Source organism: Amblyomma maculatum, chromosome 10 (genome assembly GCF_055883805.1).
Source record: "Amblyomma maculatum isolate TAMU_Amacu chromosome 10, ASM5588380v1, whole genome shotgun sequence".
NCBI classification, from domain to species: Eukaryota; Metazoa; Arthropoda; class Arachnida; order Ixodida; family Ixodidae; genus Amblyomma; species Amblyomma maculatum.
In genome coordinates, this window is record NC_139353.1 from 159,467,589 (window position 1) to 159,528,536 (window position 60,948).

The 60,948-nt window shown below is 46.6% G+C and overlaps 1 protein-coding gene across 1 annotated transcript; it reads right to left on the minus strand.

Moving 5' to 3' along the window:
- Nucleotides 1-1,700: 1,700 nt before the first annotated feature.
- Nucleotides 1,701-53,999, minus strand: LOC146177781 (kunitz-type serine protease inhibitor 6-like). Its single transcript, XM_084580582.1, has 4 exons — nucleotides 53,922-53,999; nucleotides 32,018-32,206; nucleotides 2,868-2,957; nucleotides 1,701-2,224 (listed from the first exon to the last, which is right to left on the minus strand). Exons 1-4 carry the CDS (start codon nucleotides 53,968-53,970, stop codon nucleotides 2,022-2,024), a joined length of 531 nt encoding a protein of 176 aa, XP_084436708.1. The 5' UTR covers nucleotides 53,971-53,999; the 3' UTR covers nucleotides 1,701-2,021.
- Nucleotides 54,000-60,948: the final 6,949 nt, after the last annotated feature.

Here is a 60,948-nt window from a genome sequence, read left to right on the forward strand (position 1 = left end):
ACTGGATGCGGGAACCGCGTTTCTCTGATGAGAAAGGACAAGGTCCTGGCTTGGCATACAGCGAAGGCGATGTAGGTCACCAGGATACACGGATGGACGGACATACAGTTAAAAGGGCCCGATGTACTAGAAATAAAACTGGCTAAAACAGACGCTTGGGCAAGTTGGTAATCCATTGAGGGTAAACAGCGCAAAAAAGACGAGGACGAACGAAGTACATAAACGAGCGCTGACTTTCAACTCGCTTTATTGCTTGTCCCACGAAAATATATACATGAACCAAACAACAAAAGAAAACGTGGTGACACTGATAACCAAAGATACATAATATCTCAGCGGCGGATGACAACCGCGGCGTCATTGCCTTGCATTCAGAAACCTCATTTCCTTTGCTGTTAGAGCCACCGAAGCACTACTAACACAATCATCATCTATCTTTGTGATTTCAACGGCTTCCAGAATTTCACGGGTTAGCTGATTGCGGTGTTTCTTTATCACTCTCGTTTGTTAAAATTGTGGCGCGTGAGAGTGATAAAGAAACACCGCAATCAGCTAACCCGTGAAATTCTGGAAGCCGTTGAAATCACAAAGATAGATGATGATTGTGTTAGTAGTGCTTCGGTGGCTCTAAAAGCAAAGGAAATGAGGTTTCTGAATGCAAGGCAATGACGCCGTGGTTGTCATCAGCAGCTGAGATATTACGTATCTTTGGTTATCAGTGTCACCACGTTTTCTTTTGTTGTTTGGTCCATGCATATATTTTCGCGGGACAAGCAATAAAGCGAGTTAAAAGTCAGCGCTCGTTTGTGTACTTCGCTCGTCCTCGTCTTTTTTGCGCTGTTTACCCTCAATGGATTACCAACTTGCCCAAGCGTCTGTTTTAGCCATCTGTAACAGGAATAATCGAATGCCACAGCCTTAAAAGCGACATTTCTTTGGCATGTTTCTGCATCTGTGTTAATTCCGCGGCCTCATAAGCACTGCATGCATTGTAATCACAATTTTATTCGCACCAAACTTGTCATGCGTGCATCATATTCTCGTTCGGTACGTATTTACGTGCCTCTTCCTGGGCTATTCTTGTGACGAGTGTAGCCGGCGCTGTGCTGTAGCATACTTGGGAGCGAGTGTGTACTGCAGGCGCACTGTTAGCTGATTTTGGATCCATTCTTACTGCAAGTGTCCCCCAGTCATCAAAAATTAAAGAAAAATGAACAGCTGCACACTGACACAAGAGCGGGCGAGGCTGCCGTAGAAACCACGCCCGCCACACGTTACCGCCTATTTGTCTCTCTCTTTTCTGGTGGTACACTCCCCCTTTGCATTCCGCTTTTGGTGTGTTTGCGCCATAGTCCCGTCCATATGCCGTAATCGCCATTTCAGCAAATAATTACCTTTTGGGATTAAGGCATTTCTAGAAATTGTAAGGTGTGAAGGGGAATAATCTCGCCTCAAACATTGAAGTATAATGTCACCCCAATTGGCGTTTTGTTGGATGCGTACTTTAAAGCCTTTCTTCATACCACCACTAGGAGGCTACTTGAAAAAGAATGCAATTTGGTACTGGCGTAACATGGTGAAAATGGCTAACTTAAAGGAAAAATGAGCATCTTTGCTTTTATTTAGGGAACCCTTATTAGGGTATAGTCATAAAAGTCAATCTCTTGAAGCGGCAAAATAACTTTTACCGTAGGCTTCTTCTCTTTAGAGCTGGAGAGTAAAGAACCGTCTTTTACTCCCTACAAGGCTTTTGTTTTTTATTATATGCTATGAAAGGAGATACACAGAAACACACATTTATTGACATCTCCAAATTTCGCACTTAAATATTACTGTGATGCAGCATGCAGCCTTAGCGCTGCGAAGAGTCTGCAGTTCACTACTAATCGGTTTCTGCATTAAATTATTTGATGATATACGCGAAGTCTGTCTCTTAAACTTCTTCGTTTGATGGACAGGAGGACAGATAAAAATAAACGTCAATGCACAAATCCAACACTTTCTCCATGGGAGCTCATGAATCAGGAGCGAGGCAGAATGTTCTGTCTGGGACAGCAGTCTTGATAGCACTGGCTTAGGCTTGCGAAGTTGTTGGCGTTTCCTCCACAGCCACCGTAGGCAAATGCTTGGCACATTCTTCTGCTGGCATCATAGTAGAATCGTGGAATGAAGCCGGAACACATCCCACGCGCGGGGGGCAAAAGACAGGCTGGATTGGTGAGAACTGCAAGAAAGACAAAATTTGAAAATTGGCGTCAAAATCTCCACATACTTTGTTCCTGCCCCGAAAGTTTGAAAGAACGTACGGACAACATTTAGATACGAGTTAGTACCACACAATAAAGTAGGAGTCTCTGTGACCTATTTTTATATTAGACCTCCGCAATATCTTCAAGGACATTAAGCGTAGCGACTACTCGTCGCCACTTCATTTTCGGCCTGTGTTATGACCTGATTTATAGTTGCTTGTACATTGTATACAAATCGAGAATTCTGCCAATTTGCAGGAAATTTAAATAAATGTTTTCCAAACGATAAAAGTTTTCCAGAACTTGTACTGTTAGAAAGATAATAGCTAGATTCCATTTTCAAGGAGTCTTGCTGGTTTGGCATCGGCCTAGGGTGCGGGATATGAGCAATTCTCTCCAAAATGCCCATGCCTGGTAACCAGACATGACATAATTATTAAAATTTTTTCCCTGGAGTGGTGCTTGGCTTCACTGATGTGGCACGCCTAGAAAATAGTTATTATACCCTAGCATTTCCAGACAGGAAGCACCTTGTTTTTAAAGAAGTCTTATATTAAATCAGTTATAAGAGGTGCTGAAATGGCACATGCATGCAAGTGAGGAACTAAAGCTGCCTACCAGACCACATTAAGGAAGAAGCTTGGGGTTGGGAGAGTACTTCTATGGTGCTCATTCGCAACTCCTGGTGCTTTCCCGGGTTTTCTGAACCTGCAAAAACCATTTGGGTGTGTCAGTCATCGAATAAATATCAAAGATGATTTTATGCGTCATAGGAAAATTATTCTTTTTTTACAACAGTTGTCAGCTCAGCTTTAAAAATATAGTTTCTTCCGTGCCAGATATCTGCCAGTCATCCAATAACATTTCAGCTCTGAAGAGCTTGAAAAATATTCAAGCTCTTCGGAAGAGGGCAAAATACGGGCTGGTTGGTACATGTTTAAGAATCGAGAAAAACAGCGCTAGGAAAGACGGGACACGTGAATGATAGATACATGCGCTGACTAGCAACCAAATGATTTATCGTTACCGGTAAGCAGCAATATAAAGAAAAAAAAACCATGAGAGAAATACAAAAAGACACAAAAAGGAATGCGCCCAACCACATTACCACATAGAAAAATTCATGGTCACTGATTCAGATAGTTATGTTCCTTAGGGTATAACGTTCTCGATGGACTGCTGGTGTAGGTGCCTCCTAACTATTCTATATAGGAAGCGTCGGAGATAAGACTGGAGGTTTCATCTTTGTATCTGGCGATGATAGTGGTATCCTTGAGATGCGCTTCCCAGTCTTTACATTCTGTGCAATGGATCGCAAGAGGGTTTCTCGGTCACTTGTTTTATATATCTTTAGCATGTTCTCGTAGTCCATCGTTGATGTAACGGCCTGTCTTGCCGATGTAGAAATGGCCACACCACTTGTGGACCTTGTACACAATACCGGCGCAAGAGTACACAAACTTCGTCTTGTGATTTTTTTGGCAACCACCTTTCCTATGTCCATCGTCATTCATTCTTTTGCACAATCCGCTCAATCTGTTCTTGGCCGAAGAAACCCAACATAATACCAGCTTTGCTCACAATTCTTTCCTAGCGCTGTTTTACTCTATTCTTAGCTCCTCAGAGCTGGAGTGTTATTGGAGGCAGTGATGAATTAGGTGGGGTTACTCGAATAATTAGGAATAGCCGCTAACACGGATTCTAGACGCCATTTATGGGCTCCTCTTGAAGAATATTGGTGGTCTGAAAGAACACCTCAATGTTGTTCCAGTTGCCTGTTTGGCCGCTTTGTTGGGAGCGAAAGGTTCCTTTGTTGCTCAAAAGCATGGGTAAATAAAACGCAAGATTCAATCAACACTGAAACGGATTGCATGAAAGTGCACAGTGTAACAATGGAGCAGTAAGCAATATAAATTAAGGGAATTCAAACTTAGCAATGTAAAAAATTAACTGCTTGAAGTACAGGTAAACAAACAAAATTTTGCGTCTATAGCGTATGAGATCTATGACCCCTACTTCAACACCAAGTTAGGCAAAAAAAGACGCTAGAGACCAGCCAGTGCGGGACTATGACATTAGCTCTAATAGCAATAGGATGAAGTTATTAGTTTATTTCACAGGAAGCAATAGCCTATTATTAATTCCTTCTTCAGCAAACAGGGAATACGGAAGTGGACAGGAAAAAGCACTAACGGGAACAAAAATGAAAGGTAATTTATACTGTGTTTTTTACCTCTGGCACTGTGAAGGACGTAGATGCAATCGGAAAGGGGAATTACAGAGACCACAAGAAGTTATAACAAAACAGAAGTGCGCGAAGGAAACGGGACAAGAAGGCACGAATACAAACAAAGCGCAGACTTCCAACTGACTTTATTTAGCGAAAGCAGAATGCTTATAAAGGTTATCACAAAAAAAAAAAACTAACAGAGAAGAAAAAGCAACGTGCGCACGGCAATGACAGTGTCAACAAGACACGTGTGGTTACGACCCATGGAAAGCTCGGATGTGACCATATGAGAAGTTAATCTCTTGCCTTGAAAAAGATAAAGAAGGCGCGCTAACGCACTTATCGCCCAATTTTGAGATGAAAAAATCCTCGATAACTTCTTTCGGTTTTTGTTTTAGCATTAGAAAGGAACTTTGTTTTTGCCAGGAAACGAGAACAATTTTTGGTGTCGCAGCTCTTACAATGCAAGGGCAGATTGCTGCCAGTGCCGCTGCTGATGGATCGCCTATGTTCCGAGACGCGTTCATGAAAACAACGGCCAGTCTGGCCTATGTAGGAACGACCGCATGAGAGAGGAGTTTCATAAATAACTGCGAAAACCCATTTTGTGAATTTGCTCAGGTGATTCTTCTTGCAAGTGGTTGATTTCTTTCTCGTACCAGTCAGTAGAGGGCACACTTTTTTCAGTTTGCAGGGCGCCGAAAAAACAACGCGAATCCCATACATTTCCGCTACCTTCTTGATATGGGAAAGGCAATGAAAATACGGCATGACAAATGGTGGCTTGGATTCCGAGCATCCTTTTTCTTGTTCAGGTGACGATTTTAACCTTTGAAGCAGGCTTTCGCAGGTGCTGAGGAGGAGATGAAGAGAATAGCCAGCAGAAAGAAGGCGATCAACTTGACACTGAAAACTGGATGAAATGGTGTGGGTACAGGATTTCTGCAGGGTAGATAGGCAGGCAGACATGATGATGCCACGTTTTACTAGTTTTAAATGAGGGCTTTTAAAGTGTAGAAGACTTTTGTTAGACCTTGGGCTATACGAGCAGCAAACGTGGTCAGCAGTGAAGAGGAGATTTATGTCTAAAACTGAATACGGTTGTCCCTTGTCAATTCATGAATAAAGATCGAGCCTTGCCCCTCTGAGGAGAAGGCGTTAATAATGTTAGTGGCAGCGCTGTCAAGGTCATACTTAGAAGAATTGTCTAAAAACACTAGAAAGGCATCGACATAACGAAATACACGTGGTACAGGGTGCTTTGAAAGCTCTTTTTCTAGGCGTCTGTCTAAAAAAGTCATAAAAACGTCACACAGCACTGGAGCCACTGAAGACCCAATGCAAATTCCGGACTTTCGAACATAAAAGCGTTCGTCGTAAAAGGTGGCTGTGGAACTCAAGTAAAACTGTAAAAGCTCTAAAAAATTCTCAGTACTGATGCCAGCCATACTACGGAAACCTAGTTCACCATACTCTTCAATACAATCCCTAACAGCAGAGTACATTTCCTCATGCGGTACAGAATAAAAAAGACCTTGTACATCAACAGAAATAGCTGTGGAAGCGGAAGGCATTCCCTGTTCCAGAGCCAGTACCAGGTCCTTGGAGCCACGCATGAGGAACGGATCATGTCCCAGAACTTGGTTGAGGTGGCATTTAAGGAAGGAGCTGACAGAACGCTCCCAACTGTCTCTCCCGGACACTATCGAACGTAGCGGACAGTCCAGCTTGTGCGTTTTGCCAGTGAAGAAAATGTCCAGAGAATCTTTGTCTGCTTTTGACACCGAGTTTTTTACAGCGCCCAGATTCATCTTGTTCAGCAGCTTGGTGACTAGATTCCGTTGGGTCGAAGCACGGAAATCCACAGGTTTAAAATTCTTTAGCACTGCATCTCGGGCCTTTTCTTCAAACATACCATGCGGCATGACGACGAAGCCGCCCTCCTTGTCAGCTTCTCCAATAGACAGTCCGTGGTCTTTAAGATATGAGACAGTTTTCTCCATCGGGGCTTTTGTAGAAGAAAGGGGATTTACATTGCGTAGAAGGCAGTCCACGCTGTCACTCACGACACTTTCCCTCGTCTGATCAGAGTCGTGAGAACCGACGCGTAGCACTGTGGCAAGAAGCTCTGAACGTCCAAACGGTGGTTCGAAGCAGAACTTCGGCCCCTTCTGTAGAGTTTACTTTACAGGCCCAGGGAGGATAACGTTTCCCAGGACAGTGACAGTGTTCTCTGTAGATGATGGGCGTCGAGGTGCAGTAAGAGAGAGGCGCATCCTCTGCCATAGGAACTCTGTCGTTTGCGCAGCGAGTCGAAGATATTCTTGAAGATGCCTGGCCGCAACCCATCCGTCCGATCCTTCAAAGATGATAACCTTCAGCCAGTGCGTGAAATGCCTGACTCTCCTCTAGGCTTCCGATTTCATAATCTTTCATATTCGGCGAACATGTTCCGAGGAGGGAGCCTGGATTGCCAAAGAGCCTCTGAATTTCGGGTGGCACAATCTTTCGCTTCAATTAGTAGCCCAAGACTCGTGACTGGCATGTTGGCAGAGCAATGAGGTTGACATAGGTGGCTGCCGTTTGTCCCTTGTTGATAGGAGGAGTGGTAGTGGTAGAGCCCAGAGTAGAAGAAATGTAATCCAGCAAGACGTGATGTTGGGCTAGTCGGTTCATGGTTATAACAAAGCAGAACTGCGCGAAGGAAACGGGACAAGAAGGCACGAATACACACAAAGCGCTGACTTCCAACTGACTTTATTTAGCGAAAGCAGAATTCTTATAAAGGTTATCACAAAAAAAACGAACAGACAAGAAAAGCAACGTGCGCACGGCATTGACAGTGTCAAGACCACGTGTGGTTACGACCCATGGAAAGCTCGGATGTGACCATCTAAAAAGTTATTATCTTGCCTTCAAAGACATAAAGAAGGCGGGCTAACGGACTTATCGCCCATTTTTGAGATGAAAAAAGCCTCGATAACTTCTGTTTCGGTTTTTATTTTAACCTTAGAAAGGAGCTTTGTTTTTTCCAGGAAAGGAGAACAATGTTTGGTGTCGCAGCTCTTACAATGCAAGGGCAGATTGCTGCCAGTGCCGCTGCTTATGGGTCGCCTATGTTCCAAGGCGCGTTCATTAAAACAACGGCCAGTCTGGCCTATGTAGGAACGACCGTATGACAGAGGAATTTCATAAATAACTGCGGAAACACATTTTGTGAACTTGCTCCGGTAGTTCTTCTTGCAAGTGGCTGATTCCTTACTCGTACCAATCAGTAGAAAGCACACTTTTTTCAGTTGGGATTTGAGGCCGTAGGCTCCTTTCCCAAGCCAAAGACCCAGAGAAGCCAAGCACCAGGCCGGGTAATGCCTTGTACCCATTTCAGAAAACCGGTGGGTGTCCGGCCGGCAGTGGGAGTTGAACCCACCACCTCCCAAAGGCGAGGCGGGTGCTCTACCCCGAGGGCTGTATGCTATCAAACAATTATTCTTGGCGCTGTGTTGGCATATGTAAGCAACAGTTTCTCAAAAAGCGTAGACGTTTGCATTCAAGGTGCCTGTTTTGCAGGTTTGCGCGTGGCAAGTCCTGTGCAGTGTCAGTTTTCCAAATCCCTTGAATGGGATGTGCGACCTAGGATTAAGACGTCACGCCGCTTCACGTGAATCGCGGAAATGGCCGTACCAGCGCAACTCCGATACTCTTTGCCTATAAGGGGATATTGTGATTGCTTATGTCAACGCGCAAATGAACGCGGAGCTGGCATTCATAGTGCATGTTGCCCAACATCCAGGTCGTCGTTTGCCGACTTTTCCTGCGTTCATATCAATATTTTATTGATTTAATACTACTGTATCAGTCAATGTTCAGAAAAAGAAAAGACCGTAGGGTGGAATTGGCGACCTTGACATTGACGTGCTCGGAACATTGCTGTCAGGCCACCGGGACCAAGTGTCAGGTAAATTGCCAATGCGTACGGAATCGGCCTGCTCCGCCTTTTTCAACGCACAGCTGCAAGCCATATATGTGTCTTCAAATGGATCTGACGGTGAATGACTGAGAAGCGGCTTAATGTTTGCACATGGTGCCTAATTAAATGTAACTAGGATTCGGAATTTCTGCAGAATTGCTTTGGATAGATGAGGAGCACTTTTGCAGGCACGAGAATGTAAATTTGCACAATACCCTTTATTGGCGCTACAAGAATTCGCATTGTCTATACGTCAGCACAAGCACCAATAATATGGTGCCCAAATGTTTGTTCTGGCATTTATGATGACTGTATTGTCGGTTTTTACTTCATCGACGGAAGCGTCAATGTGTAAAGTACGCCGACTGCGTTCAAAAAGACGCCGTCTCTGAATTTGCCGCTGAGCTACCGCTGGTCATCTACAAAAAAAGTGTGATTTCAGGCTACAATATGAAGGAGCCGGGCCGCATTTTGTCTTCGGCCCTTTTATACAGCACCTTTTTCAACCAATGCATTGGGCGTCGAAGAAAAACAACATGACCTACTAGGTAATCCGAGTATTCATCACGAAATACATTTACAGTGGACACGTGAAAACAAAACTTTCAACATGACAGAAAAAAACGCGATGCATGCCGATATGCCAGTACTGTTTAACGTTCAAAAGCAATCTACTCGCTATCACAGGTGCGTGCCGGGTTCGTTTACAAAGCTAGCGACGAAATTAAAAAGATAAAAAGCTCCTTCCAGATGTAATCTAACTGCAGAGTACGAAACCAGCGCTTATCAAGGCCTGTCAAAATCGGCGTTCCAATAGCCGATGATGATTATTATTTTTTCTTTTTTTGTCCAGCGCCGAAGCAAACGATGACCCCGGTCGCGGTCTAGGTTTAGAGCTCAGGCTCCCTGGCCCCGGAAATTAGGACACGCGCTTCAAATTGGGGCTGCATTAATTATGAGGCACCTCCATAGGATGTTGAGTTTGCCCGATACTTTGCCGCTCCTCGTGTGGTCAGTTTCGGTTGCGTGCTGAAAAAAGCATTGCATTTACTCGCGCTGCAGGCCTTAAGAAAATGAAATTTTCTTTTTTCAAAAACTGATATGGCATCGTATAGTTAATAACATCAAACTTAAAGCGACACTAAAGACAGCCAAAGATGGTATGAAAATCTAATAAACTACATTTGGTGACACTGTCGCCGCATATCCGGCAGCAAAAAATCGAATAATTGCTGATATATTGCGATAAGAAGGTGAGGTTTTTTCTTGTTCCCGCCGGTCGAATTCAAACTGTGCCCTCCGACTACGTAGTTGGAGTAGAGTGACGCACACTATGACGTAAGCGGAGACTCCGTGATATCTAGCGAGCCGACGCGGCCCGCGGCGTCGCATCCCTCAAGGGCCAACATGACAACAGCGTACTCGCAATGACGGCCTCAGCCGAAATAAATAAAACGATGAAGAGAGTAATTTAACGAGCGATGGGCCCATCAAGGAAGAAAAAAAAACATAGAGCGCTTGTAATGCACAATACTTTACATGTTTCTCAAGCTTTTGGGCTCCTTCTTGCACTGTGTATAAACAAACCGAGCCCTCGGTCATCGCAACGCTTCCTGACATGTTTACATACAAATAAGATTTAGTTACCAGAAAAATAGTGTCCTCGCTGCTGCGCTTGTCAGTTTTGAAGCTTCGTCGCACATTTTTCCTTCAAGGTTTGTGCTACAGCTCCGTGTTCAGCGAAAATTACGTCCACGGTAGCAGAACACTACCGAAGTGCCGGCGCCACTACATTTGCCAGCGCTGTGAAATTCAACATGTTAAAATGGATCCAGTGCACAATATAGTGCGCATAGGCATCCAGAACATTAGTTGCAAGACGTGAGAGCAGGCAGCATGCGCCGATGATCAAGAAGATGTAATTTTTAGACCAGCAGCAGAAACACTTTATTGTAAATGGGGCCATGACATAAAAACTAGAAATATTTCCAAGGTTCGTGTGGCGCGGCGTAGCCGAGCGGGATTCTGCTTCCGGCCACGCCAGTGAACGGACGCAGGATGCAGGGCTCCGCAGGAGCGGCTTCAGCGGCCATGTCGGGCCGCGGTAACAGGGCTATGGAACAGGATAATGACTACCAAGTTGTTCTGCCAAGTCTTCCAACAGGGCGTTTTGTGTTAAACACAGTTTTTTTGCACGCGGATATCAGGGCCCGCCCGTACCGGGTGGAAGATTTCCGAGACGCGTTGGCTCAGCGTTCGCTGCTCCCTGACGTTTTCGCCATGGGGGTGTATCGCATTAGCCACGTCTGGGCCATCACTATGAAAGACGCGAATGCTGTGAAGAAGATTGCTGGAGTGGGTGAGTTGTGTGTGAAGCAACGTCGCTGCCTCGTTATTGATCCCGCTAACCAGGATGTGAGGCTGAAGCTCCACTGGTTGCTTCACAACGTTCCGGATGAAGATGTGCGTGTGGCCTTCGCGCCGTATGGAAAGGTTTCCGAAGTGGCCAGGGAGCGCTAGCGCGTGCATGGCATATCGGATAAGGGTTCAACTAGCAGGATTGTCACCTTGAAGATGAAAGTGGGGGTAAAACTGGACGACTTGCCGCACCAGCTGAACGTCGGCGGTGAGTTTGCGCTCGCCGTAGTACCTGGAAGGCCTCCGTTATGTCTCCGGTGTCGAAGTACCGGCCACATTCGCCGAGAGTGTAAGGTTCCGCGTTGTGGTGCATGCCGTCGTTTTGGCCACGAAGAAGGGCAGTGTTCTCGCAGCTACGCGAGCATCGCTGGACCTGGGAACAGCGAAGATTTTTTTCGAGCATCTGATGGATGAGGCGGACGCGGAAGAGGCAGCCAAAACAACCGGGCAACCGGCAAGGAATGATGGGCCGGTGTTTCGCTCGCTTGTGCCTCCGAATGCTCAAATGGGAACCATCAAGGCGCATCTGCTGCTCCAAGCTCGTAATTCAGGCGCTGCAGGTTCTAACAAACTATCCGAGTCCGCACAAAATGCCTGAGCCGAAACATAACCAAAACTGAAGTGGGCGCCTGTGGCGCCTCCAAGTATATTTTTGTATTTGCCTTGCAACGTTCACGTTGTCTTTTCGCCGTCGTTTACGTATGATAAAAGCGTGTTATCATGTTTGAGAAAAAAACGTACTACCGCATTCAAACATGCAACATAATTCGCATTTGTCAGCCTCCGGGATCCCTAGCGCGTCACGTGATTTGTAGTTGCGAGCCTCGGCCGTTTGGCTGTGGTGGCGATACCTGTATTTCTGTTATTCTTCTTTACTACCTTATAACAGCTCTGTTTTCAGTAAGAGTAATCTTTTTGTAATCAGGAACTGGCATTCTATCGATGCAAACCCACTTCCTTTCTCTCTTTAGTGTCCCTTTAACATTGCGACTGAGCACACACCATAATAATACAAAAATTTATTTTGGGTATTTGTTAATTACATAAAAATTAGATAAGTTTTGCATGATAATATATGGGCCGGGGCAGGGTGTGTGTTCAGGGAAATATTTATTTTGTATTGTGTACCGACTATTTCTAAAAGTTACTTAGCCTTCCCGAAAACACCCTTTATAGATTACCGATGGTAGCTGTAAGGCCGCTGTGAAAAGCGAATCACGCGTGGAGTCGAGCTGGCGGTCAGACCCCCGCGCACCGAAGCCGAGAAGTTAGCGCTGCCTTTTTTTTCCTTTTCTCCCCTCTACTCGGGCGCTGGCTGTGCCCCGCGTGGGGCACACAGGAGGCTTGGTTTGTTTCGTCCCTTCGTCGCCATGCGTCGCGAGGAAACAACGGCATAAATTTAATAAATAACAAATTTAATAGAGAGAATGATGGTATAGGTAACCAATATAACAATAAATAAGATATTGGGACAAAAATGAGCATGATAGCTACTGCTAGCACCCGTTCCAAAAGGATGCTCCTATATTACATCCATCCATCCAGACGCACCCTTATCGGCCCGGGAACAACAGCAGCAGGCTTCTGCGAAACCCTTTACGGCCGACTCCCACAGCGATCGCCCGTTGTGGCGCCAAACAACGGTGCAGGGAGACGCCGCTAATGAAGCCGTTTGCACTGCCCCAAGCGCTCACTAAATGTCCTGCAGAAGGCGACAATAGGCGCGGCCAATAGCCCCCCCCCCCCCCCCCGGAGCGACGCATCGGGTGCGAGCAACGGCGACGGTACACTTCTATGGGACGGTACGCCCCCCTCCCCCCTTTTCCGAACGAGACGGCTGGTTGACCTGGTCCCTGACTCCCCGCGGCGTTCCTTAATTCCAGCTGTAAGGTCGCGTCGCAAACACGCCGGGAAGGGGGAGGGAAGACAGGCGCCGTGTGAGAGGGTTTGGGGACCGGCGAGTGGAGGGAGTGTGGGTTTTGAATGTTGTATTTTTATTTGATTTAATTAAAGACCTGGTTCCAAGATTATTCCCAGCCCACCGGGGTTGTGGCATGCACTGCCACAACCCCGGCTTTGTGGCAGTGCAAAGGGGGGGGGGGGGGGGGGGGGCTATTGGCTGCGCCTATTGTCGCCTTCTGCAGGACATTTAGTGAGAGCTTGGGGCAGTGCAAAAAACGCGACGTTTTTCAATACTATTTTTTCTCATTTCATTGCAGACTTTTGTAACCGCTTTATATACATATATTTATTTTTTCTAGGCTGAAGTGTGTTTCGCATATTCATTTTAATGTTATATTTTTTTGCGAATTGGCTAATCCTTAATGCACAATTTTTATATTTCTGTTCTCTCTTCTTCTGCAGTTTCTGGCTACCCACGGACATTTTCTTCTCTGCTTCCTTCTTTCCTGGACTTCTTTATCTTTTTGTGCTATTCTTTTGCTTTTTCTCTCTTTCTTTATCCTTTTTCCATTTCATATATTTATCTATTGTAACTGGGCAGTTGTGACCTTTGTTTCCTTTTGTATCTTTAATGTACATTTTTTACATTTTTATGTATATATTTTTTTATCTAAATTATTTTTTTTATTTGGGCGTCTAGCTCCTTTTCTTTTATCTTAAATTGGATTAAGCCTGGCAAAGCTTTGCTGGTCCGGGCTCCCTCTCTCTTTGTTTTACATTTTTTTCGTCATATTCTGAGAGGAATAATAAAAGGTAAAAGGGTTGTGGCATGTTTTTCATTAAGTTGATTGGCTGCTTCATTTTCGGGGAGGATCACCTAAGGTGACCGCCCTCGGGTCTTTTTTGATTGTTGTCATCAAAAACCGACCCTCAGACCATGTTGGGCAGTCAAGATTGAGGCTCCGTGCTTATCCCATATTTACAGTCCCTAGGCTTTAACCGAAACGCTCGGTAGGAAAGTAAGGGCCTGTAGAGTGACTTCTCTGTCTGAGAGTCTATTTTCTTTTAAGGTACAGTTGCCTGTTTGACTCTTGTTGCTGTAATTTACAATTTGCCATTGTATTCTATTTTTCTTCTTAAATATAATTCTCCTCTTGACCATCATCTGATCATCGTCTATACTGCTTCTTCACTGCCGAATGACCACGTTTGAAGAGGTTTTAGCCCCTCCGAAGATTGGCAACGAACGAGCATAAAATTACGGTAGCTTAGACTAAAATATATTTTCCGAGGGAAGGCAAACTAGCAGGAGGCGGCATAATATTTAGTTGGGTGGATGTGATTAAGAATTTCCCGCGATATAAGGGAGTTCAACTAGGGCAGCACCGCAGAACCAGGTTCATTGAAAGGTATGAAACTGGAATTCGCCTTGCAGGGATAACCGCTCCTGGCAGCCTGACGATGGATCAGGATGATTAACACGATTGTGTTAGAGTCCTCCTCCTTCAGAAAATCCGGCGTTAGAGCTGGCATACTCAGCGTAACATCGCGGACTTTACACTTCAAGCAGTAGTTGTGAGATAACTCTACAGAGCACTAACTGGTCGTCGCCTTGTGTGACGCCACAGCGCCACAAGATATGGCTGAGTTAGGAAGTTCTTCCAACTTCGCCTTCGTTTTTGAGAAGGTGTGATGGAATTGTAATTCACCCTCCATCTTCCTTGAATCACTAGTTACACATGGCGCTCCAAGGTCTTTAGGCCTGTTTACACGAGTTCATTAAAGGAGCTCTTTGTACCTACGTAGGGCCGCCTTTATATAAAATTTCAACTTACCGCAATATGCCTATGATCGTGTGGGGAATAACAGAGCGAAAAAAAAATATTGTGAGCGTGGTGCCAGAACTTTTACCTCTTTCACCTGTACTTATGCAGCATCGTCATCATTCACGGGTGTTCGGAAGATCTGGACCAGAGTTTTAGATTTGGGCTGGAATAAAGACGTTTGTTAGAGCGGTGGCTCACAAGTGACGGAGGTGCCCGCACTATCCCAAACCTCTCGATTTAGACCTGTCTACTGTTCCCCCTGGAGCTCCGTTCCGGCCTTCGCTTGCCCTAACAGCCCTTTCTTGTCAGTTTATGGCTGTCAACCAACAACTCTATTCGACATCACCTTCTCTACTCCTGCCTCTCCACCTGCATCGTTCTACACGTATGGCCCATTGCTGGCAAATTATTTGCCGCAACACTGAAGCCGCTCAGCAAAAACGGAAGCATCTCTATGGCCACCACCACTGCACTACCTCCTCACTCGGCCATGAAGTTCTACTCTGGACGCCAGTCCGCACTGCTGGATTGTGCGAGAGTTTTCTCCACCTCTATATCGGTCCTTACACCTTGTTCCAGCAAACACCTCCCTTGAACTACCGCGTTGTCCCATCGCATAACGTCGCCGATCGGCGTCAGCGTTCAGAAGTTGTTCATGTTTCGCACATGAAGCCGTACAACAGCCGACCAGCTTCCATCTAAACAGCGACCAGGGTGGCCGCTTCCTTGCCAGGGGGATTTTTGTGAGTGCGGTGCCAGAACTTTCACCTCTGTCATCTGTACATACGCAGCCTTGTCATCATTCACCGGTGTTTGGAAGATCACGTGCAGAGTTCCAGGTTCGGGCTGTAATAAAGACGTTTGTTCCAGCAGTGGCTCACAATATTAATGAATTGGGTCGTTGAAAACGTGCTGTACACAAGCGAGTATTCAAAAGAGGCGATACATGGAGTCTAATAATGTTGTTTTCGTAGCTGGTCGAAGATTATCTGGCATCTACGAGGGCACTGACAAAGCGTAGACGTGAATACACTTGCCACCAACAGCGGTGTGAATACAAGGAGAGCTAGTCATTAGGAACTGTGGGGCCTTTTAGCGTTTCAAACCGCGCGCGCTTTTTTCTGTTTGTGTTGGTGTCCGCCCGGGCAGCGCGAGTACGCTTGAGCGAGCTGCCCGGAGCGGGGGCGGCATGTTATCGGCGCGAGACAGAGGGTAGATAAGCGCGTCGGAAGCATGGCTCGTGGCTTTTTCGCCGGGCGGCCGGCCAGAGAAGGGCGGCGTGGCTGCGTCCCAAGCCGGCGGGATGTGCACGGACGACGGAGCGGAGTCCTGCGAGGCGAAGACGGAAGCGGCGCCTACAAGAAAGCCTTAGGAGTGTTAGCGTGAGTGCTGCCACGCTAGTAGCAATGCTTTTGTACCGTAATCAACGCTTTGGCCCTATTACTCGCCCTATCCGCGCCGCAGTGTGTTTTGTGTTGTCGCGGTGAAGCCCTGACCCATGTTCCGTTTTATTATGCATAGTCCGTTGTCGCGCACTTCGACGGCATGTTTCCAGCGCAGTTTTGACCAATGCTGTTTCTTTTCTATTTTATACTTTTCTGTTGATCCGGAATAAACCGGTGTTTTTAAGAAAGACTTGGTTTTCACTCGTCAGGCGAGACAATCGCTCGCGGACCCGTATTCTAGAAGGCGGAGCCTTCATTTGGCGCCCAACGTGCTTTCTGCTCGAGCTTTGGCTTGGCCCGGGAGTGTAGCAATTTGAGGTTCATGCAGTTTCTTGCGTAGCGATGTCGGACTTACTGGGTGCAAGCGCCCACTTAACGGAAACAGTTCGGCCTCCCACACAGGCGGGTTCCGGGCATGAGAAATCAGAAGACAGGAAAAGCGAACCGTCGGACATTTGTAGCGGAATTCTTGGCCTCCTGTTCGAGCTACTTGAATCAAAGGCACATTTCAGAGAAATTGTGGGGAGCGATGCAGTTTCGTTAACGCCCACTCCCTTGTATCGCGATAATCAGCTGCGGCTGAATTTGCTGAATTTGGCCGTGCCAAGGTTTGAAGGATACGCCGACAAGAAATCTGTTTGCGATTTTCTTTATGAAATCGACGATTATCACTTGGCAATGGCAATTTCGGACAGCGCTCTGGTAACGCGTGTGCTTCCCGTAGCTTTGGTAGGTTCCGCAGCAACCTGGAGGCGTAGACAGCGGTCGTTCACAACAAAGCAGGATTTTATAGACCGTTTTCGAGAAGAGTTTTTGCCGCCTGACTATGACATCCGTATGAAAGACGAGCTTTGCACCAGACGCAAGGCGAAAACGAGGGTTTGCTAGAGTTTTTGCGCAGTTTTCAAGAGCTGCATGAGCGGGCAGATCCTGGAGTTCCGGAACCAGAGAAAGTGGCTCATGCTATACATCGGTGCCATCCAAGGTACCAGCCATATCTCCGGCGTCGCCAGTTCGCGGACTTCGATGACATGGCTAGAGAAGCATCCCGCATCGAGGCATCTTTCCTGGCGGAGCTCCAGTACAAACCACCTCCCCCTGCAGAGACTTGCCTTGAGCCGTCCTGTGCGTGGCCTGGATCATCGGCAGCAAGCAGCCTGGAGACGCCAGGCTGCCGTACGGGGGCTGGCGACTTGCACGGAGTCACAAGCTGTGATGCGTCTACTCAGGTGACGAGCCGATTTCATGGGGTGACAGGTCAGACGGGGCCCCGTGTCTTCTTGCCTTACACAGGCGCTGGTACCCCTTGTGTGGCAGCAGTTGGGACACCCCACGTCGGAGCGCGCAAATCCCGGACATCTCCTGCAGCGGCTGCCGGCTGCCTTCACCTACGGGCGCAGCGTGGGTGTCGCCACCGGGCACAGCGTGGACGTCACCTACGGGTGCAGCGTGGACGTCAGCTACGAGTGCAGCGTGGACGTCACCTACGGGTGTAGCGTGGGTGTCACCACCGGGTGCAACGTTGACGTCACCTACGGGTGCAGCGTGGGTGTCACCACCGGGTGCAACGTGTCATTCATTTTCGGGTGCAACGGTGTCGCCATCAGGTGAGAAGTGGGTGTCGCCCACGGGCACAACTTGTTCTACGACTCGCAGATTCAGGACAACGCAGGGGAGGGTGTTTTGGTCATCACACCATCCAGTGGCCGGGCCGCACAGACGTGGCCAACCACCGTGAGAGCTGATCCAGTCGCTACCTTTCCGGCCTGAACGGACCCAGGGGCCTTCGACCCAGGTGCCATTGATGCAGGTGCCATCATCACCACCTGCTACGCATGAGGCAGACCCTGAGAAACCCTACAAACACTCGGTGAGTGCAGTCCCGTCAACTTCTTTTGAAGAAAGCCAACCAGACAAGACCCCGCTGGTCTTGGGCAAAATGGCCGGACTGGAACTTCCAGCCCTTTTAGACACAGGGTCTACGGTGTCAGTCATCGGCGATCAGGTGAAGAATTCCTGTGAGACAAAACGTGTCCGTTTGCGGAGTGTAAACACTAACCTTCGTATGGCGTCGACTCACATAATACCCGCAACCTTAGCAGCCCGCCTAACAGTTACTATAAATGGTCGAAAGATTACACAGCGTTTCTTACACTTTCCCGGGCTATCCTGGCCAGTCATACTAGGCCGTAACTTTATAGTGAAGGCAGGAATCGTGATGGATCTTAGTAAGGGAACCTACCGGTACGGCACCGGTACAGAAGCATTTCAGTTCAAGACCAAGGCCGCTGAGCCACAGTCACAGTTGCTTGCCACGAACGGCCATTCGGCCAATATCACAGGAAGTGGTATTCTAACCGTTTTGAATTCCTTCACGGGGTCACCAGCGGAAAAAAGCAGAATCGAGACAATGCTCAGGCTCTTTGCAGCAATGTTCACGGAGGCTCCGGGAAGGCCAACGTATTAACCCACAGGATCGACACCGGCGAAGCTCGTCCTATCCGATTCAATCCAAGGCCCTTGAGTGTCCACAAGCGAACGCTGCTGAATGGGGCTCTCGACGAAATGGTGGCTACCGGTGCGGTGAGACCATCAAAAAGCCCCTGGGCGTTTTCTGTTGTTCTCGCGCCTAAGAAGGATGGAACAGCGCGGTTGTGTGTATTATCTCCGTCTGAATGCTGTGACAGTGCGAGACTCTTACCCTTTCCCGTCTGTTGACTCTGTCATGTACTCACTTGGGTCAGCAAAATTTTTTACAACTCTTGACTGCAGTAGAGGATTTCTGCAAATCCCGATTGACCGCTGCGACATTGAGAAAACGGCTTTCACTTGCCACCGGGGACTGTTTGAATTTGTGCGATTGCCTTTCGGGTTGTGCAATTCACCTGCTACTTTTCAACGGGTAATGGATATTGTGCTCGGAGACGCTAAGTTTAACTACGCTATGGCCTACATGGATGACGTAGTAGTGTTCTCAGAAAGCTTAGAAGGGCACCTCCTTCATCTAACGAATGTCCTTCAACGAATGCAGAATGCGGGCATCACCATTAACCCCGGCAAGGTTCAGTTGGTGACAAGCACAATCAACCTTTTTGGTTTCATTGTGGAACAGGGCACAGTTCGCCCGGATGAAGGGAAGCTTCAGGCCATTCTGCAGCTCCCACCACCAACCAACGCAAAGAGCCTCCAGCGTTTCTTGGGCATGGTGGGATTCTACCCTCACTTCATCCCGAACTGCGCTGACCTGGCGCGACCCCTCCATCAGCTCCTCCGGAAGGGTGCCCGCTGGTCATGGACAGAAGCCGAGCAGGGATCATTCCGTTCACTGTCTGCAGCCATCGCGGATACTGCACGCCTGCGGCTTCCAGACCTTAACCGGCCATTCACAGTACAAACGGATGCAAGTGAGTACGGAATTGGGGCGGTATTGCTTCAAAAATATCAAGGAAAGCTTTGCCCATTGGCGTTCCCTAGTCATACACTTACGGCACCGGAAAGGAACTGTACTGTGACAGAGAAAGAGTGTCTCGCGATTGTGTTTTCCCTCAAGAAATTTGACATGTATTTGGATCGCGCAGAATTCACTATTCAGACCGACCACCAGGCCCTATCGTGGCTTTCAAGGTTTCAAAATCCAGCTGGCCGTCTAGCCCGCTGGTCACTCGCTCTCCAAATGTATAATTCAGGGTAGAATACAGAAGAGGCACTTTCAACAAAGTGGCCGATGCCCTGTCACGAGCTCCACTTCCTGGTGAGGGAGAGCGAGCACCCGCGGTCCATGCTGTGACAGCTCCTGCCGACACCTGGGGCAAACTGGTGTCCCGTCAACAGCTCCTTGACGCTCAGCTCTCAGACAACCAGTGCAACCAGATACGCCAAAGCGTGAACAGCGCCAACCCTGCAGGGAGCCGCGCGCTTAACGGAAGCTACGACAGCTAGGTGGAAGCAGAAGATTGCTTGATCCTGCGGTATATACCTGCTGCGGACACCGAGAGTGGTGAGTCCGCATTTCGTGTGGTCGTTCCTAAGGGCCTACGTAAGCAATTTCTAGAGTACTTCCACGATACACGCCTCGCAGGTCACAGCGATGGCAAGACAACATGACAAATTGTGTCGTGTTGCAACATGGCCCCGCATGAGAAGGGATGTCCTGACATTCGTCCGCACTTGTCATACCTGCCAGATCGCGAAGCCGAGGGGAGGGAAACCACCGGGCCTCATGCAACCTGTACAGAGCCGATACCCATGGGAAATTGTAGCTTGCGACATAATGGGTCCCTATCCCAGATCAGTGAAAGGGAATCGCTACTTGTTAGTAATCACTGATCATTTCTCGAAATGGGTAGAATTGTATCCCCTGAGTCGGCTAGACTCGAAAATAATTTGGGATAAGCTACTAGAAACATTCACTCGCTTTGGTTTCCCAGCTCAGCTTATGCCACTTATTTCACCGGTAGGATATTTACTGCCACTTGCAAAGTTTTTGGCGTGCAGCACAAAAAGACTACGCCCTACCATCCTCAAGCAAACATTACAGAGCGCGTGAATCGAAATCTCAAGACTATGATGGTGGCATTCACGGACCGGCACAAGGACTGGGACGCTCGTATCCAGGAGATGGCTTTCGCCACAAGAACCACGGTAAACCGGTCAACAGGTTTTACGCAGCGGCCATTCTCCTTGGTCGTGAGCAGGTTCCCTATTGAGCATGCTCTGAATGGCTCTGATTTACCGGGTCATAGCCATTCTAAATTTGCGCATGATCTTTCCAGCCGCTTGGCCGAGACTCTGAAGGAGGCAAGGGAAAACTTGGACCTTGCCAGCCTGGAACACTGTAACCAGTACAACAAGGGAAGGCGACCTTTGGAGTTCACAGTCGGCGACAAAGTCCTTCGCCGCATGCACCCACTAAGTGATGCAGCAGAAGGGTTTGCTGCTTCTCTCGCTCCACCATGAACTGGCCCTTACACGATAACAAAGCGCGCGTCTCGGCTTTCTTACTTTATTCGCCATGTGCAGGGTGGTCGAGAAGCCGGACCAGTCAATGTGGCCGATCTCCGAGCTTACCACGGCCGTCCACTAGCCACATAGAACCACTTGACCTACCAGGCACTACGGGTACCAACGCTCAGCGGATACCTCCAAGCATGCGCCCCGCCAGCAGCAGTACCAGTTCCGTCCTTATCCCGCGTTATTTTTGTTTTACACCTCGGGAGGTGTCCCGGAAATTCCATATCTGCGCCAGATATGGAACATATGCTGCCAGATACAAATATATAGGGCAGCAAATAAGACCTTATCTGGGCCAGATAAGGTCATATATGTGCAAAATGTTGCCCTTATATGGCACAGATCTGGCCATATCATGCAACATATAACCCATATCTGAACGGGTAACGGGACCTTATATGGCTTGATCAGGGGCATATATGGTATCCTCGCGACCTTATGTGGCCTTATAAAGGGCATATATGGCATCGTCATGACCTTATATAGACAGATCAGGGCCATGTGCCTGGCGTCAACAGGACTTTATATAACCTCATCGAGGCCTTAATTATGTAGGCGCCATAGTGACTGTATATTAGCAATATATGGCCTTCGTCTGCCTCCTGCAAATATCCAATATTGGCATCATGTGGTCGAGCTTCAAGTTTTCTACACTCAACATGGCCTACATGCTTAGTGTTATTTGTATTCAATTTATAAAATACTACGACTCCTAATATTTCAAATATTCTGCAGATTTCGCTGCACTATAATAATTATATCATGTGTTCCTTAATGCAGGAGGACGCTGGGTTATGGCTACACGCTCCTCTTTCCGCCTACTAACTCGCATTTTTATTTAAAATGCGGCGGCTGTCCGGTGCACAAAAGCATGGTCGGTTAAGTTGAGCGATTAAAAATATCAAGAAAATGATGGCAGTTCAGTATGCGGCCCCCTCCGTGCTGTCTAGACGGTGACTCACCCTCAGAGACAGCTGGTGGTTGCTGCGGCGAGGGCCGCACTGGTTAGACAGTGACTCCTCCTCTCCCGCGTTTTCCTCTTCCCTCTCAGATAGCGGCGGCCCCTGCGTCGCGGGCTCGCATTTCATCTTTCCTCCTCGCTGCCACGCTCTATACCGCGTAGGCCGCGAGCTCTCCGTTTTGTGTGTGCTTGCTTCTTTCCCCTCCCCCTTTCAACTCCGTGCGCCTAAGCACTTGGCCTCTCGTTCCTTTTCGGTGGCAGACATCAGAGTTCGGTGCGGCTGGCGGGCGTGCTGCATGTTGTGTATGCTGGTGTGTATGTGTGTGTGCCAGCGCCTGTTCGCTATTAGCTGTGTGCATGTAACAAAAATGCGAAAGCAAACCTACAAGAGCTTCAGTCTGACCGTCGACACAGAGGAAATTACTGTGTCCCACTATGGGTGGAAGCTGCCTCCCCAGCCTTGGCAGCAAACCTGATGGTCGAATGAGCTTTTCGGGGCTTCTGCCCTGGGTGCACCACTGTGTAGAAATTGCAGATGGATCGCACCCTCATCGTGCCGCCTCATCTTAAAGTCAAGTCAAGTCAAGTCACTTTTATTTTCAACATTTACAATGTTGACGGTCTCCAGGCAAAAAGCTGTAGGGACAGCTTGACGGGGCCTGGAGACCGGCGGCAGGCAACAGTGACAGCAGTCAGTGACAGCAGTAAAAAAAAAAAAAATGAGTACAAGAGATCAGTTGCTACTTGGGAAAAAAAAAACGCATATTTTATCACAGACATACAAATGAGACGAATGAAGTGAAAATATAAGTTATATCAGGGTGTTATATAAAGACTAGCGTTTACATACACAAAATATTACAACAAACCGATAACTACAACATGACGGACACAAAAACTCAATCTACTATGTATATTACACGCGGTACCATTTTACACTGGAAACAAGCAAAAACACAGGTCAGCCTATAAACATTGATCGTAAAACTTTGCGTGTTAGTACAGCGTTACTAAGAGTGGTTAAATTGAACTTATTTAGCAACATTGGCACTGTATAACTTAATGACTGCAGAAGGTAATTTGTTCGGTGGTGCGGAATTGTCCATTTTTCAGGTGCACGTGTTTTAGAAATATTGCAGCGTAATGTTGCACCCGAGAGCGTAATTAGAAATTCTTTATACTTTTCATTAGCAAAATGGAGGTGGTGGAGAAGATGGTAACTATAAAGAGACTGAATATTGATTATATGATGCTGACGGAATAGCTCAGCTGAAGGATGCAAAAATGGTACTTTGTTTATGCAACGTATGGCTTTTTTTTCTAGACGCTGAAGTGTACTGATGTTTTGTTTGGTGGTCGTCCCCCATACTAGCGTGCAGTAGTTAAGGTGTGAGCGGAAGAGGGCATGGTACACTTGTAGTCTGACAGACATAGGAAAGAGGTCGCGCGTTCTAAATAAGGCACCTGCAGCAGACGAAAGTTTTTTAGTCACTTGTTCAACATGACTGTCCCATGTCATCTGATTGGAAAATGTCACACCTAGGATTTTATGCTGTTTAACGATATCTATTTTAAGGAGACCTAATTTTAGCTCCCGACTACAGGCCAGACGTTTGTTTTTAGGAGCAAATAAAATTGCTTTTGTTTTTTTCCCATTTATTTCTAAGCTGTTTACTTCGGACCATTTCAGTACCTTTGACAACGCCCTATTCGCCATTTCAAACAATTCGGCTTCATTAGTTGAGCTAAAGAACAAACTTGAATCATCCGCATATAATACAAATACGGCATTATCATCAGTACGCATAAGATCATTAACGTAGACATTAAATAAAAATGGCCCAAGAATACTGCCTTGTGGGACACCAGATGAAATTGGCTGGAAAGCGGAATAGTAGCCATTAATGTGAACACACTGGGATCGGCCGGCTAGGTATGACTGCAGAAGAGTATTTGTTAGCCCACGGACACCATAATAATCTAACTTGTTAAGGAGGGTTGTGTGACATATTGAATCAAAGGCTTTACTGAAGTCTATATAAATTCCCAGTGTTAACTTATTAGCTTCAATGTTTTTAATGATGATTTCTTTTTGCAGCAGAAGAGCAGATTCCGTTGACCTACCCTTCCGAAAACCATGCTGACAGTCAGATAAAATATTGTGCTTAGTAAAAAAACCGTCTAGTCGGGTGAGCATAATCTTCTCAAGACCCTTAGAAAAGACTGGAATTATAGATATTGGTCTGTAGTTGCTTAGATCGTTCCGGTTTCCACCTTTGAATATAACAGAGACTTTTGCACGTTTCATGTCGTTAGGAAATGTGCCAGATGCTAGCGAAAGATTAAATATATGCACTAAGTACGGACATAAGAGATCAAGGACATGTTTGATAGGTTTAATCTGGATGCTGTCAATGTCAAGGGCTTTACTATTCTTCAGGGAGAGAAACATGTTGAACACTTCAGATTCATCTGTGGGTTTTAAGAACATGGTCTTTGTGGAATTTGCCTGTAGGCAGCACGAAACTTTACTAAGTGATGAGCCTTTCTTTGGTCTGGCGGCGAAGTGGGCGTTAAAGCGGTCAGATAATGCAGATCCGGAGACTGGTTCACCGTCAACTATGATCTCGAGCATATCAGGGCGGTTAGGGCACGTTCCAAGCGCGTCATTGATAATTTGCCAAGTTCGGTCTGGTCGACCAATAGACACTTCACTGAACAAGTGTTGGTAATAGTGTGCCCTTGCTTTTTTCAGTTCGGCCGTAATTTTATTGCGAAGTTTTTTGAATGCTTCAAACGCTGTTGGGTCCTTGGTTTTTAAAAATGCACTGTAGAGTTTGTTCCTTTGACGAATTAAATGAATGTGCTCCGGATGGATCCACGGTTTTCGCGCACGCCTATGAAGCTTAAGGTTTTTTAGAGGAAAACAAGATGTGTAAATGTTCAGAAACATAGACATAAAGGTATTGTAGGCGTTGTCTGCCGTGCTTTCTTTCAGAACCGCAGACCAGTCGTTGTTGTGGATTCTGTTCCGAAATAACTCCAAGCTAGAATTACTGATGCTTTGATATTTAATTATGGGGACACGTGCCTTTGCTCGAGGAGTGGAGTGCGAATAAGCATGAATATGGGACAATGATCACTGATGCCAGAGCTTATAGTGCCAGCTGCCACCACGGGAGTACAAACATTAGTTATGAACAGATCCAGAACTGTAGAAGTCGTTGGAGTTACACGAGTAGGGGTAACGATTACGTTCCGAAAACCAGTGGATGTTATTCTGTTCACTAGTTCTTTTTTTGCAACGCTTTGAATAGAAAGATTGATGTTCATATCACCACCTAAAACCAGCCTTAAGCCATTAGTGGAGGCAAAATCGAGAACAGAGTCAACAAAATCTAAAAAAGCACTAGTATTAGCAGAAGGGGGGCGATACATAACACAAAAAAGGGTGTTGCTGTTTTGCAAACATAGAGCCTCATAATTTGGGCTTACAACCGTAAAATTGGGCAATTCATCGCAAGATATTGTGTCCGAAACATAAATCGCTACACCGCCACCACGTTTGTCAGTTCGATGCGCAGAAAAAAACTTATAGCCACTCAGATAAGGTGCACTATCCTGTGCAGAAAACCATGTTTCGGTTATCATTATAATTGTAAATCTGAAGGCAAATTGTTCGAGAAACAGCGTGAATTGATCATTTTTTTTAACGAGAGAACAAGCGTTGATATGAAGAACAGTTTCTAGGTGTTGGTTACCAGGACATAGTTTCAGCGATTCGGGTAAAACAAATTCCTGATAATCCTCGTGCGTAGCCATGAAGAAAGATTGCATATCTTTATTACACTAGTTCTACGCAATCATATTAAGACTTTCAGCAGAGTTGATCTCAACTACTGTACTGCCCTCCACCTGACGTGCGAAGATCCGTCCATTTCGTGTCCAAACGAATTTCCAGTGAAACTGGCGCTTTCTAGCAACAGCCAAGGAGAGAAGTTCTTTCAAACGGGGGCATAAGTGCTCGTTTACATATATCGGAGTAGCCCTGTTGGCGTCAGCAGCACTGTCGTCAGCAGTGTCGTTAGCATTGTCTTTAACACGGGCCTTAGGAGGCGGCAAGTCCAGCGAAGCGGTCGTCAGACGTTGTTTCCTGGCCCTTTCAAGCACATCGTCCCGCAGCCTGCGGCTCCTAAACTGGACAATAATGTTCCTCACTTCTGCATTCCGTGTCGGCACGCGATGACAAGTCTCGACATTTGCAGGAGATATAGCCACTCCCACAGCATCACCCATTTTCCCGACAATAGACTCAAGATCTTCTTGATCGGTTTCAGTCACTCCTTTAATCTCCAAGTTGCATCGTCGCGAATACTGCTCACACTGAACCAGTTTACATTCAAGTGCTGTTATTCGCCTTTCGTTCTCAGTGCATCTGCTTCGTAGACACTCATTTTCTTTCTTTATTTCCTGATTTTCTGTCAAAACTGCGCTAAGCTGCTTTTTGAACGTCTCGAATTGTTCGTTGATGAAATTTAAACTTTCTCTCATTTCGGCCATTTCGGAGCGATTATAGAAATATAGGAGCGATTCACGCCCGATCACCAAAACCGTGAGCATGAGTCGTCTTGTCGGGAACTAGCACTTGCCAGCCTCAGGTTATTGTTCACTTTGTTACTTTGATGGAAAATCATTTTTTCCGATCAGTAAATTGGATGGTAATTGCCAGTATGTGATATTTTTCCATACATTTCGGTGCTAATTTGTCTTTCGCTCCAGCAATTTTGGCAAATTTCAGTGGTTGGATAGGGTCCTTCGTTGTTTTGTTATTATTATTATTTGCACCACCTAAGTAGCTTCATTCTTGATTTGGTTGAGGGGCAGAGCTGTTGCTGTCATTACAAATGCCATATCGGACATGCTTTTTTTCTTTGTTTTCTATCTTAATTTCAAAAGCAACCACGAGTTAGGCGTGTTCGCTCATTTTGCACTGCAGTCTCTGCTTAAGGTAACACCAGTACTTCCTGACAGCCTATATGTACTTTGCTAAGGTTTAGGTATTATCAGCAGTCCTAGCAGTGTGTGTTTTATCGCCGTACTGTTTAGCATCGACAAACCTTTATATTCAATTTCAATAGTCTAGTTCGATTAATAGCCGTTTATTTTCTTTACCTTCGCAAGTAAACCAGCTCAAACTAAAAGCATTTGCTGGTTAAAGCTCTGTTTGTAAAAGAGTAGCGTAAAATGTAATATATTTAATTTAATAGGTTAATGTCTTGCTGTTCAAATATCTCATAGATTTGTTACAGTATCTCGCGTAAATGAGTAGAATCTCAACATTTACTAACGGATGAGCATGTCTTTGACCCTCTGTATACCCGCGTAATTCAGGCCCGTCTTTGCGCGATTCCATATAGGCAGGGAAAAAAGAAAACCTGTGGTTTCAAAGCTGTTTTCCTGCAAGGTTTGAAATAAAAGGGGAAATTCAGGTTTCCCTTGGCAAACCTGATTGAGTGTGCATTTAGCTGGAATACTGAAATTGTCTTGTGTGTGCGTTGTAATAATGTGTTATGTTGATATGCATATATATAGATCTATAGTCCAAAACCTACATGCCATGCGGGCTAGATTTTTAAATCACGAATTGGGTAGATAAGGCATATCTTACCAGATATGCCTTATCTGATACTCGAAATCAGGAACAGGGCATATATGCCTTATCTGGCCCAGATCTGTTTTAATATACCATATCTGCCCAATTCCTGGTATACCTGATCTGGATTTTTTTTATAAGTCCAGATATGGCATTTCCGTAAGGGCCGTCTTGAGAGGGGTGGGAGTGTGGGGCCTTTTAGCGTTTCAAACCGCGCGCGCTTTTTTCTGTTTGTGCTGGTGTCCGCCCGGGCAGCGCGAGTACGCATGAGCGAGCTGCCCGGAGCGGGGGCGGCATGTTATCGGCGCGAGACAGAGGGTAGATAAGCGCGTCGGAAGCATGGCTCGTGGCTTTTTCGCCGGGCGGCCGGCCAAAGAAGGGTGGCATGGCTGCGTCCCAAGCCGGCGGGATGTACACAGACGACGGAGCGGAGTTCTGCGAGGCGAAGACGGAAGCGGCGCCTACAAGAAAACCACCTTAGGAGTGTTAGCGTGAGTGCTGCCACGCTAGTAGCAATGCTTTTGTATCGTAATCAACGCTTTGACCCTATTACTCGCCCTATCCGCGCCGCAGTGTGCTTTGTGTTGTCGCGGTGAAGCCCTGACCCATGTTCCGTTTTATTATGCATAGTCCGTTGTCGCGCACTTCGACGGCATGTTTCCAGCGCAGTTTTGACCAATGCTGTTTCTTTTCTATTTTATACTTTTCTGTTGATCCGGAATAAACCGGTGTTTTAAGAAAGACTTGGTTTTCACTCGTCGGGCGAGACCATTGCTTGCGGACACGTATTCTAGAAGGCGGAGCCTTCAGAACAAAAATCTACATTAGATATTCTTAACACAACGCTTCATGCAGAAGAGATCCAGAAAATATTTTGCTAATAACGCTGTCTGTATTGTTTTTTCACATAAACAACACAAATGGTCTAACGTCGAACATCAGTGTTCCTCCCTGATCACCATGCTAATAGCCAGAAAAACCAACTCTATTTTTTGTTTGCTGCTGCACATCCGAGTTACTCATTAGCGTAAAGAGTCGGTGCACGTTAAAGAACCCGATGTGGTCAAAATTTCTGAAGCCCACAACGATTCCGTCTCTTATTGCCTTAGTCGCTCTGGGACGTTAAGCCCAACAATCCAAACCAAACCTATCATTCTCGTAAAAGGGAGCGACGCTGGTCGTGGGCTGTGTGCCTTATGAACTAGGTCGAAGGCGCTATGGATTGGCGCAGTGTTCCGTTGTCTTAAGTGAAGGTCTTCAGCGTTGGCTTTGCTGCCTTCTGTTTCAATCTAGTGTAAATGCTATGATAGATCAGACATTTCAGCCAATATTGCTTTGTTCATGGTGGCTTTTGAGCATGCCATTACCACAAGGTAGCTTCATCTGTTTTACTATCTGTCTTAGCCTATAACTATCAACTATCGGAGATAGTTTAATCATGAGAATTCACAGCAGCGGTGATTCACGGGAGCTCTCGACTCCTGAAGCCACGGAGATGGGATCTATCTCCAACAGTAAGGCACCATTTAACTGAATATGTCAACCCAGGTTGAAGGATGGTAGTTGGCTGATATTTTCTGAGCCCTCCACCACGGTGTGCCACATTGCATGAGAGTCTTTGGGTCATTACAACAGAGAAATCCAGAACAAGTGCTCACTCTTTCCGCCACTCTTTGCGAAAACCTGGTTGCTTTATGTAAAAAAAAACAGAGCTTCTAATGTTTTGAACCATTGTTGGGAGAGCGAATCTTTGATACACATTTGACAATGAGTATTGCTTTTTACTGAATATTTCTGTGATGCAATATTTCCCCATACTGTCCTTGGTCGTTACATGTTAAAGCGCATGGTGCGCGTGGAAAAGCAGTAGTTGTCCTCCAAACAATTAGTATACTGCCCCTAGATTTGTGACAAAGTTTGAAATGTAAAGGTGGAGCTCCATTTGAAATACAGCCGTTTTGGGCGTGACAGTGAAAACATCTATTTGTATCGGTTGCAACAGCAAAGTGCGAATTCTCAATATTATACTAAGGAACTAACCTAGAAGCACCCAGATATTCTCTGTTTTGGCCTGGAGTTATTTTTATTGCTTATTTGAAATAATTTTTATATTTCCTAAACGCAATGTTATCAGCGCTGTAGTGTCTGTTAAAAACAACTGCTGCTTCCGCCGCTATGGCTAGCAGCAGCTAGCTATTTTTTCTTGATTCAGAAGGACAGTAATTGCTTTGCAATGCAAATGCCTCTCTGATCAAGCTGCAACTGCATCAGCACTGAGCGTGCTGCTGTTTTACAATGTGAACAATTTTGTAATCTCGTCACATATCATGTCTCCAAACTTTCCATTTTCTGCCGTGTCTTGTAATTTTTCTTATGAAACCACTTTTAGACACTTCTCCACAGATTTCGCTTACCTGACACGTATACGTACATCTCTCTTCATTTCACTACTTTATCATCAACTAGTTTCTATAAACATACATTGGAAAAAGACAGGGCACGTAGGCTTACGCTTCAGAAAGAACATCTTTTAGTAGCTGGCGGCATAAAAATGAACGTACTAATAAGGATCTGAAATGCGCCATTTGTAACGGCTTTGATGAAGATAAAATATGTGAACTCCGTATTTTCCAAGATACTATCAGATCTTTTCTACTGGCACCAAAAACAAAACAAAATTATCTGAGATTAGAAGCCCTTCGAAGTAAAGGGGAATCTGCAACATTTAGGGCGCTCTGATAAAGAAGCACAACCTATAGTTTGTGTACATTTTGCATATAAAAAAAAGCCTAAACCTTCACTTTTAAACCATAATGGTTTTGCAGCAAGAAACACCAAGATGCACCTCTGAATGCCGCATTCCATGCAGTCATTCTTTTTTTCTGGTGTACGTATTAATACGCACAACATAATAGCGTAAAGTTTATCAGAGGTTGGGAACTTCACATCCTTATTGGAATCAAGGCTCCAAAATATTATATTGGCTCTGAATAAATATTTCACCTCTCCAGAAATGTAGACTAGCCAGCGTTCGTTGCAGCGGCCGTCCGTTTTCTTCTGAATACGGCTTCACTTTAGCAGCTGTTACAACTGTGAGAGACGGTGCGCCACTTGTGTAATTTCCTAACCAAAACGACATCGACAAGATTTCGTTCGCTTACTGTTTCCCTTATACCTCGGTACGATACGAATCACTGAATTGTTTAACCTCCTGATCACTTTAAAATGGTAATGTTGTCATGACATCATAGTCCTGCTTCCATTTCGCTCTCATTATTAGTGCCTTGGACAGGCCACACTTGCGGTAAGAACCGCATGGCCTCACCGCGCATGATGATTTTGACTTCTAAAGACAATACATATCAGGACGTGGGCATACAATTCCTGCCCTTTCATTTTTGCGTCAGTCCTGCAGAGGTCGTGTACATCCAAAGATTTAGCTTAGAAATATTTATACGTGTCCACAGTGGCTAGCACTATACGCTACAAACGTCATCAGACGACGATCGTAGCATGCTCTTTAAGTTAGGAAAATCAACTTTTAAAATGGCCGCAACAAGTAAACAAATACCGAAAATCCTGTTATGAAACACGTCTGCCTTTTGTGGCTCCTGCTAGAAGGGGCAAAGAACATAAAATTTGGTTTAATATTTCACCAATCCCAAGCTGATTAGCGATATTAGCATGACAGTGCTCAATGCGACATGGGTGAATAGCGGTAACTTGCCCAGAGGAAGCCTTTGATACTTGACAAGTACCAAGTGAAATTTTCTCTTGCAAACTAGAAGGTTGCTTGTTGCCACCATGCCGCAAGGCTTTCCTGAGGAACCAGAAGTCTACGGGAGCAGTTCTTTGAGATGGGAGGATGATATAAGAATCGTAGTCTACGTGACCCTTCACATAGATTCAAACGCGCCACCTTCAGGCCATACAACCACATGGTTTGGTCGGTTCAAATCAGGCTTTGCATCTATGTCAAGTGTTCTTTCACATTAAGTAGTAAGTGACTACTGTGTGCTAGCAGCATGCGTGAGATATTAGCGGCAGAAATAAAATAGAACAAATTACTGAGCAGCAATGTGATTCAACAGAAATATGTAGACAACCAAGAATCCCCAAAAAGAACTGTACAAGCAAAGTTCAACTAACCTAAAATTCGATAAACAAGAAAAAAAAGGAGTCCAAAGCACGTAAGCGCAGCTAAGCCTGATTTAGCTTAGCCATGGGTATTTGGACCCACTTTGTTGTTCTCGTTAAGCCCAATGTGGCCTTATAGCCTAGACACATGCGTATTTTCTTGCAACATTAGTGTTCGCATGCCTAGTTGGAGGCCACTAAGAAAGGCAGAAATGATACCTTTTGAGCGCAGGCAGATAACTTCGCAGGCGCTCTTGGTGTGGTATTTATTCTGGTTGCCGTCGCAGCCACCGTACGTGAATCGCTGGCAGCGTCCCCGTGTTGCATTGTAGGCCCACATGGGGATGCGGGCGCTGCATGGCCCTCGATCAGCCGCTGGTGCGCATCTGCTGTCAAGCTCTGCGAGAACTGGTAATGGTAGATGTTAACAGCCTCGGGCCCTATTCTAGACAATTTGCCATTTTTTCACATTTTGCGTATGCGTGACGTGCGCGATAGGATAGTGCCAGGTTACGTAAGCACGCATCCCTAAGAAAAAGAAAAAATATGATCGATAAAAGCGCTGTCCTCTGCTACTGTATATTGGCGCCAAGTAAGAAAAACGGCGATGCTTCAATAACTGTGCAGCTGCGTTGCATTCCGCGATTCGGACGCCTCGGGTTGCAGTGGGGGCGAGTATATGTTGCTGTCATTGCACCATTACATATTTGCAGTCGGACATTACAAAAACGCTATGCACGGAGAGGCTGAGCGAAGTAACGAGACGCGAGGAGCCTTACAGTGAAAGGGTAACAATTGCGACAGAATATTCGCAGTCGCGTGACGCAGCAGGGAAGTTACGTAGACGATGCCCAGTAGGCACAACGCATATGATAAACGGCGAAAAAGGAAAGAAAGCGAAAGATGACTGAGGAATTTGTTCCATGAATCTAGGGCAACGCTGCGTGCGCGCATCCCTTACTGTCAAATTAATAAAATGCAAAGCAATAAAAATAAGTTTTTCTGGCTGCAATAAAAAAGCAATCAAGATAAAAAGTCAAATAACGGCACCACATGATTATCGTCACTTCGTGCTCTGAAGCACTTATTTTTGTACAAGAAGCAAATATTGAGCCAGCGCGCTTATCTTAGCAAGGAAGGAAGGAGGAGGAAAGGCAGGGAGGTTAACCAGTAAAGGCGACCGGTTTGCTACCCTGCACTGGGGAAGGGGATGAGTGGATATAATAGTTGTGACAGAGGGATAGTTGAAGTTAATACAGTCACATAACAGAAATGCCACATCACATCACGTTACAGTCATGTCATAGCAAACTCATATCCTAGCAAAAATTACATGTTTTGTGTTGTATCTTAGCAAAAATTACATAAAACACATCACATGTCAGAGCAAACATGTGCCTTGTGCATGGCGCATTGATTTCTTTATTGAAACAGAAGCTGTAAGTACTTTAGCTCCTTTTTCTATGGTGGGAAGGTATATTTCATTAACACTGAAGTGAATTCATAGTAAAATACAAAAAAGGCAATGTTTAGGGCCGACGCTTAAGGTACTCCTTGGTGATCCGTTGTTGCCTGTCGTCGTGAAGTTCCTTGCACATTCACACCATATGACTGCGCAGGTTACCGCACTCACGAGCCGGGAAGACAGATAATTCGAAAGCATCGGACGGCTCTCTCAAATGCCTCGTGTCGCGAAGATCAACCGCTTGTCTGAGCAGACCGCCATTGCGGCGCTTGGCAACATGGGTGCGGATCGAGAGTTTCCTTGTGAAGGCAAGCTCGCATGAATGGGTGGACGGAATTGATGGATGGAATATAGGAGCGTCCCCTCCCAAACGGGAGGGAGGGGAGTAGCAGTAGTTATTATGATTGTTTTTTCCCCTATATCTTAATTATTGTTTTAGAGTGGTTAACTATATCATCATTCCGTTTATTGAATTTTTGTTTTGACAATACTAACATTATGTTACTTTTCTGCTTTTAATCGAATATTCTTCCAATCGTTTTTTGCTAGTTTCTACCCCAGGCTCATTTACCCGGCCACTGGTATGTTATTTTTATCGATTTCATACTGCAGATCATTGTACAGATCTAAGCAGAACTGATTACTGATCTCGAGCCGGGCATCTTGAAGAGTGAAGTTGAATGGGCCTTAGCCAGCCTTGCTAAGAACAAAGCTAGCGGAATTGATGGCGTTCCAGCTGAGTTGCTTCAAAACCTCAACCATGACGCTGTTAACATTCTGCATACATTATGTCAGAAGATTTGGAAAACCCTGCAGTGGCCACAGGATTGGAGGACGTCAGTTTACATCCCCATTCCAAAGAAAGGCAGTGCCAAAGATTGTTCCAACTACCGCACGATCGCGCTTATTTCGCATGCTAGCAAGGTGATGTTGAAAATCCTCCAAGGTAGGCTGCAGCAGTATGTGGATCGGCAGCTTCCGGACGTGCAAGCTGGGTTTCGCAAGGGCAGAGGAACTAGAGACCAAATTGCCAACCTTCGCTGGATCATGGAAAAAGCAAGAGAGTTCCAGAAACCCATCTACTTCTGCTTTATTGATTATGCGAAAGCATTTGACTGCGTAGATCACAGCAGATTGTGGCAAGCTCTCCAAGAGATGGGAGTTCCAATTCACCTCATCAGTCTCCTCAGGAACCTCTATGAAGGGCAAGAGGCCACAGTCAGAACTGGGCATGGTCTTACCGATTGGTTTCCGATCGAGAAAGGAGTGAGGCAAGGCTGCATACTGTCGCCCTGCCTATTTAACCTATATGCAGAGTGCATCATGAGGAAGGCCGGTCTGGACGAGTCTTCAGCTGGAGTGAAGATTGCTGGAAAACGTATCAACAACCTTAGATATGCGGATGATACCACTTTAATGGCAGAAAGTGAAGTGGAACTCAAGAGACTTCTGATGCGCGTACAAGAAGAGAGTGAGAAGTTTGGGCTTAAACTGAACATTAAAAAGACAAAGATCATGGCGTCTTGCCCTATCAAGTCCTGGAGCATCAATGGACAAGAAGTGGAAGCTGTGACAGATTTTCTCTTCTTGGGCTCCAAGATTACCTCAGAAGGAGACTGCAGCCATGAAATTAGGAGACGCCTGCTTCTGGGAAAAAGAGCAAGGGTTAGCCTTGACCACCTAGTAAAGAGCAGAGACATTAGTCTGCCAACCAAGATCCGTATAACTCATGCTATGGTCTTTCCAGTTGTGATGTATGGATGCGAGAGTTGGACTGTGAAAAAGGCTGACCGCCGAAGAATTGACGCATTTGAATTGTAGTGCTGGCGAAGACTCTTGAGAGTTTCTTGGACTGCCAGAAGATCAAATCAGTCGGTATTGTCGACCATAAAACCTGAATGCTCATTGGAGGGTCAAATTCTAAAGTTAAAGCTCAGCTACTTTGGTCATCTGATTAGAAGAGAGGAGTCGCTGGAGAAAGATTTGATGTTGGGAAAGGTTAAGGGTCGGCGGAAAAGGGGTAGGCAGCGAACGCGGTGGTTAGATGGCATCCTCGAGGCACTGCAGATGAAGTTATGTGATGTTAGGAAGATAGTGAGAGACCGGAAAGCGTGGCGTGACATGGTCCATAGGGTCACGAAGAGTCGGACACGACTGAACGATTGAACTGAACTGAAGCAGAGCAAATACATATATAGATATTAAAAACACAAAGGCACGAAGTTAAATGAACAAAATAAAAAAAGAACGAAACATTCAGCATGACTATGCGCTGTCAGTCAGCGTAAACCCCAGGGCCTCAGGAGGAGTGACTGCGCCTGCATCGACTTCCGGACGGATACCACCCCACACTAGTGTAAGATATTCAATTGTTTCTACGGATTTACCACTTACTGCACATGTGTCATCTGATGGTTAAATGTCTCTTTGTAGCTGCATGTACTAAGGCATCCCGATCTAGCTTCAAAAAGTAGGCCACTGGCTCTTGAGTTATCAAAGAAAGCTTCCTTCCTGGTCTGCCTTTTCACTTTCGGTATAATATAATTTATCCAAATTTCACCTGCTGTGTTTTCACCTGCTGCCTAACGCTCTTTATTTTTTCGTCCTTGTGACCAGCATATCTACTGGTTAATTCCCTTCTTCGTTTTTCTCCATTGTGAGCCAGCGCTATAGGTATAGGTATTGAAATACTCTGCTTTCCGTACTTCGAAAGAGGAACAACCCATATCTCCCTGTACCGCCTCATTTGCGGTTTTTCCGTGGTCAGCCACTGCCAATCGTCCGCTGGCTCTAATTTATTTATAATGTAGACTGTAACTCTGTTTTAAGCACAAACCCGCATTTCTGAAAGTAAGCCCGGCCACTATAATTCAACTCCAAATACCCCTCAGAACATCACACCTGTTGTATCCTCACAATGTCCTATGCTGCATTATCCCGAAATTTCTTCGCCTTTTTGCCCTAAGTGATTGCTCATGCTTTTCAACGTATGTCAATTCTTCGTTTACCCATACCCCGAGATATTTATATTCTGCCACTCTGAGCATTTCATGGCCGTGTATTTTAAGACCTTGATCAGTTGAGCCGTCGAAAATTATCAAACCAGACTTAACTACGCTAAACCTGAAGCCATGGAGCGCCCCCTTCGTCTCCGCAATACTTAACTAGAGTTTGCAAGTCTTCCTGGCTATCAACTAACACCCCAATATCAACCGGAAACATTAAAACGGGGATGCACTGGTCTGCCACCTTTCCGCCTAATCTATATAACAGGTTAAAAATCTAGGTTGCTTGCTTGTATATCATGCATGCCATATGTATCATGTAACGCATGAACAGCAGCGGTGATAGAGGACAACCTTGCCTTATAACTTTTCATACCTTGACAGCTTCCGTACATCTTATCCCTTCCCATGTAAATTCTACTTTTCTATCCCGGGATATTTTCAGTAGGAACTCTGTTTTCCGAGTATCTTGTTACTTTCTACCCATGTTTGCACTTTTAATTTCACCGCCTGCATCGCCAACCTGTATATAACATATGTTCTGGTAATCGGCGTGTAGGATTTTATGTGCATTCTATCTCCTTTCTCTTTATAAATCAAATTCATTTTACTCCGTCGCCAGCTGTCCGGAGTTTCCAAGGGGGGTGGGGGGAGGGAGGGGTGCAGCGAGGCCTTCATGCGGAAATAAAATTCCGTTTTCAATTTTAATCTTCTAAAATGTCGCGTAGCTGCAAGGCACCCTTATGAAGTCATTGTCATTTCAATGGTATCTGCAATTAAAACAACATGCCTGAGCTTACTTCCTCGCGCAGAGTAAATGTTTACCAAACTGCGGTGAGCTAACAGCCCCCTATACGCCATGCGCAGCGGCTATAGGGGCGCCACTGAAAGCCGCGTAGCGGCGGCCGTCGGAACCGGAGGCGGGCCTTATGCAGCAAGCGTGGTCGCGGTGCGCGCGTGCGATCTGCCGTTTGTGCGCGTCTCGCGGGCACTTCCGCGGTGACAGTGTGTGCAAGGGGATCGCACTTTATAATAGTGTACATGTGTTCGATATCACGGCCGTCTGGAACTACATCGGCTCCGTATGCATCAGTGTCTGCTGCAGACGAGCGTGAACAAGGTTGCGTACGAAGTGGAGCTCATTTTCAGTGTCCCGCTTTCATTACAACGCCACGTTAATTCGTTCATTCCTTGACCTATGAACCAATGTTCTTTCTTTGTTTAATGGTACACGCTTGCTTCGTTTACATGCAATATATTGCTACAGTAGCCTAGGCAGCGTCGTCGAAACTGTGAGCGGTTTCGTACCGGTGCGACCACAGGAAAAGCCAAGAGAGGTTGCAAACCAGCATTCTGAGCATCAGGAAAATAGCGCGTATTGGGCTCCTATAACAAGAGTTCAGATTTTTCATGCTTGCGCTTTACCACTGCCTGTACAGCATGGATTTCACATATTCCGTCGTCGAAAAGGCAGAGCGGGTAGATAATTTCATGGGGGAGTGAGGTATCAGCAGAGGCAATACCTGAAAAGCTGCATCACAGGTTAGCCAAGAGCATATTAGATTTAAACTTTATACCCTATTTTATCATCTTCATTTCCTTTGTATCACCCGCGCGCCCAACTGCAGAATTGCAGCGTGCTTATAAAAAGCTCTAGAGCCCTTAGTCTGTATAGCAAGTGCAGTGCCATGTTATGTTTTCGTAACCTTGCCAGCCAACAGGAACACCTGCTCTGGCCTTGAAAGTAATTGCATGGCAAGTTTCAAAACGCATATTGGCAAATATCTGTTCAATAACCCGCTGCAGTTGCTGAGGCTACTGAGGAGGACCGAGTTATCGGGACCAGAGTCGACCGCGCCGCCCGCGCTTAGGTGGAGGCGAAACGCAAAATGCAACCGTGTGCTGTGCGATGTCAATGCACGCTAAAGATTGTCTGGATAAGCGTTTCACAAATCTAATGCGTATTGTATCTTCCCGGCTAGCGGCGGCGACCAAGTTTAAACAAGAAGTGTTCACGGAAGGTGCAACGACAAGCAGAAAACACTGAAAACGTAGTTATCACTCAGGCCTGCCCCACGGGAAATATAATGCCTTTTTCATCGAATGACGCTCGTTAAAAATGATATTTGTTTGCTGCTACTCGACAAAATATGACATTCGATGAAAAGGACATTAGGTATCGAATGAGTTTGAGGTACTCATCCAGATGCGATCAACGAAGAAATGTGTTAGGTCGACACTAGAGACTGTGAGAAGATACACCCAAAATAAACTACAAAAGTGCCACCTGTAATAAATATTACTGTGCTCCTATAATTTTTCAGCTAGTCATCTATGTGAAATATGCCAAATAGCATCGTAAAAAAAAAAAGAAAAAAGGAAAAAACTGGCACCCATTGCTGGCAGCACACCCGTAGCCACCGCACTCAGTGCAGGTGGAACAGGTCGCTCCGGCTCCCGCGGTCCGTCGACGCCGAGTCGCCGACACGGCGGATTTCATTCGCCACCTTCAGAAAAGCAAGCTCTGTTCATCTTAAATAATACGCGCTTAATTTGAGGAAGGAATAAAAAAAATTATCTTTACTGAAGATCGCTGTTATGTAACGAGGTTTTGGAAGAAGTGATAAAAGCGATACAAGCAAATTTCTGCTTTTAGCAGCTGCCGCCGGGGAGACGCAGCTCATCCGATTTCGTTCGCTCCGCCGCTAAGGCGTCGCCGAGGTTATACCTTCCGTTTACTGTAAGACAATTTGTGAGACAAATTAACTGATAGTAAGACCGTTTTATGAACGGTAAATTTGCTATTCCAAAGCCCTTCCAGCTACGGCTTTTATTTGAAACCATTTAAGCGTTTCAGCCTGGCGACGACTAGGGCCTAGCACACGGCCAGAGCGCCGTCGTCGGCCGCCTTCGCGGGCAGCGTCGTTGCGGTAAGCTCGCAGCATCCGATATGGCAAGCGCTACGAATTTGTCGTATGCTTTCTTGATGAGGCTAAGCTCGAGCATTTTTCTGGCGAAAACGTACGGGAGTCAACGGGGCTGCACCGTAGGGCGATACTTGAAGGTCCTATAAAAGCGCCGTCAGACACAAGATACTGCCTATTTTACGTGTTGCTCTCGACACTTGCTTTAGTGCGGAAAGAGTACGTTGTTTAAACTCGTACGCGTTTCGCAGTCGAGCGCAGAGGTCCGTAGCTTCGTACACCCTTTCGTAAAGAAACGCCGCCGACACAGCCGCTGACATCGTAAATGACAGTCCTAATCAAGAGGTTGGTTACAAGGCATGCAAGACATGAATGTCAATTTAAAGGCTGCTTTCGTTTACAGCGCTGTCATCTTCGGAGCATATTGAAGGCACTTCAATATTTGCATATCAATCACAGTTACTATAGTTTGAAAATGACATTAGCTTTGACCGTGTTACAGCGCGTCGAAAAAAATGACATTAACCTGAACAAATGTCATTCGGTGCGATTGCTTGCTTTCTGCGTCGAATAGCCGCGATTCACGGCCGCCGTCGTTCTCGTGAAGCATCACTGGAAACTTATACAAACGTGTTCTTGGCAAGGTTTTATGTGTGTTCGAAAAACCAACTACGCAGCAATCCTTCCTGGACATTGCTAAAGGTTGACAGCGACGTTATATCTGTTAAACCGCAACCAAAGACGAAAACTCGACGCGCGCGCATAGACGCTGACATGAACAGCGCTCGGCCGAGCCCGCCTATGCTTTGTGACTTTGGCGACAGGCGGCGTTTTGCGCATCGCGTATAGTACACGTCAAATTCGCCATGATTTTTGCGCTCATCTCAATATGGTGCCATACGTGGCGGCAAATTTCCACCATTTACTGCAATGGCAGCACATCCTTTACGTCACGAAACGTCGTTTTAACATCACCGTATAATGTGTATGCTTGACGTATTGCCTCTACGCAACGTCCGCCAATCAGATTTCAGGAAGCCCGCTTGACTGTAAGAAGGACTGTAGGGCCGCGCCAGAGGATAATTACTTGCAGGTGTGCGTCTCTACATGGCGCCGCCACCCGCCGGTCTGCTTCTCGTATTGTAGACGCGGTTCCCCTTCTACAAGTGTGCCGCGTGTGGGGAGAGCCGACCGGATCGTCGGCGCTGGATTTGCGGGAGCGTTTTAGCCCGAAGGTCATTCATGAGGATATGCGCAGCGGAACGTGCTGCCAGGTGCTCGCATGTATGGCACCCTTCGTACTTGCAGGTAGCGAGCACCCAATATGACCTTTAAGCCTTTTTTTTTACACTGCGACTTAGCAGTGCGAAAGGCAGTCTCGTTTATCCTGTCTGCAGATGCGACAAAGAGCGCTCGAAGAAGCACTCAGGATTCGAGTCGGACATTGTTCTCAGAGCGGGGAAGCCAGAAACTCCCCTTTAATCCGGCGCCAGGCATTCAGCATGGCGGCTGGGTGATATTTCCCTTTCCATGTCGTTGCTCGTAGTGGTAAACACGGGTGGCGCGGGGCAATGCACTGTGGAAAGGATTTAGCCAGCAGCGGCAGCGTGGATGGGGCGGCGGTGTGCGGGAGACAAGTGGGAAGAAAGTCTCCCGAGAGGAGAGGGTTTCACACCCTCACCGGGGAAAGAGTTTCGCTGTGCTTTGTTTGTTGTAATTTATATTGCTAGTGGGGCCCTGGGTTAGAGGCTAAGGCCAACCCACGGGGCTATGCCCATCTAGCATATTTCCTTATTGGACAGTTGATGTGTGGGGCTGGTCTCTGAAAATGACCGCCCCTATTTGTTTTGTGAAGGTATAAAACGGGACGTGATTCTAGAGAGTTCAGTCCAGTCTGAGCTGGGGCGCCATGCGTAGGCATGTAACGTCGCTGTTCTGCTTAGGCTCTAACCAGCTATGTCGAAGAGCAGTTGATCCGTCCGAGATACGAGGATTGCGCTCGTCCTGTCGTTGCCTCTGCTTTTTGTGTTGTCTTTTTTTTTGCGCATAGCCTTAATGGCATTACGAGATACATGACGCTTGGTGGAGCAGCTTATTAATGAACCGGAGAACTTTATACAGACTATATACAAGATGATGACACAAGAGTCAAGCCGGATGTGCTTCCCCAAGGGAGCAACAATCAGAGACGAACGGCAACTGGCCGCGCCGACCGCGCCGACCGCTAAAGCAGAACGACAAGGAACCGCGCGTCCCCACAGTCGAGCTGGCGCCTCTTGCCCCAGCTCCAAAGCAACCACTACTCCCAGCGCTCGCCAGCGCGAGCGTCCTATCCTAAGGAGTAGCTCCAGCAAAAGACCACTCGGGCGCAGTCCCGCGCTCCTGAGATGAGCCGAGAGCATGCCCCTTTCCACCAGTAAAAAAAAAAAATAAAAGCACATTTACTGCAAACTGTTTCCTCGGCAACCTTTGCAAAGCGCACCAGATGCGCGCTACACATCGCAGTGCAGTGCGACGAAAGCCTGACCCCCCTTCGCGGGTTTTATGGCCTCCGGTCGCTCCCGCTCGTGCGACGGCACAGCGGGAGACCGCGCTAATGAGGTCCGAGATGAGGCAAAATGGGCGCTTCTCCCATCTCCAATAGCAAAGGGAGGGAAAAAAACTCGGGGGGGGGGGGGGGTCGGAAGGAAGAGCTCGCGTTTTGGAGCGAATGCTCTCCTTCTAGAAACTAGAACGCGACACGCAGTTCAACACTAGGCCACACAGCTGAGAAATACCCCTAAAAAACAAGTACAGATATACATCAACACATACACAAGGGTCTGGCATAGAAACTTACACAGACAACCAAACAACCGCTGAGGCCGAACAGAGGACGGGCCTTACAGTTGTCTTTTGCAAATTCATTTCAGCTTCCAGTTTTACTCTCTGTATATATATGTCATGCTGTAAATATATGCTCTACCATCATCACCTTCAAGTAGGCCTCCTGGTCTTCCCTACGCCGAATTACATAACAGGAAGAGTTTAAAGAACCTTTCGAAAAGGAACAAACGACATAAATTCTACTAGGACATTTCACCCAATTTATAATACTAGCACAAGTTCTTCCTTCCCGTATATACCTTCTTTTTTCACGGTCGTATTCTTTTGGGCCAGCAAGCCAGCTGAGCGCGCACAATCTTTTTGTTTTGGACCGCGTTTCAAATACTAACGCTCTTTCTCCCCTTCTAAATCCCGCGTAGTTCGTGAGGGTATATATAATATACCCTCGCGACGGTATATATAATATAAAGGAGTCCACTGTCGACCCCCGTCTTTGCTGCGGCTCACTGCGCGCCGGATTTGCTACAGTGGCAACAAGCCCGGAAACCACCCATGCGGTAAAGGTTGAACCAGACGGCTTGCCGCAGTGTGGAGGACCGACGAGAGCCATGACCAGCCACCAGCTTCGAACCTTCGACGACACAACAGGTAAGTGGAAAGCGTACCTTGTTAGGGTAGAAGCTTACTGTGAAACCCATGCCATCACTGATCCAAAAAGACAACGAGCACTGCAAGTGGCAGCACTCAGCATGCAGACGGTACAAGTGCTAGCGAGACGAGTCGCACCTCTGACGCCGAAGCCCCTACTTATGACGAATCAGTCACATCATTAAATGACTACTACGAACCGAAGCGCCACAAGATAGGAGATAGCAGTGAGCTATAAATTTTCACCCGTTGCTAACAAGAAGGAGAGTCAGTGTACGCATTCCTGGTCGAAATACGGTGCATTGCAGACAACTGTAACTTTGAAAATACACTGAGCCGACTGCTGAGGGACAGAATTTTTTGTGGCGTACGTTCAACTAATATACGGAACAATTCCTGACAAAAAAAAAAAAAGATTTAACGCCAGAGGAGGCAGAAGCAATGCCAACTGCAGCAGAGACGACTGACAACGATGCAAAAGACGAGTGCCGAACCGCCGAATGCACTTAGTCATCGCTTATCGATGCGTGATAACCATGGCAGCAGCGCGTGGCCCGAATGCGGACGATGTGGAAGCACGAAATACGATGACAATGCCTGCGTTGGATTAATGCACGATGTCTCCGCTGTAGACGAAGCGCTCATCTGGCAAGAAAATGAGGCAGGCAGAGTGTCAACTGATGAAAATGCTGTGAAGGCACTTACAGTTGAAACTGCGTCAGACTACGAGAACCTGGATGGGGCGCACATCTGGATGCTAATTTCCGGGAAGAAAAACAGCTTTGAACAGCCAGTACGCCGCAAGTTTTTGTTAGGAGATTCAGAACTGGCCATGGAAGTGGACACGAGTCCCAGTGTGCGCCATATCAAGGTAAGTGTACGACCGACATCGCGCGCAGTGGCCGCGTTTAAGATCACCATGGGTGAAGTTGTCATATTACGCGGGACACAACAAAGATATGTCCGTAATCTGCCCACGTACTGTGTTCAACTGTGCAAGACCAAGTCTTAGCGGCCGCAATTTCATTGCGGCACACGACAAGAAGGGTGTCTCAATTTGGGGACCTGACTGCGCCAGATCCTACAACGGGAGTCAAGCCAGGTGATCACATGGTGAACACACTGCTCGCTGAGTATGGCGACGTCTTTTCGGTAGACCAGGGGCTCATCAAACAACTGCCAGCCAGCCTGGTGACACCAAAATTATGTTTTAGCCAGATCACTTTTTTACGCCCTCCACGATAAGTTATCTCGTGAAATTGATCGGTTAGCCTTATCACCTGTGCAACGTTCAGAATGGGCGACGCCAATCATAGTTGTTCAGAAGACGGACGGCGCTGCCAGAATATGCGGGAATTCTAAAGTCATGATTAACCTTTGCCTATGATATGGAGCATTATCCACTCCTTGCTATTGCTAAGCAACTCGGGGGATGAACTGCAAATAATGATTGATGACCCAGACAGGAAGAGTAGAAAGGTAGGCTTGAAAATCAATATGCAGAAGACTAAGGTAATGTTCAACAGCCTCGGGAAGGAACAGCAGTTTACATTAGGTAGCGAAATACTGGAAGTAGTAGGCGAATATGTCTACTTAGGACAGGTAGTAACCGCAGATCCGGACCATGAAAAGGAAATAACAAGAAGAATAAGATTGGGATGGAGCGCATTTGGCAAGCACTCGCAGATTATAACTAGCAGCTTACCGGTATCGCTCAAGAGGAAAGTATACAACAGTTGCATCTTGCCTGTACTCACCTATGGGGCTGAAACGTGGAGGCTAACCAAGAGAGTTTTACTTAAGTTGAGGACAACCCAGTGGGCTATGGAACAAAAAAGGGTAGGGGTAACATTAAGAGATAGAAAGCGTGCAGAGTGGGTCAGAGAAATAACTCAAGTTACCGACATTCTAGTAGAAATTAAGAAGAAGAAATGGACATGGGCAGGACATGTAGTGCGAAGAGAGGATAACCGATGGTCGCTGAGGGTAACAAACTGGATTCCAATGGAAGGAAAGCGTAGCCGGGGGCGGCAGCAAGTTAGGTGGGCGGATGAGATTAAGAAGTTCGTAGAGGTCAAGTGGATGCAGCTAGCACAGAACTGGGTTAAGTGGAGAAATATAGGAGAGGCCTTCGCCCTGCAGTGGGTATAATCAGGCTGATGATGATGATGATGATGATGATTATCCACTCCAAGTTATTGAAGTCATATCCTGAAACTTAAATCGAGAAGAATACTTCAGCACCCGGGATAAGAAAGATGCGTACAACTTGGAGCACCTAGACGAAGCGTCACGTAGAATATGTGTCATTAACACTACAACCGACTTCAGTTCTGTATAGGTTCTGCACGGGCTATCTTTCAAAGTAAGATAGGCACAGTTATCGACGGGCTACCAGGCGTTCAAGCCTACCTTGACGACGTATTAGCATCAGAAGGCAAATGCAACAAGGAAGTGCGCCTCAAGAAAGTTTTGGAACGATTTAGAGAACTTCGTGTCACTCACGTTCGACAGTTGCAAGTTCCGGCAGTCCTCAGTCACTTACCCGGGGCATCGTATCGATCGACAAGGCTTACACTCGATGATAAAGAATGTAGACTCCATCATGCAAGCCCCGCTCTCAAGTAAAGTGAGCGAATTGAGTTAGTTCCTTGTTGTCCTCATGGTTTTCGCCAAATATGTCGACTGTGGTCAGCCCGTTGTATCAGCTCTTGGAAAAAAGAATCTGTTGGAATGGCTGCAGCCGCAGCAATCGGCGTTCGAGCGAGCTAAATAATCCCTGAAGAATGCACAAATTCTTGTGCATTTTGATCCTAACAAGGAGCTGAAACTTGAATGCGACGCCTCTCTTTAGGGCTTGGGCGCAGAGCTTTTCATACGGAGGGAAATGAGCACAGACAACTTGAATGTTTGTGCAGGATACTAACAAATGTCAAGCGCAACTACTCGCCGCTGGAGCGAGAAGCGTTAGCCCTCATATTTGGCGTTTCTCATTTTCGTGACTACCTTCTAGGCCGGGAATTTACCCTGGTGATCGACCATCGACCACTGCTGGGACTGCTCAGGCCTGTCCGCCAGACGCCATTGATGGCGGCCGAGCGTATTCAATGGGGGGCATTGTTCTTAGGTGGATACCACTACAAACTGCAGTACGTGCCAGGGAAACAGCTACTGACAGCAGATGCCCTAAGCAGGCTGCCAGCGCCAACTTGCAGACCGGTGACCGAGGGTAAGCCACCAGTGCACTTGCTTGCAATGGAAGCCCTGGATGAAGCTACAGGGACCATCCAGGGATTGCAGAAGCTGACTGCCAAAGACTCATTGTTCGGTAGTGTCACGTACTTCATCTTGGATTGCAGACCTCCTTTCCTCTGGCCCCAATTCCGTGGTTGTGGGTGTATTTAAAGGTGACTGACCTGCACTAATAACACTGTCATGACCGCTGTCAGTCCGAGTGCATGCAGTGGCCTCACCAGATGCCGCTTCTGTCGTAGACTCCCGACTATGGTAGACTTGATCGACGTGGTGCCGCACGGCTCCCGTTGGCGTGTCCACTGCTATCACCCTCGCACGCGAAGTGGATTTTACGAGACGAGGGACCCATTTTTGGCCGGAACCGTAATTCCAGATGTACACGCTGCTGCCTGGCGAGATGGTTCAGTCGTCAGCTCCTGTCGATGGAAATAGAGCTCTGGGTGGCAGACATGTGTCGAGACGGGAGCGCAGCTGATATCCGCGATGCATCTCGGCAGGTGACCTTCCTTAGCCAAGGGGGGGGGGGGGGGCACCTGTAGTTGAACAACAACCCCATCAGGTTATCCTCTAGGTGCTCCACTCCCCTTTTCCACAATCCGTCCTCCATGGTCCGAACAGCTCGCTCTGCTTCTCAATGCGATTGTGGGTGGAAAGGCGCTGTACGTAGGTGCGGAATATTATTTCTTGCTACAAATGCGGCGAACTCCCGACTTGTGAATTGCGTGCCATTATCGGAAGCAATTGTGTGTATCACGCCTGTTGGGTTCGACTGGTCAGGAATTTGGACAGTTGACGCCAAACCGACTGAGTTATGGGAAAAGCGGCCTGTTGCTGCAGGACAGAGTGTGTGGGCGTGTGTACTCGCCGGCATCCCGTTCGAAAAAGGGTTCTCGTCGCGCGTACGTGTTCCCGGACGATGGCCCGTTTCTTTGAGGTCCAGACGCCGCCTGCGCACCCCCCTTCTTGCGGTCCGGAAGCGGCCGGCGCCCTCTTTGCAGCAACGAGACCGCCGCCACCTCATCGGGAAAGACTGCTCGCGGACCACACCATCACCACCACCGCTGCGTAGGAAAACGGCGGCGGCGTATAAAGAAGTGGGCGATAGGACCGTGGGGCCGGCGGCCCATAAATCGACAGTCTGCCGAGACGCGGCCATTTGAACGCCCAAGTTCACGCAAGGCTGACAGCGGAGGAGCATGGATCTCCTTCGCCGGCTCCGAAGAGCTTGCCAGTCCAAGGAGTGACGTTACATTAATGGACCAGCCGCTTGGTGGGAGGACCTGAGAGGGTGTGAAGGCACCGCCTTATCGTGGAAGGGTTTTATACAACGGATGTGATTGGTTGGTTACAATACAGCCAAATTTTCCCTCTCAAATCGGAAGCCTTAAACTGAAGCTCTTGGAAGTCTTCAGACATCTTGATTCTCATATTGAAAATCGATCCTGATCCTCGATCTGGATCCCGACTAGTAAATATGTAAATAAATTGTGTCTATCTCGTCTAACTTTGCTGAACCGGCTGCATCTCATTCTGCACTTCGTTGGGGAACCGAGAAACTTCAGAAACTATCAGAAGTACAAACCATCAACTTCCTAACTACGCCGAACCAACAAAACATGCTCCTTAAGCTGCTGATTATACAAGCTGTATTCGTGTAAGTCATAGGCACTGCTTCTATCCACTTTGTGTGGGCATCCACCACTATTAGCATCATCTTGCCGGCTAGCGTGCTTGCAAAATCGACGTGGATTCGAGACCACTATTCTGCTATTTTCGGACAACTCACTGGTGGGGCTGCTGTAGGCATGGGCAGGTTTTCCCACTCAGTTTCGGCACTGCGCTGTCATGTCCTCAATGCCTTTGTTTAGCAACGGCCACAAAAACAGTGACCGAGCTACCGATTTCATAGCTCAGGAACCCTGGTGCGTTTCATGCAGCAGCTGCAACCTCCTTCCCTGAGCTTCCCGCGGTATCACCACTCTGTTGCCCCAGTAGACGACTCAGTAAGCTAATGATAGGTCCAGCCTGGTTCCAGCATGAGCTACAACGGAACGTCCAGATGTCACGGTCGGTACTGCTTATCCCCTGCAGCCCACTCTAAGGCGATCGACCACAACAAGAAAATCTGTACTACGGTTTCATTTTTAAAAGGGAAAAGAGGGAATGCTGTATTCGTTTGGGCCAGTAAGCCAGCTTAGCGCATACCTTGTTTTTGTTGTGGACCGCGTTGCTGTCTCAGGTTCCCTCTTCCCTTTAGAACCCTCACAGTACGCGAGGGTATATATAATCGCGCTTCTGGATAATAAAGGAGTTCACTGCCGACCATCGTCTCTGCTTCTGCTAATTGCGCGCCGGCGTTATTATATCCCCAAACTAATTATTGTGGCTTTTCAGGCCGCAAGAATACCTTTGCTAAACATTCGTTTCCAAGGCCACGTCATTTAGACGTCACCTTAGAAAAGCATTTCCCATATGAATATTTCGCGCCCCAAATTTGAAACACGTGGCTATTCTGAGAACGAATCAAAAAAGCAATACAGTGCCGAAAAAGCGGCCATGCATGTATAGAATAGGGCCCCTGGTCAACATGAAGGTTCCAGGCGATTTAAGTCACAATATAGTTTGCGTAAAAAAAACTGTATAGACGTAAGCTGCTCTGGTTCAACAACGTAAACGCAACTCTCCCATTCCTATTACCTTCGCGAAGCCAACGCATGGCACCATTGGTTATCTTCTTTAACTGACACCTTTGCCGACATCGTTATCTTCTTTACCTGACACCTTTGCAGACATCTTTTTCGGGTTTGAAGCGCTGCATTTTAGCAGCACTTCATATCTACACTATACATGGTAGGTGCATCGAGCAAGCCGGGTTTTTACTGCGTATCTGCGTCTTACTAAAATAAACGTTTTTCTTGATTCAAAAGCTGTCCTTCAAAAGCTTGGCAGACTTCTTCAGTGTAGGCAATGCATCGCAATGAGAGTAGCGGCATGATAATTTTCGTCGCATAAAAAGAATAACAATTATAAACGCCTTAAATTCTGGAGATAAAGGTAGTAATACAAATGTTCTTATCGCAGTGTTTGATATGCTCGGGCAACAATTCAACAGACGCAACCCTTCAATAAGTTTGGTGTTGTGACCTGCATTTTACTATTGTCAGTTTAAGTTACACGTTGCTATTCCCCGGTAAATTTCCCCTAATACCTGATTTTTGAAGACTTCACTCTTAGTCTCTGTATTCCCGTAACACTTTTGCTACCAACAACTCAAGGAAGCAACCATGTGCCCCGCCAAAAGCGCTTAACAATTCGTGTGTTCCGGTCGTATCCGCATGCAGCAAAGAGCACATTTCTACTTAAACTACAGTTTTCATCACGCACAACCTAATACATGCGCACATTCCAGGACCAAATACATTTTCAGTGTTCTACAAAGCATCAATCTACAGTGAAAATGTAGAATTTACATGAGGAGCAAGTTTCGTTTCCCTTTATGTAACTTTTTGTTAAACAATACACACATTTGCTGAAAAAGATAATTTTGGAATTTGGCTGTAAGCAACGCGGTCTTCAAGACCACAGATATCATTTCATTTACACAGTCATAATAAACTTAAACATAAACAGGGGTAGTGATTTAGCTTTATCGCCACATAAGATTTAAATTTTACTGAAATAGAAAGCGAAGTCCACGATACCAATACCCTGCTGGGAAATTTTGCATTTGAGAGGAAAGTCTTAACGATAACAAAAACAATTCAGACTCATGCACTAATATACCAAAGATTAGGGTCTTCGTAAATGTTAAGAGCGCTAGCTTTTAATATATTGTTACGTGGTGGCAAGCAACGAAGACGGCACAACATGGTGACAGGATGAACAATGATTTTATATCTTGCCTAGCGCGACGGCTCCTCTCGCGCCACGGCCGATCTTCTTCGCAACACTTCCCGGGGCCCCCGAGCGATCATCCCGGTCATTTCGTTGATGTCGATAGTGACGTGATGGTGTAGATGTTCAAGAAAAGATAGAAGAGAATGATGTTTTTGCCACCACAATGACTATGAACACGATTATGCTTGGGTGATCCGCCTCCCCTGGAGCTGTACAACCATCCGTCACCAGAGTCCATGGGACCGATGGCTCGAGGTCGCGTCGGGCGGCTGGGAGGGGTTGCGTGTACATGTCCGGTTCCTTTGGGTCCTTCGCGTCTTTCGTCTCGTTTCTGGTTGGTCTGTCGGTTCTCCTTGTCTTCAGATCCGGGCTGGGGGCTGGGCGGCGGTACATGGTCGGATCTGGGCAGGAAGGGCTGGGGCGAAGCTCTTCGGCGATGTTCCAGGACTCTCGGTCGATGGTCCGGAATTACAGATGGCGTCGATGCTCCAAGGTGAGGATGGGGATGACGTACGCCGCACCTCAAACCAAAATGTTACGTGGTGACAAGGAAAGAAGACGGCACAACATGGCGACAGGATGAACAATGATTTGATGTCTAGCCTGGCGCGAGGGCTCCTCTCGCGCCACTGCCGATCTTCCTCTTCGCAACAATATTAATACACATTGCCGTTTCCTCGTGATTTTCACCCCGCCGGGGTGGTGCAGTGGTAAGACGCCCGACTACTGTGCCGGAGTACCCGGGTTCGAACCCGACCTCGGCGGCTGCGTTTCGATGGAGGCGTAACGAAGAGGCGTCCGTGTGCTGTGCGATGTAAGCGCACGCTAAAGATCCCCAGGTGGTCGAAATTATTCCGTAGCCCTCCACTACGGGTTCTCTTTCTCTCTTTCCCCCTTCACTCCCACCTCCTCCCCTTCCCTTACGGCGCGGTTTGACGTGTCCACAGAAAACAAGTGAGACAGTTACCGCGCCTTTTCCCTTCCTATAAATCAATCAATCGTTCCTCGTGAGTTTCTACGTAGCTCTCAGATTCATGATGGCGGCAAAGTCACACGATCATGGATGCAGCATTGCAAATCATTTTTAGCTACCAAGTTACCATATACAATAGTGTCCATCTAGTCCACCATGCCTGCCGTGATGATTTCGCACTGCCCGAAATGGATGGACTAAATTTTAATGTCCAACAGATAAGGTGATCTACCCACCCCCCGACACGCAGGTCAAGGGGCGGGTGCCGCCGCCTCAGAGGCAGGCCGGGAGGTCTTGGGTCCCAGCAGCCTCTTCAGCCAGTTGGACGAGTAGGAGCTGGAGCTCAGGGTCCGAGCTGCGCAGCAGGGTCTCCCAGGTGTCTCTATAGCCTATATTGTTCGTCCTCCTGGGAGAATGCGGGCATTCTCAAATTATGTGGTCGAGGGTCCCTCTCGCCCCACAAAGATTGCACTTGTCACTCCTAGCCTCAGGGAACATGTGGTTCGCCATAACCGGGTGCGGATATGTATAAGTTTACAGTCGCCTCCACGCCACTGCTTGTCTGCTGTTTAATTTCGGGTCTGGTGGGGGTACCAGTCTACGATCCAATCTGTAGTGCTGTGTGATCTCCCCATATTTTAGCAAGCGCTCTCAGCTTTCTCGGTCATCAAGTGGCCCTGTAGCGGCTCGGCGGTAGAGATCTCGAGCCAGCTTGTGGGCCGCCTCGTTGCCGGGGACGGCTTCGTGCGCAGGAGTCCAAATTATTTGAATTTTCCTATCCAACTTTTTCTGGCCTAGGATTCTGGCTGCTAAGGACGAAATCCTGCCCTTGCTAAAATTTTGTATGGCAGTTTTGCTGTCACTGATGACAAACTTCGCTTCCGTTCCGACGCAATCTAACGCGATCGCAGTTTCCTCGGCTATATCTATGCTCCGCCAGCGCACAGTGGCAGCTGTCACAGGATTGCCCCGGCCGCTGGCGACCGTTGCCACCGTGAAACTGCCACCACCTCCCGCCGAATCTAATTTCGCCGAATCTAATTTCTAATGCTTCGGCTCGTTTTTTTCCTCCTGTCTTTGTTATATTCCGGGTGCATGTTTTTTGGCAGCGGGGGAATCACCAAATTTTGTCTGACTTCTGTAGCTACCTCCACCTTGAACGTAGGACCCCTATCCATATTTATTCCAACTTTCGTCAAAATGACTCTTCCTGTCTTCGTGGTGCTAAGTCTCTCAATTTGAGAGGTTCACACCGCTTCCGCCAGTTCTGCCCATGTGTTGTGTACCCCTAGAGCCATCACTTTCTCTGTGGATGTGCATATGGGCAGTCCCAGCGCTCTTTTTACACATTTTCTCATTAGAGACTCAATTTTTCTTTTTCCGCCGCTTTCAAATCTAGATACGGCGTTGCGTAGCTCACTCGGCTGAAGACGTAGGCCTGTATCAGTTTCATCAATTTTTCCTTTAACCCTCGGCCTCTGTTGGCCACCCGCCTAATTAGGCTCAGGGTCTGCATCGCGTGATTCTCCAGCCTCTTGATGGTCTCGCCATTATGTCCGTGTGACTGGAGAATCAAGCCCAAGATTCTGATTTGCTCGACTATTGGTACCTCGTTACCCGCCACTTTAATTTTGATCTCCGACGGTGCCTTGCACCTTAAGTGCTTCGGATTGTATATAAACAATTATGATTTCTGCGGCGAGCACGCTAGGCCTCTCTCTCTGCCGCGTAATAGACTATAATGTTGGTGGCGGCTTGGAGCAGGTTTTCGACGCACGAATCACTTCCCCGGTTGACCCAAGGGTGATATCATCCGCATATATACTAAATTTTATTCCTTAGAGCTTTGCCAATTGTTCGGGGAGTTTCCTAATAGCCACGTTGAAGAGTAGGGGGGACAGCACTGATCCCTGTGCGTGCCCTTACTCCCTAGGTCTATTGCGGGGGATTCCAGCGTCTGGAACTTCATGCAGGCCGTTCTACCCGTCAGAAAGTCCCTGATGTACCGATATGTCCTGGTACCTACATTAATCTTGTTCAGCCCTTCCAGGACCGCCTCATGTTTTACGTTGTCGAAAGCCTTCGTGAGGTCGAGCCCCAAAATTCCTCTCGCATCTTTAGACTTTGAGTCTATTATGTCATGTTTGATGTGGAGCATGACGTCCTGCATACACAAGTGAGGACGGAACCCGACCATCTCATATGGCCACAGATCACCCTGCTCCATGAAACTCATCAGTCTGGTCTGGACGACGTGCTCCATCAATTTCCCCACGCATAAAGTTAAGGAAATTGGTCGTAAATTTGCCAGTTGAGGAGGCTTCCCTGGTTTCGGTATTAAAATAATGCTTGCCGTCTTCCACTGTTGTGGGAGCTCGCCTTTTTCGAGCTCCCACAACAGTGCCCGAGAAAAGCTGCTACAGTCATAATCTTCGCGTACCTGCCAAATGGACTACGTTCTGTTCATATTAATGTAGTTAATTTCGTTTTGTGGTCCAGATTTGCCATTACTACACTTGTCCTTAGCAGAAATATTCACCTATCACTTCCACCATATTTCTGTTATTTGTGCGAACAGTGAAATATTTATTTCAATGTCGGAGTAGGCAGCTCTTACAAGAGACATGACTTTCCTACATTCTAATGGATGAGCACCTTGTGAAGTTTCAGCCGAAATATTATATCTAGGACAACATTTTTGAGCGACCTTGAAGGAGTCGGCAGCATACCTTTTAAATAATGAGGCATATAACTTCACTTGAAATATTCGGTCAAATGTAAATTTTATAGTTTTTTTCCTCGGAAGGATTTTATTAAGATAATATTATTCCTACTGTGGTAGCTCAACTACACTAAAAATAAAATAATAGATCTACAAACATAAATTCCTAAGAGCAAACCAGCGTAGTAAACAAAGGTTTGTCCTAGTATTTGCTTTTACACATAAAAAGCACAAGTCAGTAAGGGCATGACGTAATTGAGGAAATGGCATCGAGAAAATACATTTCGGTGAGAACGAACTATTCTTTAACTTTATTTAGGCGTTAGTACCGTACATTATATTATATTTACGTAGATGTTTATTTGAGCGCTAAAACCGCTATATTCAGATTTTAAAGAGAAAACTCACCAGTCATAGCAAACAGAAGAGGCAACTTGACAGTGACCCCCCATGGCATCGGAAGGTATTGAAAGAACTAACAGGGACTCTCGACCCAGACATTGATATACCTCTGAGAGCAAGGTGAGGGACTGATAGCTCAGCGGGATTCCCCGTCTTCTTGAGTGCTTCAGATTACGAGAGGCTTCGGGTTTATCGCACGGACTCCGACGCGGCAGAGCCCCCAGAGGCCTTATCCCTTACCTACGTCATATCTATGCAAAAGACGGCGTTTCGTGTAGGCAGGCTTGTTTTCTTGGCCAAGGGTAATATTTAAGATCTAGTTTCCTTCTTAAATACCAGCACAATAAATATTCCCACGTGGTACGCAATTTTCTCGGTTCGCTATCTACCCTCTTTCTGGGCTCAATGGATAGAATTCAAAACTGGTTTTTTCCGAAAGAAAAACGTTGACGCTCGAAACGGGAGGGTTCTGCAATATCAGCTATTTAGGTGGCTCTCATTTTTCCACGACATAGTCTTAATGACCGTATATATGTCGAAAACGTATATATGTATCAATGTTACTTGTTTCAGAGCCTATGGCAAAATCAACCATGCCTAATATTTCTACTATATCTATTTTTATATATGCAATTTCTAGATAACATTTCCTTGCTAAGTAACTCAGGGGATGAACTGCAGAGTGTGACTGATGACCTAGGCGGGAAAAGTAGAAAGATAGGCTTGAAAATAAATATGCAGAGGAATAAGGTAATACTTAACTGCCTCGAGAATGAACAGCAGTTTACGTTAAATAGCGCAGTACTGGAAGTAGTAGGCGAATAAACCTACTTAGGCCAGGTAGTATCCGCAGATCCAAGGAGAATAAGATTGGGTTGGAGAGCATTTGACAAGCACTCATAGGTTGTGACTTGCAGCTTGCCGTATCGCTCAAGAGGAAGGTATACAACGGTTGCATCTTACCTGTACTAACCTATGGGTTAAAACGTGCAGGCTAACGAAGATGGTTCTACTTAAGTTGAGGTCAACGCAGAGGGCTATGGATCGTAAAATTGTATGGATAACATTAGGAGCTAGGAGAAGTGCAGAGTAGGTCAGACAAATAACTCAAGTTACTGACATTCTACTGGAACTTAAGAAGAAGAAATGGGCATGGGCCAGACATGTATTGCGAAGAGAGGATAACCGATGGTCGCTTAGGGTAACAAACTGGATTCCAATGGAGGGAAAGCGGGAAAGCGTAGCAGGGGCGGCAGAAAGTTAGGTGGGCGGATGATGTTAAGAGGTTCGCAAGTGGAGGCAGCTAGCCCAGGACCGGGTTATTCGGAGGAACATGGGAGAGGCATAGTCAAGCTGATGATGATGATGACATATTTAAACATTATACGCAAAACCCCTACGGTTACCAAGAGACTATTCAAATCACAACTTTGCTTTCTCCTACGCACGAATGGCGAGTAGTGAATACTGGTTTGTTTCGTTTTCATAGTTTTCGGCTACAGCCCTTGGAGGGGTCTCTCACGCCACAGCTCTCAGTGATAGTTTTGCCGCGAAAGGAAGTGAATTATTTCTGATGAGACGACGCCTTACATACATCCAAACTCGAAAAGTATCCGACGAGTCACAATATCGTGCCGTTACAGGGACGTATTTCTTTGTTCGCCCCAGTTGTGTTGTTTAAAATAATATCACGCTTCGAATCCAGACGGGAACCAAATTTTTCTTCTTAGCTTTACAAAACAGTCATCTTAGAACCCAGGACACACAGGACCAGAAGTGATTACAAGACCAGCTCGGTAAGTATGGTTTTTTTAATAATGGAACCATATTTGTTATTGACAGTATCCTTCTGCTTCCTCTTGCTGGGTGTAAGCTAAAAATAAATTAGAGAGTCTCTTAGATGTCTTTTAACAGAAGAAAGACGAATTTGCCTATAATTTGCCTCTCATCGTTCGCCTCTTGTCGGCGCTCGTTGCAGTGCTGCATATAATTATAATTGGTTTGCAGGAAAGGAAAGGCGCAGTATCTGTCACACTTTCTCTGGCAAGTGTGTTTGGACGGTACACCATCGCTCCTGTCGCGTAGCGTTCCCTGGCGCGCGTTCAAGTGTGGCATTGGAGATGGCAGCGACGCATCCCGCCTCGGCCAATAAGAACGCCGCAAAAGCGGGACACACTTTGTCCACGACAGCATGAGCCATTCATTAAAGGCTTCCGCCTTAAAAACGAGAACTAAACGAGAGGGACGCTTAAGCTGTACGTTTAGGCCCGGTATGACGCTATAGCGCAGGCGACAATCAGACAAAAAGCCACGCTTTAAGCAAGCCGTATGAACCTGTCCGCGTAGCACAGGTATAGTGGGTCTACGTTGACCATCAAGAGCCCAGGAAGGTTGATTCTTATTAGGGCGAAAGCCTTTATAATCCCAGTTGTAGCTGCAATACGAAATCATTTCCAGGCTCCTCTACTTGTCGAACCTAGGGGATTCTTCAGATGGTGAGTAGGGCTCTGTTACACTATAGCCTATCTTTCCGCGTCAGCAGCTGGAGGCGTGACCGCGCTAGATATCACTGTAATCTTCAGTTGCTTACCACGTGCCCAGCGAGTCCTGAACCTTCAGTAGTCCACTAGTCTTCCGGTTGTTTGGTACTCTTAGCGATTTTTCTAAGATAAACAAAAGTTCTCTTTTTGTTTTCACCCCTTTCGGGGCGCTGAAACACTTCAATATTAAGGTTTCGAAAGCCTTTCTTGCCTAATTACCTTCACGACAGGATCCCATGAACGAAAGCTTTGAATTAAATGCCAACGGATGTGATTTCATGTCTTAATTTAAGGGAAAGATCTCCTTAGATTTTGAAACAACTCCTCGCACCTGAAAAAAATTGCTCTATATCTTGGGGTAGTCAAATCTACTTAGTCCTTCATTTCATAGCTGTTCTTTGGTAGCTATGAAATCATGGGTAAAATACCAAATAGAAATGAGTTAGGAATATGACGTAAAGCTGCTTCAAAAATGCCCACATCGCTCTCCTCAAACGCCAGCGTCGCGATGTCCGGTTCGCTAGGCGGAAGTGGAGCTGTGCCATGCTCAAGCAGTAAACACTAAGCGAGGGTAGATGCAGTCACACAACACCAACAGAGCCAAGGATGCCGCGTATATACGTGCAGCAGGTACAGACTGAAATGGAGTCTAAATGAATTTGTGACCGAAGTCGCAAACAGAATCACAAGGGTTTCGCTTTACAGCACGTCATTGCGTACCTGGTACTTTTGTAACTGCCGTGATGGTATTACTGCCTGTCTCCAGTGACACACAATACTGGCGTTGCAGTCAGGTTGAACGTGCCTGTTCTTTCACCTCCTTGTCATCTCAATGACCAACTATGGGCCGTCCAGCAGGCACTCGTGGCGGCGAAAATACAAGATCTCGACGTTCCCACGTGGGAGACCTAGGCCCTATGGCGTTAAACCCTGCCGGGCACCAAATAAAGTTTTTTTTCTCTCTCTCTCTCTCCTAGCCCCCCCCCCCCCCCCCCCCCCATTTGCTCGGCTTTCGGGACCGCTTGTCTCTCCCTTTCTATATTTACGTCCGCTTGCTCCTTTTGCCTTAGGTATTTCCTATTGTATATAAAACACTCCGATTTTTCTGAAGAACATTTTATGCCCCTCTGTTTTTCATATTGTACAGTGTTGTTTGCCGCCTCTTGCAATTTGTGCTCAATTTCAGCATCGCTGCATTGGTTTGTCCGAATGGTTGTCATCCGCATTTAGGCTGAACTTTATTTCATCTATTTTTCTTAGCTTTTCTGAGAGTCCACGCATGGCTCAAAGTGTGGGCGATAGCAAAACTCCTTGTGGCGTGCCCTTGCTCCCCAGTTCGAATATCTGAGATTATATCCCCTGATATCTTATTTTTGCTTTTCTCTCCGTTAGAAAATTTCTTATATATGCATACAAACTTTTCCCTACGTTCCGTGAGGCCCTGTAGAATAGCATCGTGTTTTACACTGTCAAATGCCTTCTTAAGGTCCAATGGTACAATAACTTTACCATCTTTTCATCTTGATATTACTACGTAATAGTGAATCCTGAGCATAATATCTTGCATACTAAAGAGTTGCCTGAACTCTATGACCTCCCTGGACCACAGGTCATTCTCCTCCATGTATCTGGTCAGTCTTCTCTGAATCACATGTTCGAATAGTTAACCTGCACATGATGTGAGTGATAGTGTTCTCGAATTTCCGACGTGAAGGTTCTCCGGGTTTGGGTATTACCACTATCTCAGCAAATTTCCTTTGCTCTGGGATTTGCCCTCTTTCCCAGCATCTCTGCATGAAATTAGCTCCAATATTGAGGCATTGTCCAAGTTCCTTAGCATCTTGTTTGTTATAGCATCCAGCCCTGGGGCTGATTTCGTCTTTAGTCTACGCATTTCTGCTACCACTTCAGCTACCGTTATGGTTGCATCTAGTCGCTGGTTTGGGTGTCCGTTGTAGTTTTCTCATTTATCTTTCCTTACTTCTCCGATATACTTGATTTTAAGGTTTTTAATGCGGTTCTTATCGCGGCGTCCATGATGGTGCCTAGCCTTTATCAACTTAATGGAAGTTTGAGTTTTAATTTTCTCTGTGTCTAGCAGATGTCGAATTATGATCCATGTCTTACAACCATACTCACTTCGTTTTATATTTCATTGCACATGTCTCCCACGTTTTGCTCGCATAGGTTTTGTGCGCGGTCTTTTATTTCTTTGTTAGGCTTCGCTATACTCCTTCTAAGACACTGGTTCCGTTTTTTGTTTCTTAAGTCCTTTTTCGAGACTCTGCTTGACCTCCCACATGTGCAATAGCCAACTGTCTACCAACTCTAGAGCATCCTCCCCCTGTACACTTTTTGTGTGCTTTTGGATGTCTCGTTTAAGCCTGTTACATCACTCCTCGGTTTTGTTTTGGGGTGAACTTCCTTGGCGATTACTCAGTCCCTAAACTTTTCCCCTTCACTGATATTGCTTTTCTCGAATTTTGCGCTTTCATCCCTCCTACGTTAATAATTATGATATAATGGTCGTTGCCTAGATTTAATTCCAGGTTGTGCCACTGTAGACCTTCTATGTTCCTTGAAAGTGTGAGGTCCGGAGACGTGTCCTTGCTGACACTATCTCCTATCCTCGTCGGGCTGTCTGGGTTGTTATTGAGCCTTGCTCCTGAATATCTTCCCATAGTCGCCTGCCTTTGGGAAATTGTATGCTATAACGCCATGCCTGATGCGCATTGAAGTCACCTACTATCAGTAGCTGTTGCCCTCCGCATATAGTTCAGCTTTTTTATTAATTCTCATAATCTGATCTTTTTCTGCTTTTCCGAGCTGCAGACGTTGAGTAAGAAAATATCCAGCTCTGTGATGCTCCTGTCTAATACCTCCACGAACAGGTGTTCTCTGTTCCCGGATCCCATCTCGTTCTCCATAGCACCACATTTCTTTTTACCAGCTCTATAATCTTCGTTTTTTCTCCTTTGTTATTATGCATAGCTTGGTATCCTGCCAATTTCGCAGCACCCCCTGTTTTCTGCAGTACTACTGTGAGAGTTTGGTTTTCTAATTGTCTAAGTTGCTGCTGTAGCACTGGCCTCTTTCTCCTAAAACCTCGGCAATTCCACTGCCTTATTATTCTTCGTGCTGTCCGTCGTGAAGCTGCAGTATCGTTTCCTCTGATTTTTGGTGCCATCCTTTGTTGGCTGCCAACTCTACCTGTATTAGACTAATATTTTCTGCCTCTTTTTACATCCATTCATTGAGCTCCTCAATCTGCGCATTTATTATTGCATTCATCTGTTTCATGAAATCTACGTAATTTGTGATCTCACACTCTAGTTTCATGAAGCCGTTTTCCAATCTTGTGACCTAGTTTCCAGGCCTTGCGAAGACCCTTTGTCATTGCATTTGCATTCTACCGGCAGTGGTTGTATAAGTCTCATGTCCTTGTCATTATCAGATCCCGGCTGGCTTCCTGCTACAATTCCTGCTACTGCTGTAGGTTGCTGCGTCTGTGTTGTGCGCGAGTTGGATTCTGGTGTTTTTTAAGCCTACTTATATTTGGGTTTGGTTTTATAATATATTTGCATATCCTCAATTTGCCTCATTAACCTATCCGTTTTCTCATCCTGACTATTCCCCTTACCTGGTTGCGACCCTCTTCGAAGCTGATGCTCTTCTCTCCCGGCGTCTTGTCTCTTCTCTATGGGTTGCTGATTTGCTTCGGGTTGGCTCCGTACTCGGTCTTTTCTTTGGTTTGTTGTCGGCGACTGGAGCTGCTTGTTCCCCCGGTTGACTCTTGTCTCTCGACTTGCTTCTCCATCTGGATCGATCTCCTCCCCTTGCGGTTCCCCTAGAGTTGTGTCCTCAACTTCCCTCCATAAGTCTTGGGAAAGAATCATCTCTGACTGTATTCGGGTCCGTTTTTGAGGATCGCCTCTTGCCTCCATTCTTGTTCTTGCCTCCATCGTTTTTGTTTTCAATCTGCATGGTGTTCCTCCAGCACCGCTTCTTAACACTGCATGGCGTACGGTAGATGAATTTGCATTTGCTGTCCCTTAGGATGTGTGCCGCGGCGAAATTCTGGCATACTGGTTCGCACCTGTGGTCATCCGGTTGGTTTTCCTTTCCGCATCCCCTGCACTTGATGTTCTTCTGATCCGGGCATACGTCCGCTCTGTGTCCCATTTTTCCGCATGCGTAACATACATCGTACGTTTATAGAGCCAGCATTTTACTGGAACTCCTCTGAAAATGATCCATCTCGGAACCTCTTACTGGGCGAACATTATCATCACAACCTTGGATTCTTTCCCTAGTCTTCTGACTCGATCATATCCGTAGATTTCCGGAATTTTATCATAATTTCTTCCGGGTAGAATAACGGGGCGTCGCATATATGACTCCTTGCCGCATTTCTCCGGTGTTGCGGGATACGCCGTAACCGCCTTGTCCTGACCTTCAGTTTCTTCAAGCGCAGATATATCAATTTTCGGCTT

Coding starts and splice junctions, on each gene's coding strand:
- LOC146177781 (XM_084580582.1), bottom strand. CDS start 53,970: ATGCCATGGGGGGTCACTGTCAAGTTGCCTCTTCTGTTTGCTATGACT. Junction 2,958..32,017: donor TATCTGCCTGCGCTCAAAAG/GTATCATTTCTG, acceptor TGGTTTTTGCAG/GTTCAGAAAACCCGGGAAAG. Junction 2,225..2,867: donor TTCTTCCTTAATGTGGTCTG/GTAGGCAGCTTT, acceptor TCTTTCTTGCAG/TTCTCACCAATCCAGCCTGT.